General features: G+C 38.2%; 2 protein-coding genes across 2 annotated transcripts; both read left to right on the top strand.

The window, feature by feature from the left end:
- The first annotated feature begins 19,402 nt into the window (after window positions 1-19,402).
- On the top strand, window positions 19,403-65,817 carry LOC308196596 (uncharacterized protein). Its single transcript, XM_080595734.1, is given in 10 exon segments — window positions 19,403-19,475; window positions 21,450-22,095; window positions 27,060-27,330; window positions 30,939-31,086; window positions 32,238-32,421; window positions 62,297-62,308; window positions 62,311-62,985; window positions 63,532-63,802; window positions 64,524-64,671; window positions 65,548-65,817. Coding segments are annotated over 9 exon segments (2,550 nt in total). The 5' UTR covers window positions 19,403-19,475; window positions 21,450-21,461; the 3' UTR covers window positions 65,755-65,817.
- Window positions 43,493-50,931, top strand: LOC308195969 (alpha-1-antiproteinase-like). The gene is made up of 5 exons (XM_080594283.1): window positions 43,493-43,598; window positions 46,425-47,087; window positions 48,016-48,286; window positions 48,950-49,097; window positions 49,908-50,931. Exons 2-5 carry the CDS (start codon window positions 46,442-46,444, stop codon window positions 50,100-50,102), a joined length of 1,260 nt encoding a protein of 419 aa, XP_080450409.1. The 5' UTR covers window positions 43,493-43,598; window positions 46,425-46,441; the 3' UTR covers window positions 50,103-50,931.
- Window positions 65,818-72,089: the final 6,272 nt, after the last annotated feature.

Genomic DNA, 72,089 nt, shown 5'->3' with positions numbered 1-72,089 from the left:
CTGTGACACTGATCAAAAATCTCAAGAGAGTAAATTTTATTTTATTTTATTTTATTTTTGTAGCATAGTAGCATGGCCTTCCTTGTCCCCTGTGCAATCATGCATTGCTGAGCATGAGGATAGTGCATAAAGTGATGACTGAAGACAGCATGCTGTTTCATTTGGGTTAGTGAGAAATCAGAGGCCGAATCACTCTTTTTCTCTCTTGACTTTTGCAGTATTCCTTACTTTGTAGATTTTATGCCCCACATATGATTGGCTATTGACTCACTTCAGGAGACAGCAGTAGACTATACACATTCTTGTCATGGAGAACATTGCTTCTGGAGGCCTTGGTGGCCTATATAGATGATTCATTTAGCTTCTATCTGATTTACTTCAAGTAGAGGCTTTGATGAAACCAGTTTTGTAACTAAAGAGCCTGTTTTCTTAAAAGTGATTAAACACACCATCTTGTTGGTTATTTTACATCTAACTGCTTAAGATAAAAGGTATATGGAAAAGAAGGGACTTTCCTGGCATTGTTGCTCATCGGTAGGCTGTGGTTAACAGAGTGGCAGTAACTCATCTTTTTTCTGTAAGTTTCCAAGTACAGGATAGAGCTGATGTATAGTTCCTTATTGACTTTAATTCTGTAACTCATACTATGTGTATTCCAACAGTTGATCTGTAGACCTCAGTGTGTTGTCCCTAAGTTTGTGACTTAGGGACTTCTGTTCAGATACTGTTTCTATAGATCCTGTATAGTGGTTACCTGCTATTGAGTGAAGCTGCAAGCTCCTTCTGTTCGTTTCCCATGTTTGTTACAATTCTGTACAGACTTGGTGCTATCACAAGACTCTGATCATTCTGTGCATGCACAGTGTTTTAGTTTCGTACAGTGAGATGACAATGGGTACCTTCTTGGAATCGTGAATGCCTTCATTATGTTAGTAGCCCCATCACTGTTAAGAGCACCCTGGGCTAGGCTAATTATGACATTGTCATTCACCCTTAATTAATTAACTAATGTATTTGCAGGTGGGGGGTGGGGGAAAGGGAGGGGAAAAACCACATAAATGCTGACTGTTACTTTCTGAGGGCATAGCACCTGCAGCATTGTTTAATTTTCATTTATTTATGTTATGGTGGTGATTGATGTTTACCATTTCCATAGAATGGCAAGATGCACAGAGCACTTGACCAAAGTGCAAATTACCTGACCCAGTAAATTTGCAATCCAATTTAAGGCAGGTGCCACAGTGAATTAGAAAAAAAATAAAAATTAAAAAAAAATGATGAAGGTGTATGTGATGTTTTGAAGAAGCTTCGCCATGTGTGCTTCTTTCTCCCAGTTAACTTTGATAACATGGAAAAAATGGGGCTGTAGAGAGGATCTAACTGAGCAAACAGTATTGTGTTGAAAAAGGATTACAATGATATTGCATTAACTTGCACAATGTGAAAAACAGTAAGATTATAATATAGGAAACAACAAAATAATTAGCAGACCACAGTGGAGAAGAGAGTGCACAAGACTCAGGGTCATCTTGGTGATCTGCTGCAGCAGTGTAAGATCTTGTCAGGTTCCTGTGTCCTTTGGCTGTCCTGTGCTCACTGTCACGCCTCGGTGAGGATGGAATTCTTACAGATGTTTGTTGAAGAAGGTGGTAATCACAATAGCTACCTGTAATATTCTTTATCAACAGACAGGTAGGAATGAATCACAAAGATGCTTGCTCATCTGAATGTTGTTGCTGCTTTCGAGTGTTTAAAGATGCCATCTAGCAATATTGGTATCAGTTAATTTCCCTTTCTATCTGCAGTGAATCAGACAGGGTTCTTGTGCCATATATGTTTAGTGTACTTACACAAATCAGTTGCTTCTAGTGCATTATATGTAGTAGTATCTCATAACTATTGTGGTTTTGACTTTGTTAATCACAAATACATACATAAAAGAATGTTCATTTTAGTCAGACAAGAGAGGAAAGGTGAATGTATACAGGCTGATGAGTAGCAGTGGCAGCAATGAGACCCTACTGCCTAGTATGATTTAGAGTTTTCACTCAAAATCATAACTGTATGAACAGTGTAATTGCTCTTCTATACCTTCGAAGCACTGTAACAAAGGAATGCATGAGGAAGATTTAAAGAAGAATGCTTAAATGTTTGCTGTGTTTGATAATTATAGGGAACTCCCTCAAAACATTAGTGTCAAGATGGGAGATTATATGAAAGTGCTTGTTTGAAAATTTAATATGGGAGTGACGGGGAGGGGCACAAGGGCTTGTCAGGGACAGAATTTGTCCTCTTGACACTGAATGATAGATTTTGGGAGCAGAAAGACTGTGAAAGGCTCTGAAAGAGAAGATGAACATTTTATATTTGGTATAATTAAAAGAAAGAGAGTGAAGAGATGCATAGAGAAGGATGGTGTTACTCTTTGGAAAAAAAATCTTATGGGAGTGCATTTCTAAGGAACAGAGAAAAGGAGTTGGTGGTACATCTGAGTAAAATTAGCTGTGTGCACGGACAACAATGGCAATGTTATGTTAAAAAAAAAAAAGAGAGAGAGAGAGATCTCCAGGACTTAAACTGCACTGCTTGTGAAAGCCCTAGGGAGATCAGAGGAAAAGAAGCGGATTATAAGTCTTACTAGCAAACAAGAATTAGGTTATAATGGTGCCCAGGCACATATTTCCTGGGAGGAAAGACTATGGCAGTTTTAATCTCCACAGTAGTTTTAGCCGGCAAGGTGTGTGCTTCCATGTCTCCCAGTAGAGCCCTATCTTCATGGCTGTGCAGACATTTAAGGCTATAGCTGTCCTTGCCCTGGTATGTTCATGGTAGGCAGTAGTAGAAATTCCTTTTGAGAAACATTCTAGAGTATTTTGTTATTGTTGTTGCTCTGAGCTTGATGTGGAGTCTAGACAATAAGTCAGGTTAGACAAGGTTAGATTCCAAATTGACTGAAAAGGGCAGATCTCACATTCAGTAGTAGTGTATCTACTATTATTTGTGGATGAAATATCCCATGAAAAGGCACAGAAGAGAAGGAAAATTAAAGCTGTTATTCTATAAAATCCATATTAGAAATTGGAAGGGTGATAGTATCACAGACAAGTTCCTCAAGATAAAGTGTTTCCTTTGTATCATGAACTCCCTGTATTCATAACTGAGATTAAAAGTTTTATTTTTAGCTAAGTGGTGATCATGATCTTCCTGTCTTTTCTCTGAATTCTTATGGGGCTCAAGTTCTTAGGAGTGATGGCACAAACACAGAAACAGAGGATGATTAGACAGAGTTAATATTAACATGCGTCCTGCACAGTGAAACAAATCCACTGAATTATTTTCTCAAGAGAGCAGACTTCCTGACAACAAATTTATTTAAAAATGCTGTAGGAAAGATATTAGAACACTGAGTCATTTGGAAGATGTGGAACAAATGGGGAAAATGAGTGAGAATATCACCACACCTTCATCCAAATACAATCCTAGTCTTTAAAGTTTTTTTTTGTAGGTTTTTGGGAGGATCCAGGACAGTGAGCACTATCAAGTATAAATTTTATACCAAGCAAGTTATTAGAAACTATAAGAAAGGATAAAATTAGTTGATATAGAAATAATTGGGATGTCTTGTGGAAGAGGCAGTGTGGTTTATTTAAAAGTGAATCATGTTTCACAGATTAAAACATCTGGTTGATATACTGCATTTGAACTTCTAAAATGTATGTGACAGTCTCTCAGTAGAGACATTCAATTTCTTTAAGCTATTGTCAATTAAGAGGTATAGGTAAGGTCTTTCATGGTTCAGGTCTTTCATGGTTCAGGTCTTTCATGGTTCAGGTCTTTCATGGTTCAGGTCTTTCATGGTTCAGGTCTTTCATGTAGAAACTTACACAATGAATGAAGGGGAAGGCTCAAATAGCTGGGAGGACAGGCAGGAGTGTAATTTGGGAGCCATCCCATTCCCTCCACTCAAATTTCTCAGAATATCTTTTCCTTTGTATTTTCTCTACTACAAGAACTAAAGGGAACCCAATTAAATTACTAGGTGCCAGGTTTACAATCAAAAGGAAATAGTTCCTCAGACAACACGGAATTAAATTGTGAACTTCCTTGCGATAGGAAGCCAGAAGTGTAAATGGGTTCAGAAATTCTTTGAAGAAATTCAGATGCTTTTCTTCTGCCAAGGACTAGTCAACTCTGGAGGCAACCCCTGACTCAGGAAATCCTTAAAATACTGATTGCCACAAGGTGGGAGGATAAACCAGGAAGTGTCAGCATTTATTTGACCTCATTCTTATGTTGTATCTCTAAAGAGCCAATGCTAATCATAGTAAGAGAAAGAGTAGTGAGTTGCCTTTGATCTTACAAACAGTCAGCTGTATATTCTTATGAGAAAGCAAATTCAAGGACAGTTTGAAAAAAAGAATTCATGAAAACAAACGGAGCTGTTCTCTCTCTCTCTTTTTTACAAGAACTGCTCAGGTGTTCACTGCAGGATAAAAGAGCTTTGGTGAGCACAGATGGACTTTCTGGAGCTTCTGAAAGACAAGGAGAATTAGCAGAAGAGTCACTGTGTTTAGTAAGTTTTTCTTAGGATTTGTAACCTTTGGGTGTCTCCTGCTAAGCAAAACAATGATGTGTAAAAGCTTAGTGAAACACTTACCTTTTCTGTCTTTTGTTTGGAGTAAAACTGCAAACATAAATGCTTGTACTGCCGGTAGGAATCTGTAAAATGGTACCCTTATCCTTGTGTCATAGAATAATTTTAAAGGCATGTACCTTTGGTACAGGCTAATGAACTGTAATGCATTGACTAGATTCCTCAGGAACTTGTTAAGCCAAAGATCTAGTGTTTGTGACTACAAACATCAATATAGTGAGTAGCCAAAAGCAAATGTGCAGCTAGATTTTGTTGTAGGATGCCTTTGAGGGACATCATAGTGAAGGAGTGTTCAAGGAGGCAGGAAGAGAACTGGGGGAAACTCAGAGAAGTCCAAAGAGAAGATTATCTTTTGCTCTCAAGCTGTTCTGACTTAGCTAAGTTTCTGCAGCTACATGGAACCCACCACCCCTGCCAAGTTCCCCACTCATTACTAATGTCAATCTATCCAGCCTCTAAGTCTGATTTCCTTCCTTGAAGGCCTGATTTCTTTTGTTCTCCTCCTGGGGATTTTCCACTCTGTATTTCATGCAGAGTAGTTATTCAGCTGATTTCTTTAGACTTCATCCAACTAATTGTCCTAGGGTTCTTTGAATAGGTTATCATTAAGGTTATAACAACCCATTATTGTGCTTTGTCTGGGAGGGTTGTGATACAGCCTTTGTAAACAAATGGTGGATTCCCTATTTAATGAGGCCTTCCATGATTCAAGAGTTTCATAACAACTTTATAGCATCACGTATAAGGTACACAGATTCCCACCACCCCCTTCCCACAAATCACAGGTTACTGATGTACCTCTTGACTACAGAAGTATTATTAAATATTCTGGTAAAAACAACTTCAGTTGCAGAAGGAAGGAATGATACAAGGAGAGAAACCCCCAAGTAGAACCAATAAATGTTTTGTTCTAAGAGCTTCAAAACAAACAGAAAATATGAAGTGATAGTGATGAGACAAGCTGGCTTTAAGTGGGATGTTTTTATAATGGGAGTGACCAAAGCAAGCTCATGTGAGGAAATGACGGGAAGGAGAGTGAGAAGTTACATGTGATAAATGGGAAGCGATGAGGAAGAATTTGATGGGGATCACAGAAGACCATGCTATAAAAGCAGGCGGAGATAGGAGCATACAGGAAGAGGGAGCACTGGTTCCCCAGCAGTTTTCTTCTTACAGCTGACCTGGACAGTTTTGTTTTCTCTGCTTTTGGAGTAGTACCTTTGTCTCTCCAGGCATACATCAGTCTCCACCAGAGTCTTGTTGGTTTGGAGTTGTCACTTATGAGAACCATGAAGTTCTTTATTAGGGAACATACAGACTACTTTGCTGTTACCGTAATACTAACAAGCAAACTACGGTCATTTACTGCATCAGATGATGTCTTTGGGCCTGATGTTGTTGGTGCCTTACATTGCTTTATCTCATTTGAAGTTGATAGTGTCTTGTATTTTTACCATTTGTTTCTATTACAGGCTTTATCTTGTGGCTTGACCTCTTTTCATTTTCCTTGGGCTGTGCCTTCACCCATGAGAAGTGTGTGGGCAGGCCTGTTAACTTGTGCCATAAACACATTCCTTCCTTCAGGGTGGTACTGAGAATGAGGCAAGAGTTTAATAGGAACTTCTTCAAATAGCTATGGAGTTTTGTCTGTTGGGATGCGTACTGTGCTGTTGCACTTATCCTGCTGTACTGGCCCTGCATGCCTCACTTAAGTAAATCTCTCTCCAGTCATTGATGCTGGGTGTGTCTCTCTCGCTCCTGCATCAGGAGGGAGTTAGAGCTGATCCTTTTGTCTGTATGTAGGGATTGCCTGTCTAACTGTAGAGCCTGAACTTGGCTCTGAGCTTGTTGCTTTATACCCTTGAATTGACACAAAGCAGATGATTGTAGCTTTGTTGATGTCATGGCAGGTTTTGCTCTCTTTGGCCTTCCATACTATGGATCTCCATGTAGTTCAAAGTAGTTATTGTGTTTAGTACTATTGCATCATGAAATTTCCTGAATGACCAGACATTTATTTGCCTTTCAAGCTACAAAATTCCAGCTCAAAAAGAGAGAGTTCTTGGAACACACAAAACTAATCCTCATGGAAAAAAGTAAAGTTAACAAGTGAATGCCATGATGTACTTAGTCAGACAGTTTAAGACTGTGTGGGCTGGAAGATTCAGGTATTCAAATAAACACTCTTTTACTTTTCTGCTAATCCTTCTCTGCTCCATCTTACTTTTATTTTTCCTGACTTCCTTCACCAGTTAGCTACTAATTGGTGTAATACTCTACAGAGTATGCCTTTTATCTGAGATTTATGTTGAGGAAGGAGTAGATAAAACACAGTAACACATCGTTCCAAAACTATATGGAGTGGTTTCTTTCTGTGATTCTACTGTCTTTTCTACCTAAAAATATTCATTACAATTCCTGCAAATCTTACTTAGCTGAAGTAGTTGCTTTCTCAAGAGTAAAAACTATCTAAAGAACTACACACTGTTAAAAGAGTGATCATGGGAGTTTGATTTTTAATGGGAAAATGATCTTAGAACTAAATTTCAGCAGAATAAAACTTAGTATATCAACAAGACACATACATGGATAGCTTTAACTGCAGAGTGAACATAAAACACACAAAAATGAACACATACATTCATTTCATACATGCAATGTTGATTTGGAATGCTCCACTTACAAATTAAACTGTGTTTGAAAATTAATCTCTTTTAGCTTAATAAAGTTTAGTTAAAAAAAAAAAAAAGAAAAGTTGAATCCAAACAGTCCCAAAACGCAAAAACACCCTCTCAGATCTTTCTCTTTGGCTCATTTATGTGATGAAATACATACACAAATCATAAGAAAAAAATGCAAACTATATAGTTTGCATAGCTAACGGAGTTCCAGAATCCCAAACTCTATTTACACTAGGTTTCACTACATAGAGTAGCTCCAGGTCATTCAGGTAAAGACTTTGTTTCATTTTTTGAGAGGTCAGTCCTGAGGTCCTTGCTCATCTCAGCTCTATTTTATACAATGGAGTTCTGAGTTCAAAACTATTTTAAAATCAGACCTTTACTTTTGAAAATCAGACCATGGATTTCTATTAGAAGAATTTAAAATCAGCACTCAATTTTAACAGAATAGAAAATAATCTATTGTTTCAAATAACTCTGCTTATAGCTAAAATTTTCAAACATTTTTTCTAACCTTTCAATTATTTGCAATAATGGATTATCTTGCACTTTATATAAACATTTCATTTTGTCTTTTACCAGGCACAGTTTCCTTGTTTCCTTTAGAGAAGGAAAGGATATCCATCTCCAGACAACCAGAGGAATACCTGCGTGGATAAATTACCATGAGGCAAGTTGGGGTGTGGATTTACAGCATGTTACGTACTCCACCCCATGGCTTCTCTTTAAGGTACATGTAAGGTCTTTGCCACCCATCCATTGAGGTGCAAACTACATTTCACTCAATGGGGGTAAGATTACATGGGCATTCAAGCAGTTGATGTTAATGTACCATAATTTCACAATCCGTGTTATCTCTTAGCAACTTGTTTGTGTAGTATACATTTACCATAGCAAAAGGTTGTATAAACAGAAAGGAAACTTAGAAGGGTATTACTTACAACTCAGTACTCAGTATCATCTTAATAAGAGGCAAAGGGTTAGTGCATTTTTTTTATTGTGAAACTCCTTTGTGTCATGAAATGTCCACCAGGAGTATTTGGAGAAGAATGTTTTAGGCAAATAATATTTTGTGTTGACTTTTTACTGAAACGTTTTTCTGCACTTAAGTTGGAGGCATCATTGATTTATTCAGCTAGTACAGGAAGGCAAAGGAAGTAGTTAATATACTTCATGAATTACTGAGAGACTCAGAGGCAATTCTGCCTCTAAAACAGAAAGTGACCTTTAACTTTATTTTTATCCCCTTTTACAGAGTTCAGCACTGGATTTTTTTTTTAACAAAGTAACATCACTATGAATAGTTTGACTTTATTCTGTGTAGACAGAAGGTTGACTGTTTGTAACTAGGTTAATGTATTTAACTTCATTTTGAAAAGCCCGTTGTCTCCTCTTTGTCTCCACTCCTTCTAACTTTTTCCTTCTTTTTCTGTTATTCACTCTAACTTGCTATTGCTCACTTTTTCTGGTAGTTCCATTTCGTTTTCATCTGAAATTTTTATATACCGCTTGCCTAACGTTGTTTGGTTCATCAGGTAGGAAAACTGAGATTTTTGTTGTTAGTGCTGATATATCTGTATCTTTTTAATTATTAAACCCTACATACTGTGGGTATCTAATTGCTAGAACAGTATTTATAACTTTAGTTTTTCTTTTTTTATGTTTTTGTTTTCATTTACTTTTGAAAGGCACAGTAATGTCTCAATAAAATATTTTAATATTTCAATATTCAATTCTTTAAAACATTGGAACTACAGTTGTCAAGGAAAAGATTTTTGAAAATATTGATGGATGTAAAAATAACTACCTTTTTCTAAAGTACTCAAATTGTCTACTAGCCTGCATATACACTGCTGAAAACTCAAATCTCTTTGTTTTATTTGCTGTCTAAATACCTTTGAAAATGAGTATCCTTAGAACTTCACTCACTGTTAAATATGGGATTTTGATTCTGAAAACATTTTGGCTTTTCTGAAAATATTGTCTTATGCCTTCCTATCAAAATTTATCATGTTGAGCCAAACTGCAGAAAATTACATTGAAGGGACTGCTGACAATGGTTGCTCTATCTGGAGAGTGTGTACCTTGGCAAGCACAGGTCTTCTTTTAGCAAAGTACAAAAATTGGAATGGTATTTTTAGAAGAGTTATGAAGAGAATCCCATTAAACTTCCAAACCCATCGGATACATACGTTAAAACTGGGAGTAAAGAACAAAATGTGTCTTTTAGAGCTCATAGCTAGTTGAAATTTAAATTAATCATGACGATGTAAAAAAAAAAATAATAATAGCGCTACCATAGCTTTTTATGTGTGAATGTACAACCCATTTTCTTCAGGAGTCAGTAAAAACAAAACCAGTATCTCCAGAACTGATCTCACCACAAAAGCAGGTGCCTGCTTTTTCTCTGTGTTGTATTGTTTGCCTTGCAATTTGAGAGCCGCCTCATTGGACACTATCCAACATATATTCACTTGAGTGCCCACTGTTACCCTGCAATAAGTGAAAGGTAACCTGCTCCTACATGAAAGAGAAGTAAATTAGTGCATTTTTACCGGAGGATTTGAGCATACATGTAGGGATTTACAGGAAAGTATCCAGCACATACAAACTTGCATCCTTGCTTATCTTGCAGTAACCTGTTTAATTCCCATAAGTTCAGAAAACCATAGCAATAGGTAAATTTATGAAGAAAGCTTGTGAAATATGAAGGAAACTCCAAGCCATTGGAGCTTGATTCCCTTTATGAGCTTGAAAAAGCAACAACTGGTGTTTTCTTTGCTGACTTCATTTGTGTTTAGATTAGGCCCTTTCTTTTGTCCTTCAGTAACAAAAGTAGGCTATGGCAATCTTGCAGGAATTTAGAGATAATGTTATGAGATTGCATCAGGTGTTGCAGACTGAGGCAAACATAAAGTTTTGTCATCATTTTGCCATTGCACGAACAGTTTGTGAACCTGCAGTTTGCCCTGCAGATGGTGAGAAAGAGTGGTGGGGTGTGGTGGGCACTGCAGCAGGGACCTGATCCAGATCCCACTGAAACTGGGGAGGAAGACTCCTGTTGTCGTTAGCTTGCTTGGATGAGGCTCTTTCCAGGAAGCAGCAGCCAGTATGGGACCAATCCAGAATGTGAGTTCCTCTGTATTTTTTGTGTTCCATGGTTGCCAAAGCTTTTCCTGCTTTAGTAGTTGTTACAAAGTGTCTCCTCAATTAAGAGCTCTTGAGCAACTGTTAATTTTTTTTCTTTCCTTTCATGCCACAGCCCATTATTAAGCAACTTTAAAAACGCATACATACATACATACATATATATATATAATATATACATGTCTTCAATGACTGGCTTGTACATTGATTGAAGAGGTAGAAGGGACACATGTCTGTAGGAGGTTTCGGTCTGGTTATGACCTGAGGAAAACAAAGCTTCTTGCTGTTTTCTGTTTTCTTTCTCTAGAAAGTATGTCTTTTCCCCTTATGGTGCTGTTTTGTTGTTGTTTTGTTTTGGATTTTTCCTAGCAAATCAACATTTCTGGTATCCACATGTGTTAGTCTTTCACAGGGGGAGAAGATTCATCCTGAATGTCACTCCATCGGAGATGTGCCACGTGGGGGCTGTTCTGTATCATGCTTGTCAGATAGAGGAGCTGAATGCTAAAGGTGCCACGTGCCCAGCTCGGTGACGCAGTATGTATGCGTGCAGGATCTGACAAAGGGCATGCTGTTTGTGGAGCAATGGCCTTAAGTGAGGATACTGAATCCTCGTTCCAGCACTGACATGAGAAACACAGTGTCTGCACTGTGCCACTGGTGTGCCATCACGTCTCCACAGAACATCTTCAGCCAACTTACATTCTCATGTCCAGTGTTGACACACTTACAAACTCTCTGCTTCCCAAAAGGTTTAAAGGAATATTTAGCTTTTGAAGGTTTTCACAGATTACTGTCAAAAAAAAAATAAAAAACTAAAAAATTGTGTAACAACTGAGCTGAATCATTTGGAGCATATACCATCTAATGTGTGTTATGTGGCCATTAAGGTGAAGGCAATTCCCTTTTCTTTTATTGCCACAAGTGGTAGCTCACACTGATTCTCCAGTGATACACCCCATATCTGTGTCTACAGAGCTGAACCCTTATGGGTACAATTTTCAGCATCTTTTATCCCAACCTCAAATATATTAGCCATGCAGTGATGTTGTAGACAGCTCCAGTCACCCAGAAGCAGTTTAGCAGTTAAATGGACTGACCAAGTTCAGTAATCTCTGATGTGCTTTGCCTTCTGGACCTATGGCTCCCTCTTCCAGTACCAGGACTATTGATTCTTGTTGTTTATTGTCTTAGAGCTCATTTTCTTTGGACTGTGGTCAAAATTGCCTAACAGAAGCCTTTTCAGGAAAAGCTGCAAATCCTATGTACCTTGTTTGTGTTCCTTTCAGAATTTGGAGGTGTTGTTTAATCCTCAGCATAAAAGTCCATGCTTGGATGATGATTTCCTTAGCTCACTGAACACATGTTCATTATGATCATTTTATTACTGTGATTTTCATCATGAGTGTGAAGTGATGGACACAGCCAGGATCCCAAATAAACAATTTAATTTCTTTAGAATTGTGCAGACCTACAGCTGCCGTGACTGTAGCTTAAAGACATTAAAGGCATTTTTACTGTCTGTTTTCTGCTAAATTAAATATTGCACTTGACAAACCCTGACTTGCTCTTTTTTTTTTTTTTTTTTTTTTTTTAGTAAAGAGTGCAAGATTCGGGTCAGAATTCAGCTTTTCAGTCTGTCAGAATGGAGATAATGGAGTTTAGCCTTCTGAATACAACTGCAAATATTTGCAGTAGCGTGGTTGGAAATTGTGTGTCTGCTGAACAATAGGCCCAGTGCAATGCACCAATAGAACAACTACCTGTGCAGCTGCAGTATTTCACCCAAGGACTATTTTGCAGAATTGAAAAATAATCATTTGAAAAAACAAAACAAAAAAAACAATATTCACCTGCATCTTCCCAGAAGGGAAGAAAGTGCTTGCTGAAGTATGAAGTGTGTCCTGTTAAGAAGTATGTTTATTTAAGTCTGAAGTATGTCTGGTCGAGAGGTCACTTCTCAGATCTAATCTGTATTCCAGTGAGTGCTCTGTTCTAGGGGAGACAATGAATTTTTTTTCTCAGTTGTTCTGTCCTATTTCCCTTTCCAGTTCACTTCATTTATGAGACCAAGGGTATGATATGTTTTTACAGATTCTACTTTCAGGAAAGAATACATTATTTTTCCTCCATTTATTTATCTATACCTCTAATTCACACAATTTCTGTGTACAGCAGCTTGTTGGTGTAAAGTTTGAATGTTACCTCTTCGATTTCCACTATGTATAGTTTTTTCTTTAGTTGTAATTTCAGAGTTTTAATCTCCAGAAGGGTCTGTGCACCAGGATCCAATTTAAAATGAGCGACGACCTCTCTGTCTTCTAATTATCAGTAATTCATCTTATGGTGCAATGTTGTCTAGTGAAAAGACATTTCTGAATTACTCTGAAAGAATGAGGATCTTACTGTACTATACAGCTGCTGTGGTTTGTAAATTCTTCCAAAGCATTGTATTGCTTACATTTTTGTTTCTTTTTCATTTATTTATCTATTTATTGTATAATAACATCTGTATTGCTTTGGGCTCGTGGTCACAAGATGCATCATGAGCTACTCTTAGCAGAGTTGCTTACTTCCCAGAACTTGCCTACACTATGCAAAGCAGCTGTTCACAGACGTGTCTAAGGAAATCCTGGATGGGGTAGGTCAGATATCAGAAACAGTGGAATCATGCTGCTTGGCACTCTGATGCATGCTGCTTCCCAGGATGTGTCTTTCTAGTTGGACCTCACTTTTTTGTTAGCACTCTGGATTCTCAGGCGTGTCAGAAACAGAGTATGCAAAGTACCGTTTGTGTTTTCCAGCTTAATTCTGGACCATGCAACTTCCTTTAATGCAATGCTGGAACTGCTGCCTATGGCTAATTCTCAGCTCTCTGAGCTTTTTGTGCATATTGAACTCCACGCAGAGTTGTGGGTGTTTTGTGCTGCTTTTGATGAGAGAGTTGGTGTTTGTGATCAGTTTGTGCAATGTTAAGTCATGCTAGACACCTAAGTTTGTTCTGAATAAACTGGCATAATTGTATGGCATACCAATATGCTGTGCAGAGCTGAGTTGTCATGTCTGAACAGTAGCACAACAGCAGCATAATTAGCTTGACTTCTAGAAGTCTGCACCACTTCAGCATTGTGTTGTCTGCCTCACTTATCTTGCTTTCAGTTCTGGTGCCATCAGGTAATCTGTTGCATAGCATAGCAATCTCTAGGACTAGCTCCCAAAATGGAAAAGTTTTCTTTTCAACCCTATTTTCTCACAGCTCTATTTTCTTTTTTTTTAGTTTTATCTTCCCTTTGATCCTACAATGAAAATTCTCCTTTCCATGTATCAGTCATACATGAAGGATGGTGGTACTTACTTTCTGAGACTGCTTAGTTGCCCTCCTCAGTTTATAACCTCCGATGTCTTACTGCATGTCTAGCTGGAAAACCTTGAGAATGCATGCTGTAGTTTATGTTAATCTCTTATGTTCTCCTCCCAGCCCTCGAAAGAATTAACTAAATTGTTACACCTGTTGTCTGAATATTTAGGTAACTGGTAGTCAGCAGTATTTAGATAGCCCAGCATTTAGCCAAATGAACCTGAACTTGATTTTGTCCAAAAAAAATCCGTAAAACAAACAATATCTGTTCTGACAACTGTCCTGTCATCCTCTTTCCTGGTTGTTGTTGTTTGTACTGACAACAAACATGCTGCTGTTTACATGTTCTCTACAAAACAGATGTTGATGTACCTTTGACAATATGAAGCATGTTGAAATTTATTGATGAAAAATGTGTTAGTGTCTGGTGCCAGAATAAACATTCTTTTTTCTTCATGTACATGTTTCTAGAGTACTACAGCTTGGATTGTCATTAATCTCTCTATCTGTGTAGCACATGAAATTCTTTAGTTTTGTGTATTTTGAGACATAATGTCTTGCAGAAAGGAGATCAGTCCAGGGAGGAGGAAGTGAAAAACAAGACTGAAGACATTATTGGGATGGTTGTCTATGTTTATGGTTTATTAATTTAATATTGATTTTTTTTTCTTTGTGCTGAGCTGTGAATCTCATTTTAATATAGAAAGATTTTCTTCTCTATAGTGTTTCTGCCTCCTCTTTTAATTAAAATTTTAAGAGCTGGTGATAAGGACTGACCACAGAAAGTCAGTAACCTTGATGTCTGATATTCAAGGTGTTAGTGTTTTGAGACAATTAGATGGCTGAAGCTAAGAGAAAAACTGAATTATGCCAATTTTCTCAGCAGGCAGAAACCTAAAAGCAGTATAATTTCATAAAAGACAGATCAAAGAGAATTTGTAAGGGCAAGCCATTAAAATTGCAAAAGTTATGAAGTGTGAGACAGACTGCATAGGAGGAGAAAAAGGAAAGGAATTTTCTTTGGTAGCAGGAAACTCATAAATAGCTGAAGGACCTGCTGAGGTAGATGGGAACTAATTCAGAAGAAGAAACAATTCCCTGGCTTTGAAGAGAAGCCATGAAGAGTAAATAAACACCAGAGTTCTTCAGAGTGATTGTTCTTCAGCTTTCTTGAGACAAACTGCTATTTACTTCTTGTCCTCACCTCTTTGTCTCCTCTTTTCCTCTCCTGTAGCCTCTTTGATGCTAAAGGAGATGCTGGAGGTGAGGGCAAGAGGTGTTAGTGGAGCTGAAGGGGACTTGGAAGGAAGTCATTTGAGGAGGTGGTGACTGGAAACGTGTTGTGTGGAGGGCTTGTGGTATGGGGTGAGGGGTCTGAAGGGGCACAAGAAAAGAGGGCTGAAAGGACACTGAATTTCATTGGTAAGGCTGAGTGTGAGAGACTGCCCTCTAACTCAGGAGGAGAGGTGTTGCACTGAGGAGGCCTGTCCTGTCCAACATTTTTGCCTTACTCTTCCTGCTAGCTTTCCTGGAGCCCTTACTTCAGGCTAGGAAAGCAAGAACAGCTAAAAGAGTAGAGGAGGCTCAGGAATATGGTATGGCTCTGTTGAGTCAGAACGTTTGAACCCTCAGCAGAAGGGATGTCAGGAGAAGCTGAGTGGGATCCTTCCCTCCTTCCTCTCCAGGGAAAGAGAGAGGTGGTGAGCGAGGCAGGAGGGAGAAGAGCTACCAAACCACAGCCACTTCTATCCTTTTCCTGAAAGGTGTTCCCATTTCTGAAGAAACACTGCTAGGTTTGAGGATAGCAACCTAATTCAAGAAAAGCTATTATTATAAGACTTACATACATCCATGCATTCACAGTGATAGGTTAGGTAATAGTAAGTATATTTAAGGAATGCTGAAGAATAAAGTGGGTCTACTTATTTGTGATTAGCATAGGCCCTTGGAGAGTAAATGAGGACAGCATGTGAATTTGAATCTGGGGCTCTGGAGAAGAGGGGCTCTAGAGGGGAAGGAGATTGAAAGCTGAGGTATTGACCAGGATCCTGAGGACATATGTGGGTTGCTGTCTGTTCCATTGCAGATGAGAGAGAGGGAAAGACTGAGCAAGATCTTTGGAAATATAATTAAGATGTTGAAAGAAGAGAAAAATTCAGCCTTTATTTATTTAATTAGTTTGTTTTGTTTATTGCTTGTTTTTTATTTCCCTTTCATTTTTTAAAGGCAGCTTAGTGTATGCAAATCCATTCTACTGTACTCAAACACTGAATGCTGGTGAGACTAGTCCAAATGATGCTGTCCAGCCTGTGATAGAGATCTGCCATAGCTTTCTGACATTTCAAGATATTTATGGTCAAATGTTTTCTTCCAGGTAGACAAACACTTCAGATGATTTTGGGACCAGCAACAGTATAGCTGTATGCTTTCTGGAATTGCCAGCCCACTCCAAGTTATTCCAGTCTTGGTGAATTCCTCATCCTGTTTGTTGTGTAGTGCAATGGTAGGAACTAAATGATTGTTGAAAATCCCAAAACTAAACAGAGATGCCTTGGAATGATTTCTGTCTCTGTAGGTCATCACTAACAGTGCTCTACCTCCTGAGTAATCATTTTTGAGAAATCCTACAAGCTCTGAACCACTTTTGAAAGGCAGTATTTTTGCTGTTGCAGGGAACTAGGTGTACTAAATTAGGTGTAACCATACAGATTATGCAGGCTGTATACTCTCAATCTGTTAAATTTTCTGGAGAAAGTACTGACAGTTCCAGAAAGGTACAACTTACTATGAATCTGTTTTCCAGTCCCTGTTGCCTCCCTTTTTAATTATGGTGCTTTAGTTTCAATGGGACAACAAATTAAGAGATTCCTCTGTCCCTTTGAAAGTATATACACACCTGGTATCTGTGGTTTAGCACAGGCTAAAGAGAGGCTTTGGGGCTTTGTTTATGAAGTAGAATTCCCTACTCATGCTACCAGTGGTTGCTAGGTATAGCAGAGAAGACCTTTGCATAAATAAACCTCTTGATTTCAATATCTTTGTTTCAAATGGATGTGTTTACACTAAATTTTGCCAGCAGGTGCTTAATCACATATGAACAATTCAGTGCTAGTTGTGTTAGGAAATGTGGGGACTTTTTAAAAAGTTCCAAGTATAGATGAGGCAATTTCCTCTTTCACCAGCAATATCACATCTTCAACACATTCATCATTACTCTGGAATATCCCAGTCTTTGAAATTGAACTAAATGGCTGAATTCTTTTTAAACCAGTGTTCTGTTTATAATAAAGATATAAATAATTGCTTGTGGTTGCAGTTTTTTCCTCAAATACAGAAATTATACAGTTGGGTTAGAAACTGTTCCTTTATATGAAGTTCTCTGATAGCTTGACACTAGAAAGATGTGATAAACAGATTTGGACCTTCTTTAGTACTAGTGTCAAGAGATTCACATTCTTCATATATATATGTCGATCCTGTATTAGTTTTCTTTGCTTTCTTTCCAATTGTAGGACAGGATTTTCCATGTCCACTAGCAGGCTTTCTCCTACAAGTGTCCTGAGGTGTGGTCTAGGTGTGTTCAAATCTAGCTTAGTCATTCATCTGTCACCTTGTCATTAGCATGGCGTCTGTATTTAATTGGGCTTCCTTCCTTCCTTTCTTCATCAGAAATCAGTATTCAAACACTGTGAAAGCTGCAGCCCATTATTAAAAGTAAGTTCTAGGTGAGATTCTTGACTCTACTAGAAACATTGAAAATAATATATTAAGTACTCTTTCACGTGAGTATTATGCCTAAAGAATAAAAAGAATAAATTATATGAGAGTCCAGTATACAACTGCAAAGCCTCCTATTTCTCAGACTTTATACACAACCTGTTTAAGAGGTGTTTTTTTTTTCTTCTCTAATCTACGAGTTGCTTGATAAGGGGTAATCATCAACGACTTTCACTGGTTGCATCTTTCCTCCCAGAAAATGTTACTGAGTTATTGTTGTGGTTAGTATTTTAATGGTGTTTAGAAACACCATTGAGATCAGCACTCAATCTATTTTGTGTGTAGTAAAGGTTAATCCCTGCCCTAAAATGCTTGCTTCATTATGAAGATCATCACCAACAGGTCATGACTGGCAATGCTTCCCCTCTGCTTGTGCACACATTTGAAATGCTGTGACCAGTGCTGGGCTCCCTAGTACAAGAAGGACTTGGGCATACTGGAGTGATTCCAGTAATGGTCAAGAAAGGTGATCTGACATATGAGGAGAGTCTGAGAGTTCTGGAACTGTTTAGCTCAGAGAAGGCCTGGGGGGAGCTCACCTAATAAATACCTGATTGGTGATGGGAGGAGTATAGAAAGAGCCAGCCTCTTCTCCGTGGCATCCAGTGACAGGACAAGCTTCAATGAGCATAGATTAAGACAGAAAAAAATCTATTTAAATATGTGAGAAAACCTGTCTTATTGTCAGTGTACTCAAACACCGAAACATTATGCCCAGAGAGATTGTGGAGTCTCCGTCATTGGAGACAATCAAAACCCTACTGGACACAGTCCTGAGCAAACTGCTGTACCTCCCTGCAAGCATCAATCCCCCTGCCTTGAGCAATGGGTTGTACTACGTGATCTCCAGAGGTTCCTCCTTCAACACTGCTGTCACTGTGCTCCCACTGGCTTGCCACAGCAGTCACAGATTACTGTAGTGAGTAGGGCTGAGCTCAGGATACCAGGCTGTCTGATCTGACCCAGCTGAACTTGGCACATGATCAGAGGGGCCTGCTCCCCACATGCCAGATCACAAGATAGTAAGCTGGTCTAAAGGCTTGTGCTATTCAACACCCACGTTCCCAGGCTTCCACCCCCTGTCCCTAGGCCATACTTGTAACTGGGATCACCTGCATACAATGGCATCCTGGCTGCATTCCTTTTTACCTGGGCACACGGCTGTGCAAGTGGCCCCGGAGTTGCTATAGCAGCTCACACTGCTAGCAGTTTCTCCATGCGGGAGTGGATAGTGAGGTACATTTATGGCTGCATTTGCTAATGTAGCAAAACAGTGTTTTAAGCTCTGCAACTATTAGAACCATCACTGAGATCATCTGGAGACAATCATGCCCAGGCATGGATATGCAGGAGACAAACAGGCTAGTTCACACACACATACACACACACACAGAGACAAAAAAAAAAAAAAAATTGTTCTCTTACCTTAGTGGCAGAAATGCTATAGTCATTGGAAGTTGTGTTCACGATCTATCACTCTGATTACTATTTCCGGTGACTCTCTTGTTCATAGAAAAAATAGATTTTGGCAATTGAGCTGTGTATGAGTGTTTGATATTAACAAGCAGCAGGTTCAGTTTGAAGAAAATTGGTTTGAATCTAACCAGGGCGATCAGATATTCATGAATAATAAAATGTCACATGAGACATATATTCAGCAAAGTTAGGTGTCCAGTAAAACTAGTTTCAACGTTGTTTGCTCTGCCTAATCTCTAAAATTATAATGTGTGAGTCACAGCCCTTAGATGATCTTAACCTTTACTAGAGGATACCCTGCTTTGTGTTCAGCAGCATAAACAACTGAGCAAGGACCTGTGCAGACCTGGCGAACACAACAGGAGACCCTTTTGACTGTACCGTAAGTCATGCATTTTTTTTTGCTATGGAATTACTGTCAACTGTTACAACTGTTTCTAAATAATCAATTGATAAATTGTATTTTCTTATTCAAAATGCATTTTAAAGCTTTTTGCATTTTTTTATTACTTTATTTTTTTAAATATAAAAGATATGTCCTCTGTAAGGGCACATTCGTATAGCATAATCCTCTTTTGGAAAACACGTTGAAATGTTTGAGAGAGTTAAATGAAGTAAAGGCGTGATAAATAACAAATAAGGTGCATGAAATGAAGCAGAAGTGGGGATTTAAGTATTACTTTCTAAAGATTCTAGAGATCTCAGGAAAAAAAATGGATAAAGTGAAAGGCTGAAAGAATTAGAATAAGAGTGACAGTGGAGCAGGTCACAAACAAATCAGCGTACAGTTTTAACCATGTAGATATAAAAACAAACTTTCTGAAAGTTGTTCGGCAAGGGGTTCAGGTTGGATGCAGGAAGATGCTCTTCCTAGCAATAGTAGTATTGTTATAACCATGATATTCAAAGAGTTTCAATATATAAAAGCAGAGATCCATATTCTGAATTCACTGAATTTTGGAGAACCAAGACATAGGAAAGTGGAGAATACAAATGCAGAGTCATGGTGGGAGCTGGTAAAGATTCAACAAGTCAACATGATTTTACAAGGCATGAGAGTCTAAATATCGTTTCACATTGCAAATCAGACAGGTGTCTGATTTGGAAACCTAGCTTAGGTTTTCCATTTCAAAATCCTTTTATTTTACTGTAGGGAGTATTTTATTTTATTAAAGATTATGTAGGTAAAGCAATATACTACAGGAGGATGTTCTGGATTTCTAGATATGTTCCACATATTTACTTTCTTCTGTCTGTTGACAAAAATTGTTGAACTAATTATGGTACCATTAATACTAATTTCTAGAGTTAAAGGTATTGCTACAGATGTGAATGGATTATTTTCTTGCTACTTTGGAAAAGGCTTTCCTGTTCTGTGGGTATCTTTTAGTATTGTTCCTCTAGATTTCACTCATTCATCTTCACATTGTGGCATTGCAGCCTTCTATCCTAAAATCACCTCTCACTGGATTTGTGATGATAAAAGCATGATTGGTCAGGTGTTTCCTCTGTTTATTTTTTTTGTTTTGTTTTGACAATTATTTTCAATCACAAATCTGAAACTTTGCATGCAGCAGGCACACTTGATTCCATTTGTTTTTCTGCATACTTAACTCATTTTCCCTTTTTTAATAAACAATATTGTCTTTCAATGGTCTTGATGATTTACTAATTGCTCAAAGCAGATTTCTCTCTTTCATTAGTTACATGGAAGTTTATTTGGGTGCTTGTTTTTAAATAGTGCTTATTTGTTCAAGCTTTATGGAATTACTGTAAATTTTCATCACTTCCTCATTAAGAAGTGCATTTACTTTCTCTCTGGTGCCTGCCTATATGTTTACCCATAGCCTATCTAAAAATATGTGTAGTATTTTGATTGTCACAATGGAGGAATACTGTGTGTTTCTTTCACTCTATTTATTTATTTATTTATTTTCATCTTGCTAAATTTAACTGACTGGCTCCCTTACCCTCTGTTCTATAGACCTGTACTTTTGACTTACAGTTTTTTTTATCACTTAAAACCACATTAAAAACAGAACTCTGGGGAGAGAAAAAGAAAAAAAAAAAAAAAACAAGTTTCAAAGAAAAAGTAGCCTAACCTTAATGAGGGCGCTTTTCATATTACTTCACTTTTCTTTGATTTTAATTTTTATTCTTTCATAATTTGTTCAGTAGATTGAGTAATATTCAAAAGCCTGCTTCCTTGAAATGGAAAGCTGGTATCTCTGAACTCAATTGGCTTGGAATCACTGGTACTAAGCCAACTCTGTACAGTGAAGGGGCTGACTTATTGGAAAACGTGAGGTAAAAAGATCTGTAAGCCAAGTGTTATTTTTCTTTTCTTCTTTTACAGATTTATACAAACATGAAGCTGTTGTTTTTCCTGTGCCTTTTAATTGTTGGGATTCATTCCAACAGTTATCTCTATGAGCCTAATCGCCAAGGTGTAAGAAACCAGAATCAAAGAGGCCAAGAAAATCGATATATGCTGCAGCAGACTGTAGGGAACAGCGTTTGTCAGTTTGCATGCTGTTTCTACAAGGAGATTTCTTCTCGTGAAAACAGTGGGAATATTTTCTTTTCTCCCTTGAGCATCTCTACTGCCTTTGCAATGCTGACTCTCGGTGCCAGATCTGACACTCTGACACAGATTCTTAGGGTCCTTAGTTTTAACCCACGTGAAATTTCTGAAAACCAAATACATGAAGGTTATCGTCAACTCATGCAAATGGTAAACAGAAAGAATGAGGCATTACAGCTGAATATGGGAAATGTCCTGTTTGTGCTTGACCAGTTGAAACCACAAGACAAATTTTTAAATAATCTCAGAAACTTCTATGAAGGAGAAGCTTATCCTATGAACTTCAAGAGGGCTAATCAAGCCCAGATGAAGATCAATGAATATGTAGCAGGAAGAACCAATGGGAAAATCAGGGACCTCATAAATAACCTTGATCCACTTACTGAAATTCTCCTCATTAGTTATATTTATTTTAACGGTAAGACATACATATCTTATTCTCTTACTTCATGTATTATTTCCTCAGGTCAGTCTTGGACTTCACCTTTTTTTGCAATATGTTTTCTCACAGGGAATCATATCTTGTTTTCCTTTTGGTCCTCATTCACGCTTAATTACAAAAAAAGCTACTGGAAATTATTTTCTGCTTAATGCTGATGATAGTTTTTAGCAAAATTTAAGGCATATTTTCCTTATATATTTTAATGTATACATTTCTTTCCCGATAAAAAGTGAAATATACTTTCAGGAAGGCATTTCTATGCAGTAAGGTATGTAGTCCTTTACAATCTAGTAAGATTTATTCTTCTAGTAAGACATTTTTCTTCTCCACTTTGGGTTTTTGGTTTAACAACTTCAGAGATAAATTCAAAGAACACTGTTAAAGTAAAACAAGATGTTACCTAAAAGCAAAGCCTTGCACTTACTCAATATTTCTGCAGTTACTGAGTATAGTTATGTATCCAAAGCTAAATGTGTAAAAATAGTTTTAGTTTCACGCTGATGTTCTGTTTTCACTATACCTTCAATAATAGTGTGGATGTAGTGCTGATGTGCCTAAAGGCATAGGTCTTCAACCTATCTTTTTTTTTTTTTGATTTACAGATCCTAATATTTTCCAGTGAAGAAATGGATTCCCCCCTCCCCCCCAGTATCAAATACAAGCTTTCTGATAATAAGCTTGTTTTTCTTAATTAACTTATGCAGTCTGCTTAGATACAGTCTACAGATCTTCCCAGAGCTTTTCAGTCTGCTACTCTAATGAGAAGAAGAGAAGCAAGGTTGTAAGGCTTAATCAGTTATCTAATAACAGATACTGTGTCTTCTTTCTAGGAGCACATCTGAAATGCTTGTATCTCAACGCGTGCAGTATGAGGAACAAAGGAAATGAACTGGAAGCTTTGGTCCTCTCCTAGAGCTGTGATATCATTGGTATTAGTGAGACTTGCTGGGACGAGTCCCACAGTTGGAGTGCTGGGATGGAGTGCTGTTCAGGACAGATAGGCAGGGTAGGCGAGACGGAGGCATTGCACTGTATGCAAGAAGGAGATCAGAGTGTATAGCCCTTGTAGTTAGGGATAATCATAGAATCATTCAGTTTGGAAAAAACCTTCAAGATCAACTACTCTTTCTGAGAAGAAATTTTTCCTAATTTCCGGCCTGAAATTAGGTTGGGATAATGTGGTAGAGAGCCTCTGGCTGAGGTTTTATAGGGATGGATAGCAAAGCAGATGTCTTTTTGGATGTCTGCTATCAACCACCCACCCAGGATGATAGCACTGATATCATATTCACTGATTCTGTAGGTCTTGGGGGAGATGTGATGGTATGTGGCTGTCTTGACCACGGTGATCATGAAATAGTTGAGTTCAAAATTTTTGATGTCATAAGAAAAAAAAGGTCAGCAGATTTGCCATCCTGGACTTGAAGAGAGTAGACTTTAAGCTTCATAACCAGTGGTCTTTCCATTTGTGGTCACCAAAATTACAAGGGACATGTTCCACCAGCTGAATGTTCATAAGTTTGTGGGGCCTAATGTGCACCCCAGTGTACTGGAAGAGCACTGAAGAAGTTAGTGGATGTTATAGCTGGACCCCTCTCAACAGTTTGCCAAAGGTCTTGGGAGTTTGGAGAGGTCTCTGCTGACTGGCCATTATACTATTCTACAAGATGTGCATGAGAGAAGCCCCAGGAAATGATAGACATCAGTGCCTGGAAAAGTCATGGAGAGGATTGTCCTGAGTGTTATTGAAAGTCATTTAAAGAACAAAGCTGTTAGCAGGTGTAGTCACCATGGTTCATGAAGGGAAAATCCTGCCTCAGTAGTTTGATAAGGTCATCCACTTAGCAGATGAAAGGAAGGCAGTGGATGTAATCTTTCTGTATTTCAGTAGGGTCTTTGATACTGTCCCTCACAGTATCCTTCTGAAGGTATTGTCCAACTGTGAGATAAACAGGTTCATGCTACACTGGGTGATGAACTGGTTCAGTGGTGGAGCTCAAAGTGTTGTAATGAATGGGGCTAGCAGATGGTCACTATTCTGCCATATTTAGCACTGATCTTGCCTCTTCTTGAATATTGTGTGCAGTTCTGGGCTCCACAATATAAAAAGGATGCTAAGGTACTTGAATGCATCCAAAGGAAGACAAAAAAGCTGGTAGAAGGGATGGAAGACAGGTTGTATGGGAAGAGGTTGAGGACACTTGAGATATTTGATCTGGAGAAGAGGAGGCTCAGAGGTGATCTCATTGCTCTTTACAACTTCCTGAGAAGAGGAAGGGCTGATCTCTTCGTCTTAGTTACCAATGACAGAATGTGAGAGAACTGCACAAAGTTGCACCTGGGTAGGTTCAGACTAGATATAAGAAAAAATTTCTGTACCATGAAGGTTGTCAAACACTGGAACAGGCTTCCTAGAAAGAGGGTTGATGTCCCATGCCCATAAGTGTTCAGGGGGCATTTGGACAATGCACTCAATAATATGCTTGAACTTTTGGTTAGCCCTGAAGTAGTCAGGAAATTAGACTTGACAATCTTTACATGTCCTTTCCAACTGAACTATTCTAATTCTACTCTCATTCTTTCAAACCTCTCTCTTACTCATTTTATCACATTCTGAAAACAAAGCAATTACACTCAGAAAAATAATATTATGCAATTTATCTGTTTAAAATATTGTTAAGCTTTTAAACTGAAATGGAGAAGGCATGCATTAGAAATTATATTCTTTTAAAACTATTAACTTAGGTGTTTCCATTTCTGTCCTCAGTATGACGATTTCCCCCAAAGTAACTCATAATCAGATTTTTATTTTTTTATTTTTCGTCTGTGCCCCTGTTCCTTGTGTTAATCTCTGAAGGTTTGGCCAGAGTTAAATGAAGCTGTTTAGAATCCAGATGACTAGTGTTTCTTAATTCTCTTGAATACATACTAATTTGTCTGAAATAATGTTTTCAAGAGAGGTTTTTAAGTACCATATGTCACGTCTTTCAAAACTAGGGAAAAAAAAAAAAAGACAATTTTTTCCTCTGAAAGGTGTTTGCAGACAGAGCAATAGATTTAGTAAAACCTCAAATGTTCTAAGAGGGAAAACTTAATACACAATGGGGGACAGAGAAACTTTATATTATCAATGTTCTTCTGGAGTCTTGTTCTCTCTGTATACATTACAGCTTTCCTTGCACAGTACTGGTGACTGTCCTCTCTGTTTTTTGTGGTATAACTTAGTTTAGAAGTCCTTCCCTAAGGACAGAAGTCTGGAAATGTTTTCCTGGTTCTCAGCCAGTGGACATGCTATTCTACCACAGTACACCAGTCCCTTATCATTCCCTAGTTGAGCTGATCACCATGAAGTATCATACAGTGAGGTTAATTTTTCCACTTGAACTCTGTAAAGCATTTGAGAAAGATGCCATCCTAGAAGGTAACCTCATAAGAAAGAGGAGAGTGTAAGGAATGAGAGTTCCTATGAAAGAGGAGGAGTGGATTACTGAATATCGTCTCTCTCAAACCTGTGTGTTGAATTCTAACATTCTACCCAGTTTTTAATCAAGCAACGCTCTTTTTGAAATCAGTGGGTGTTTTCCCTAAGTTGAGCATTGCGTAAAGGTTGTTGGAGTGTTTCAGGACTTGTGTCATTCAAGTTTCTTTGATTCTTTCTTTTTTTTTTTCTTTCCTTAAACCTTATCAAGGCAGAAGTCCTGCCTGTTATATGTTTGATGAAAGAAGTCTTCATTTTGGGGGGAAATTTTCAGAGCAAGTCAGCCAATAACTTCAGAACTATGTTATTGTGGTCACTACTAATGAAGAAACATGAAAGCAGTAAATTGTCTTGTCTTAAGAGTAATGATGGTTGTCAATTTATATTTTTGTGGCCCAAGACATGCACTAATTAAATCTCATTTCACTTTTTCAAAGTAAGATATAAGTGCTGTTCATGTCTATTCCACAGATGGTAGAGACAGCAGGTGATAAGTTCATTTATACTAAGCTGCCTAGTAATCATTGTTCAAACACAAATCAAAAATAATAGCATCTTGTTTCATGATTTTCTTGATGGCACTTGATTTAATATTGTGGTTCTGCTTTTACCCACTAAACTTGATCAAAGGTGACCTTCGTTATTCAAAGCAAAATTTACTACAGAGAAATGCCTCTTTCTTTAAAAATGAAACAAAAAGCAAGCAAACAAACAAACCAAACAAGCACCATAAAAAAACAAAAACCTTCTTCCTCCTTATTTATATCTAGCTCAGCCTCTGAAATGGATGAGGTGGGTATCTAGAATTCAGTTTAGAAATTTCTCCCCAGTAATAATCCTTCAGAGTTTCAATGTAGACAGTTTGTTTCACTATGACTAAGTGAAGAGCATTTGGAAATTTAATGTTTTTAGTTTATTTATTTATTTATTTATTTTATTTTTTACCCCAGCAGTTTCATATGATTAGGTTCTTCGTGATTTTAATGGCAATCAGGTAAAGTGCCATATGAAACCCTTCATTCTGGAAGTAACCTGAATCTCTTTATTTCTCTAGAGAATTTAACCCTCATTTCTCCCTTCACAAGTCCCTTTGGTGAGAACAAACAAAAGGGAGAATCTTTCTTCTTAGCTCCTGTTTAAAGGCTGCATCATATGAGGGCTTTATAGGCACCTTAAAACTGTTGTTTTGAAGGAAAAGTGCACACATCCCTTTATATATTAGAATATTTGGTGACAAATTTAAATTAAGTACATTCCATCCTGCTGAAAGAAATGAGGGGGTTTTGTACATCACAGTCTCCTTGCTATTGAACTATTATGAGTATTCAGTAAGACCAAGTGCTTGTTGCAAACTGGTTTATCTTTCAAGCTGATCCAGGTGTAACAGTTTCTACCTCTATGAATGTGTCCTATGGTTTAGTGTGCTCAAAATATCCTATAACTCTGTCTCTTATATTTCAAGCTGAATGGGAAAAACCATTTGACCCAAAGTATACTAAAAAGGATAAATTCTTTGTGGATGGGAACAAGGCTGTTGAAGTCCCAATGATGTTTGGAATGGGCCTGTTCAAGCATGGCTATGATGAACAGCTGTCTTCCACAGTTGTGCAAATGGATTATAAAGGAGGTGCTTCAGCATTTTTTGTTCTGCCTGATCAAGGAAGAATGAGGAAGCTGGAGAAAAAATTGTCTTGTGAACGTATGGCAAGATGGAGGACATTAGTCTCAAAAAGGTAAAATTCTGCAGTTCTTGGGTCAGAGAGTAGGCAAGGAAGCCCATCAGTTGGGCTATGATACAGATCAGGATATTATTTTTAATTTTATTTTAATCTGTGGAAGAATTCCCACTGACCAAAGCTGAAATTTGGCTCTCTGCTGCTCCTGTGGTTTTAAATTTAGTACTGCATGAAGTGGAAACTTTCACTGCTATGGGACTTTTCTGATCCTGCATTTTATTTCCTATTTTCAACTATAGCCCCCAATTCTCTGTCTTAATACCTCTTCTAGCTTTTTTTTTTTTTTCTCTCCTGTCATCTTCTGTCTTCTGTTTACAGCTAAACTACTACCATTTTCCTTCAGCTTTTTTATTGGCTTTTTCTTCCTTTCTCTCTGTATATTTTTTGGTAATCACACATTAAATGCTGAAATGGCACCTTCCATTTGCCCACTGTGGGGATAAAACTAAGTGATAAGTGTATAGAGCATCTGACTTTGCAGAGCCAATGTATTCATGCTCTCTGAAGACATAGGAAGGTGATATTGTATTAACACATATTTGTTTCAAGGTAACTTTGAGAGTAGAAGACAGAAAGTTCATATGCTTTAAATATATATATATATGTAAAATTTAGATTCCTGCTTCATTAGTTTCACAAGTAGGAGTAGCCTTTGATAGGACAAAATATGTGTACAAGTGTAGGCAAAACTTTTACAAAATTAAGCCACTGTGTTCCTCAGATTTATGAATATGTAAGAGACCTTCACACATTCACATTTGAAAATGGTGTTTTAAATTATCAGTTTTCAAGTTGCAAATGACATCCTAATATGTCAAACTGTGTCATGCTCTTTACCCTGATTCACAGTCAAAACTTTTCGAAGAATTCTGAACTATTTTCCAGAAGGGGAAAAAAGACAAAAAAAAAAAAAAAAAAAAGGACAGAAGAAGAATGTCCGATTCTCAGTGCAGCTTCACAGTTTTTAACTTCCTGGGAACAGCTATGTGGTTGGTCACTAAAATCACTATAAGACATATCAGAAGCTGAATCAAGTTACTTATGAATCATTTCTGCCAAAGAAACACAATTTGCTTTTAAAACCAGCAAAAAATTTGCTAAATACAAATGAGAGTTTTTATGTTTCCTCTCCCAGTCCTTCCCCCCCCACCCTCAACTGAAATAGATGAATAGGCGCACAACTTATATTATAAAAAAGGCAACTCTACCAAAGACCTTGAGCTTCTTTCACACGGGTCCCCATTTTTCATCATGATAGCTCTCTCCCGCAAAATAATGAGACAGACTTCTCCTTTTTCCTGTAGTTTTCAAAGCAACTGATGGCATTTTTTCTATCCTTTGGAGTCTATGGGATGTCTCAATAAATGGGTTTGATGGTAGGATGGGGAATGATATAACAGTTTGTGGCAAGTTATTTTTGTCCCTGTTTCTCTACCTGCAAACTGACGTTGACACAATTCGCAAAAGTATTGTGAGGAGCATTGTTCATTATTGTTGAGTTCCAAATGTGCCAAGGTATTGACACAGCTGAGTACAGACAGCTTAGATCTATTTAATGGTTGAACTGTGGAGAAAATATCCCTTTCTCTTCTGGAAAGTCTATCCCGGTGCTTCCTGTCCGGTCACATTATTGCAATATGCCTACAGCTTTCCCTTTCCTGCATGTTGAAAGCAAGTGGGGGCTTGTAAATGAGTGCCTTTATGTAATAGATAGACAGATGATGCAATGATTGCTGCGTCCTCACTTGAGACAGCAATCAGTGCCATCACAAATTAAGCAGAAGAGATCAGCAAGCCGTTATCAATCCACTAGCACTCTCATTTTTGGCTACCAGCCAGACTTTGCATTAGATTTATGGAGATGCTGTGCTGTGAAAGTATGAGCCCTTCACTTTCCACCTGCCCACTGGATGATTTGCTCTTTGGCAAATTTCATTAAGTGCTCCACATTCTCCTTGCCCTGAAATCCTGAACAGTTTTCCTGGTTTCTGACCAGAAAACAGTACCTACAATCAACATTGTCATCACTGTCTCTAACTCAAGTGCTGCTTCTAGCTGTAGATGTTCCTTTTAACCTTAGAAAATAAATTGTTAGATCCTTACTGAAAGATCAAGGAAGAAATTAGTCAGAAATATGGGGTTCTTATTAATTTATTGAAAGCATCAAACTAGTCACTTTCCAAAATAAAATAAAATAACATTGAGTAACTCAGACAGCAGACTTGACACAGCTAAATAATTATCTATTTAGTAGCTGGACTCTGTCAAAGTGCTTTTGTTTGTTATTTTGTCATCTGTACAATCACAGCCAGATATTGTCCTTCTCTGCTATATCTTCTCTGTCCTTGATTTTATATGATAAACTTACAAGGCCAACGTTTCTTTCAAAAGTGATCAGTGAACTTCGATGTGCTGGATTTTCTGTGTCCAGCCTGGGACACCTGAAAGAATATCTTTTTCACAAGGTGAAACCTCTGCATCCTCCAGTAATGGGGCATGTTTAAGATCTTTCCAGCAGAATGCACAATGCATCACTAACTTTTGAAAATGACAGATGAAGAACATTAAAGAGGTACATATGTGCTGTTGTGTTGGCTCACTCTGCAGACTAGAGACCTTAGCCTCTCAACTAGTCTTGCAACACTGTTATAAACTTTTTCTTCTCCCCTAATTAATGCCACTCATGACCTCATGATGTTCAATATGGTCAAATGCCAGGCCCTGCACCTGGGTCAAGGCAATCCCAAACATGAATACAGGCTGGATGATAAGTGGATTGAGCAGCCCTGTGGAGAGGGACCTGGGGGTGTTGGTTGATGAGAAGCTTGACATGAGCCAGCAATGTGCACCTGCAGCACAGAAAGCCAACCATATCATAGGCTGCATCAAAAGTAGCATGGCCAGCATGTCAAGAGAGGTGATTCTCCCCCTCTACTCTGTGCTCATGTGCCCCACCTGGAGTGCTGCATTCAGCTCTGGGGCACCCAGCACAAGAAGGACATAGAAGTATTAGAATGAATCTAGAGGAGAGCCACAAAGATGATCAAGGGTCTGGAGCACCTCATCTATGAAGACAAGCTGAGGGAGTTGGGGTTGTTCAGCCCTGGAGAGAAGAGAGGGCTCCAGGGAGACATTATGGAAGTGGCCTTCCAGTACCTAAAGGGGGCTACAGGAAAGTGGGAGGGGGGAGGGGAGATGGGGGGGGGGGAAGCTTTTGTCAGGGCATGTAGTGATGGGACAAGAGGGAATGGATTTAAACTAAAAGAGGGTAGATTTAGATTATATATTAAGAAGAAATTGTTTACTATAAGGGTGGAACATGTTGTCTAGAGAAGTTGTGGATGCTCCATCCCTAGATGTTCATCAGCAGGTTGGATGGGGCTTTGGGCAACTTGGTCTGGTGGGAGGTGTCCTTGCCCATGGTAGGGGGGTTGGAACTAGGTAATCTTTAAGATCCCTTCTAACCCAAACCATTCTATGGTTCTATAATCTCCCACCTAGGCTAGAGAAAGCCTGCAAGCAAAATGAGTTGTGTCTCAGGACTCTGTTAAACCATGATATCTGACCAAAAGCTTCATCATATTCTTGTGCTTCTTTTCTGGCAGCTCAGCAAATTTTTATCTTCCGAAATTCACTCTTTATGGGAGGTATAACCTAAAAAATATGCTATATAGAATGGGCATCATGGACGTATTCACTGATAAGGCTGATCTCTCTGGGATCACTGGACAGCCCCAGCACAGAATTTCCCAGGTAAGTCATACTGCTTTTTGTTTTATGGGCCCACGGTTACTGATGCTCACATCACTTTCTTTTTAAACACCCATGATGCAAAACTCACATAAGAAGGATTCACTTCACATGAAAAGGCAGAATTTGACATACGGAGTATTTCACCCATGTTACTTGGGCTGTCATTCACATTGCAATGGAGCAGGTAACAAGTCCATAACTTTTTAATCCGGGAGTCATTTTTGTTCTGCTGGTACCACCTTATAAAACAGACAAGACCAAGTTATCATCTCCCCACATCTTGGTGCCCTCATGCACTGTGTTGTTATGGTTCTATGTCTACCTTCTTTTGCCTGTCTGTGGGTAAAAAGGGACTGTAGGGTGTATCATTGCTTGTGTTTTATGGTAGGAAGAGGAGAGGAAAAACAATGCTTGCTTTTAAACATTTTGGGAGAAAGGAAAATGCAGTTCCTGAAAACAATTGGCTTCAAGCCTGTGAGCAATGAGTTCCATTAGTGTCAGTCTCAGGCAAAAGCTACAGATAAGTTATACTTCAAGATACAGGCAGTTTAAAGATGGCAATCAGTGCTAACAGGCAGTGCCAATTTCATTGTCTAATATGAGAAAAACAACAAACTGCAGGTGGAAGTCAATGAATTAGGATTTGTGAATGCCTTGATTTTGGAAACTAAAACTTAAACATTTCTCCATAAGTTTCAATTTGCAAAATCAAGACATTCAGAGATTCTAATTCATTGTCTTCCATTTCTAGCCCCCTCCTTTATTCCCATTTTTTTTTCAAAGACATTAAGGAACATGGAAAAAAATAATTTCAGGGTGCTATTCATTGTGTTATACTGCATGTTAATTCTTCAACTATACAAACTTGTCAAAGACAATTAAATGTGATTCTGCTCTCTTTTAAGCTTTATTCTAGCTCCAAGGATCTGCATTAGAGACAACAGGAAACAGAAAAAGAAACAAAGCAAAAGTTTTTATGAGCAGAGAGATGTTCTTACCTCGGAGTTGAGCTTTTTCTCTTTAGGGCTAAGAAAACCATGCTTTCTGATGATAATTTCTTACTAACATCTTCACAGACTTTTAGCTCAAGTTCTTGTTTAGGTAACTAGTTTTGTACCCCACTGACTTGTAACATGTCTGTTTCTTCACAGGCTATACATCAGGCTGTGGTGAAGGTGGATGAGACTGGCACCGAAGCAGCAGCTGCCACAGGCATGGAAATAGTGCCTATGTCTGTTCCAGTTACTATTAAATTGAACAGGCCCTTCCTAATGGTCATAACTTTGGAGAACAATATACTTTTCATGGGAAAAATTGTGAACCCTCTGAAAAAAGATTAAATTGATGTACATATTAGGTACGCAGTTATCAACACTGTTAAATCCAACGTTTCACCTGATGAGCATAGCATGGCTACAGAGGGCTCTCCACCTCTTAACTATGTTATTCACTGTTTTTTTGTAGATGAGACACTTCAACAATTTGTCATAGTTGCATGTTTGTTTGGGCCTTTTTTTTTTTTTTTTTAAAGAAGTTTACATTCAGGCAAAACTGTCATTAGATCTGGAACAAAGTAGGCCTGTGTAATACCGACAGCATATATACATTTTCTAGCAGGGAAGATGAGGAGCATATGAGCGTGTGGGTGGAGAGGATTGTGTAAGCCTGCTTCTTCCCTCATGGCTGCCTTCTCACCACTTCTTTTTTTTTTTTTTTTTCATTGACTGACAAATAGGTGCAAGTTATCGCACTTTACTACTTGTCCCCATTTTCCTACCAACATGAAGTTCAAATTTAGAATAGATTTTAACATACATAGTGCTTACTACCTTGCATAATACCATTGTTCAGTGAGTCTGTTAGCTCCTTGCCTTTCAGCTGTTCTGGCATCTAAGCTGCTGCAAAGGGGGTCACAGAGAAGGTGTGTTTTTCCCTTGCAGATATATACTTGTCTATCCACTGTTTCTGTAAGAGTTCCCAATCCAAACTCATCCCAGAGCAGATGTGTCAGACTTGGGTCTAAGAAAAGAAGACATAGATCAAATCTCTACAGCTTCCTGGATCAGACCTTTGTAAATCTGATATACAGCTTAGAGCAGCCAGAGTATCTTCTGGCCTGTGCCTGCACCTAAACCAGCTACTAGAGGAAACATAAGCCATCTCCTTGTGGTGCCAGTGCCTGTAGCATTACCATCTGGCCCTGGGAGATTACCCATGGTAGTAAGCACCATTGCAGTATTGTTTGTAGGACTGAGCACCCTACCAGTAGCACCTTATACCCCATTGGTGACTTTTACCATGTCTTGATATAACCCCTTCTGTTCCCGGACTGTCCAGTAACACAACATTGGTATTCTATTTATCATCTACTTCATAGTTAGTATAGCAGCAATATTATAGGATCTGTTTTCACTATTAGGATACACAATACCAAAAGCCACATTCATAATGCACAAGCTTATTTATTTTTTCTTAAGTTTACTTTCCTATCTATTTTTACTTCTTGTTTCAGAACATCTATCAGTATTTTATTTCTGTGCTCATGTTCAAGGTATATATCTGATTTCTGGTTGCAGGAGGGGTAAATTATTGACTAAAGTGGGTTAGTCTGTTAATGGGTGTTAAGCATTAACAACAGTCTTTGTACAGTCTTGAAATACACAGTCAAATGTACTATGGTAGAAGAACAACAATGAATAAATATGACATTAAAAGTTTCTAATTTTGCTATTTTATTCCTGTAATTCAGAGTTAAGAATTAAGAAGTACGGTTCCAGCATTTTTTTTCACCAGTATCAACAAACATTTATATATTGCTCATATACCAGCATATATTGCTCAGCATGATAATGCCAGTAACAAACTTCAGAAAGTCCTCTCTCTTTGGCCTGAGCACTAAATCTCATTCAGCACATAGCAGGTTATTTCTGTTAGGAGGAACAGTTACTGGGAAGGTTGGGCATTTCTTTGACACATCAGTGTTTATTTGAAAGGCTATACACAACATATTGCTTCTACTTTATTTAATGTATAGATTTATATGTGTCCCTCGTCATCTCTGTTCTGAAAACGTCTCACTTGACTCTGTCTGATTGTTATGTTACCAGTCTTGACATGTGTTTTGTGCTGCAGTTCTTCTTCCTTCAGCTACTTCATTCCATAAACAAAATGTTTGCTCCTAAATTCTATACTGAGTGATAGAGTGATATTCAGTCAGCCACCTAGATCATACTCTTTTTTTTTTTCTTTAATAGATTATGACAGAAAAATGAAAGAAATACGTAGAAACTATGAGCTTTTTGTAAAGGAACTTATTTCCAAATAATATCACAGGTATACAACAGAGAAGAAAAACTCATCTGTGTGACATTTAAATTGGGCAATAAGGAAGAATAAGCTCATTATCTCACAAATTAAAAGTTAGATATAATCAACTTGTTTTCATTTGTCTTTGACTATATCACTGCATCTACAGCAAACCTTAACAGAGGACATTTTTCTACAGGCTCTTGCAGACCTTTGTATTCTAATATAAAATATTTTAATTCTGAAATTTGTATTCTAATGTAAAATATTATTCTAATTTTGTATTCTAATCTCATTTATATTCTAATATAGAATACAAAGAAGAGAAGGCTCTGGGGAGAACTCATTGCAGTCTTTCAGTTCCTAAACAAGGAACAAGGAAACTGCCTACAAGGAAGCAGAAGAGGTACTCTTTGTCAGGGAGTGTAGTGATAAGACAAGAAGTAATGGTTTTAAATTAAAAAAGGATAGATTTAGATTGGATATTTGAAGAAATTCCTCACTATGAGGGTGGTGAGACACTGGAAGAGGTTGCCCATCCCTGGAAGTGTTCAAAGACAGGTTGAATGGGGCTTTGAGCAGTCTGGTCTGGTGGAATGTGTCCCTGCCCATGGCAGGGGAGTTGGAACTAGATGGTCCTTAAGGTCCCTTCCAACCCAAACCATTCTGTGATTCTATATTTATCTACAGACACTGCAGACCAGGTCACAGTGTTCTGACATAACCAGATCTTCCATCTTTCTTTCCTTAAAAATGTGTAGTAGGAATGGATGTACATCCAAAAAATCTGACTTAAAAATGAATGGCAAAAAAAGGGAAAAAAAAAAAAAAGAAAATTTTGGCATGTTCACATGACAAAGTAAATGAGAATTATGAAGAAAAACTTCAGAAAATGGAATACCAAATCATTAAATAGAAAGCTGCAGTAAGACAGGACAAAGACTACTTTGAGAAAAAAAAATAAACTGCATAAGTTTATTAGCTGCCATAGGAGCTAAATAATACATTCATTTTCAAAGACATCAGAAACCTGCCAGAGAGCCTGAGGGGTCAACTGATGTTCAAAGTGTAAAAGGAGTGCTCAGGGGGAGTAACTCCAGAGTGAAAAAGCTCAATCCATTGCACAAGTACTTCTTTTGCAGTAGTTGAGCCTGAGGAACTATTTCAAGTTGAAGTAACAGTAGAAGAGATTGTAGGAAAAAAAAAAAAAGGTCAGATCAAGAAACAACAAAGCATCAGGACTGTTTAGTATTCAAGCAAGAGCTCTGAGCTGTCTCAAGAAGAAAAACGTTAAACCTTTCACTCTGATGCATCACTTAGACTGGTCACTGTATTAGAGTAATAAGAAGTTACAAATGTGACACAACTGAAAAAAAAAAAAGATGCAAGTAATCATGCAATGAATTGAAAATCACTTAGTCCAACCTTGGAATATTGGAAACTGTAGAATTTTTAGTCATATGGATACACATGACAAAATATTCAAGAACTAATATGGCTTTGCTGAAGAATTCCTTGAAAGTGCTGTGGAGTGTGTGAGAGGATTAAAATTTGATTCATATATAACACAGAGAAAAAGCAAACAAGCAACAACAACAACAACAAAAAAGACAAGAAATCTTCCATGAAGGATCTTTAAAAAACACACAAACTAACGGAAGAGGGAAACCCTTTAGATGGGTTTATAAGCAATAAATTCAGGCATGTATCCTTCAGAGAATTCAGATGATTTGGGAATGTAATGTATTGTGAGGTCATATATTTTTCTGATAGTCCCACCTTGTTCATGGGTTTTAAAAAATGAACTGTGTGTAAGGACCTCACTGTACTAAGTGACTGACTGATACAATGGCAGTGGAAAATGGCTGTCAATAAATAGAAAGAAAGAAAATGAGGAAATAAGCCCCTGTTTTATATGGCATGGTGGTCTCTTAAATCAGGCATTGCCACATATTGTGCGTATGTACTCAACTCAGAGCCAAGACTAAGTGTTTATTTCATTTTGCTGTGCCTGAGGGTGTCCAAGACAACAGCAACACTTCTAATCAGATCCGTGATTCAGTAGGAAATAAAAATCAAAGCTGACTTACATGACTGCAGAATTTTTGGTAGTTTACATGGGTCTTTTCATCACTTTTGTTGAATGATTGAAGTAGGTGAACTTTCATTTGTATGTTGTTTTGTTATTTTGGTCTTTTTACAACCATTGGCTCCTTACAATCCCATGAATGATGGCCTTGCTATTTACCAATGTATGCTCACAAAGAGAGTCTAACCAGTCCATCACATCTCTTAATCTTTCTGGGTTTAATTCTTTTATTTATCTATCAAAAATTATTATTTTTTTGATGGGAAGATTTCATTACCAGCCTGCCCCCTCAGATTCACTCCAAATTTCCTTGTTTAAAAATGATTTTTTAATGTGAATTAACTGTCAATATACTAGTTCTAAACTTTTCCCTCTACACCCTTGTTTTTACAGTATATGACAGATCTACATTTAAGTCATTTTAAAAAGGCAAATGAAAATAAAATGTTGAGTGCCAAAATGATGTCTTCCTCATTGTTCAGGTCCACTATAACTGTTGCAGAAGATTTTCAATCCTGACTTGAAATAAATTCTTGATCTAAACTGTACTAAGAACAATGGCTGTCTCTCCAGTCAGTTTTTTTTCTACAGCAGTGTATGGATAATGACCATAGTCCCATGTTTGTATTATATTTACTTCTAATAAACAATGTTTCTAGCCCAAGAGATATTCCAACGTTAATTTTTCCAAAGATGGGGCAAAAATTTGAAGTCTCAACAATTCTCCTAAAAATTGTTTTGAAACTGTCTTCTTCCATTTTTTTGATAAGTGGTAGAAAGGTTTTTTACTCGGTAGCATCTTACCAAATAAGCCGGTGAGGAACATTTTCATAATCTCTGTTTGAAAATGCTGACAAAGCCAACACATTCCTGAAAATGTTCTGACTTCTCCGAGTCTGCTTTCTTAAATAAACATTGCATTGCTCCCTCAGACAACTTCCAATTTTTTTCTGAGAAAGGACTATTAAAGGAACTATAATGGGCAATAAGGGCTACAGGCACACTGAAGACTCTGTGTACTTGCATAATCCCTGAAAGTATCTCAGATGCAGAAGAAGTTGAAGTTTGTGACACATTTTGTATTCACTGAGTAATTTTAAGATCATAAACTTGTACCTCAGTTATAAGCCTACTACCATAAACAAGGAGGGACCAGTATCCCCAGGACTGATGGACTTGTTAGCTTTGACTTTGCACTGTGCCCCCATAGATTAATAGTAGAAATAACTGGTTTTATAGTAAACTATGAAGGGAAGTGTGTTTAGAACATGCCAGTAAAATTTGCCTCCTTTGGAGACAGCGAATCCTCTAAGGTTTATTCCTGGCTTCCAGGATTTGGTTTCTGATAAGCAGATCCTAGCTGTTGTGCTTCACAAGTTACCTCAGCAGGAATCTCAATAGTTCAGAGATCTCTGAAGAGCAAGGGATGCCAAGTGTCATCTGTGCTGTAATATTTGAGTGTTGGGTTTGAAGTTATAGTAATTATGAGTGTGGAGGCGAATTAGAAAAACAAACGTGTTTGTTAAGAGATTAATTCAATCATCATTAGTAGGAGAGCTGGAGCATTCACAAAGGCTGGAGACCAGTTCAAACTGGTTTCCATAATCCCCACCCACCTAAGCTCAACCAAAGGCATTAATTTAAAAGAATTGCATCATCCAGGGAAAAAAAAAAATCAAGGCAAAACTCTCACTGCCTGATCAATGAACCTGAGAGCAGGACATTGTCACCTAGTTCTTGTGACCTGATTAACCTTTTTGCTCTTTATGGCTGGGCCCCATTCTTGCTTACACCAGCCCTAAGACTGCTGTAATGCTCTGTTTCTCTGTGGAAGATGATACTTGTTTTGTTTTGTTTTGTTTTGTTTTGGTGAAAATCATTCTGGGCTTTTCCTGGTCCCCAAAGGTTTGCTTTTGATGAAGGATCTTGTTGTGATTCCTTTGGGAATGCTTCCTGTTTTGATTCTTCAACTGGCTCTATTCACCATTTCTGTCTAAGGTGTTGGAGGGAATGGAGAAGAGAGGCCTGGTGTGCCAAGGAGATGAGAGTGGTTTGCTGATCAGAGTGACTCTGGATGACGTGAGAAAGGCAGAAAAAGAATGTCAGAACAGATATCAATATGTAAGAACCAGCACCAGATAGGGTATTGACTAGTTTTGTGTAGGGAAATTTGGTATCCGTACCGGAGTAGTCACAATTCAATGAGTTTTCTTTTACAATTAACCAATCTGAGATGCTTGTGTAATGATTCAATTCATGAAAAAATGGCTCGTTACCTGTTTGTGCATAGACCTGGAGTAGGATTTTTTTTATAAGCCATGTGGTGTTGGCCTAAGTCTTCTTCCTACATAGTTGAATGTAGCAATCAGAACAAAGCTTACTCTATGCTGTATCTATTCAAAATAAAATTGAGGCCTGTTTACTTTCTGTGTTTATTACTTGGTAGACTCTTGGTTTTGTCCCTATATTTCCAACTAAGCTGTTACGTATGAATAGAGAGACTGACAGGGAGTAATAAGCAAGGCAAATTGCCTCCATGGTTTGCAAGACCACTTTCTGGGACCTTTCTTTGAACATTAGCCAAAATCCATATTATGTGCTTAGGCAGCTGTGCTTCTGAGTCACACAATAATGTCATTACAGTTTACTTCAATCTACTTTGATCAGCTATACTTGATCAGCTGCATGGTTAAACGTAGGCACTTGATTTGGTATTGCTCAGAGGTACAGAGGAGGTATAGGAAGCAGTTCAGCTGAGATGGTCCCAGATAGTAGGGTCAGTAGAACAAATGGGAAGATGAAGAAGAACTTTTTAATGAAGGCTTTCAAAATAATTTAAGTTGCTTAAGCCTTGAATTACTCATTGGGATGGTTCTTGTTAACTATATTTTCATGTTGTATAGACACACATTTATTACAATTTTAAGTACTATATTACTGTTTGAAACCCATAATTAATTGATTAATTTCTTTCTTTCTTTAATGCAAGAACATTATTAAGAAAGAAGGATGGGCCAGTGGTTACAGCATTGGGTTGGGACTTTGAAATTTCTGCTTCCCTTCCCAGCTCTGCCACTGATTCAGTTCATATAAACTTAGCTTCCTGTCTGCATATAGCTATCAGCAGAGGGTGGCAGTCCTTTCATTCTTTGTTTAAACAGTCAGCAGAGGATTCCAATGCCTAAACACAGATAAATAATATGATTTTAAAAGCACAAAACCTACACAAGACTGGCAGTAGATGAAGAGGTTCAGGTGAAATGATTCCAGCTTTCAAGGTATTTGTGTCAAACTGGAAGGTGAAAAACAACTTTTTAGTGAACACAACAGTCATATCCATCTTTATTTTCTCATATAAGATACTTGTGCTTTATGAACTGGCAACATATATTTAACATTTTCTGGTCATGAAAGAAAAAAAATCTGGTAAAAGCATTGGCTCAGGCAGTGTTGTGTGATGCATACAAATTATTAACACTTGCAATTTATGTGTGCTTAATCTCCTCTTCTCGTGCTATAATGTAGCTAGCACCTCTTGGATGCAGGTACTAAGCGCATCAGAATATTCCCCTTTCTGTTCAGAGCACTATTTATGGAAATTTGCAACTCAAGAGCATTTCTAGCTTCACTTTGAATCTATATAAATGAAGCTGTAGTCCTGCAGACCACAGATTTTCAAACTATGTGTCATTGATACCAAGGGAGGTGCCATGGTCTGAAACAGATTAAAAGATAAACCTGTCTTCATTAAACTCAGTAGTAAAGAACTAAAATGGTGCTCAAGTCCATTGAGGGTAACATTGTATTTTCACATTGTATTCCGTCCTATATCAATGAGGAAACTAATGTGCTGTTTTTATTTTACAGATGAAAAAACTGAAGTCCAACAATGTTAGTGATGTTCCCAAGGTCAAAGCTGAGCTGCTCAACAGAGCTGGCAATATATCTTAAATTTTCAAACCAGTTCTTCACGCATCAGGCAGTCCATTCCATTCTGAAGTCATTCCAGTATTCTCAACAATATTTGGGCAATGGAAACAGTTCCTGGAGCTCCTTGTACTCAGTAAGATTTCAGCATATTGATGATTTCAGCATGTTTATTTTGTCAACTGTTTTTGTTGTGTTGTTTTGTTTTGTTTTTTGTTTCTCCCTGTCTTGGAAATCATTTGAATATGAAAATCTCAGAAGACTATTTTGTTACTAATATTTGTTTGTTACTAAACTCTCCAGTCTGAAAAGAATCTCCACAGGGAAGCTGTTACATGCAGAAATAATGAAAAACTGGCCATCTTTTGAAATAACATGGAGTCTAAATAAAGGTTTCTAATGCTAGAACGTATTGCCTAGTCTTCTGTTCTTTTTTCAAGAGGGCTCCTGTTGTCTGTAATTCCTGTGTCATATCTGCCAACCTGCATAATTGAAGCAGCAGTAGGAGGTATAGTTGTTACTCGTATACCACACATGTAAGACACCTGTTATGTTTAAGTAGGCAATTTGTAACTAGTATTGGTCTTGTAACTTAAAAATGAGGATTACTGTAAATATTGATCATCATTGGTATAGTATATGAATATATTAAATTCTAGTCCCTGCTGTCTACATAGTTCTTACAAATAATTAGTGATACCAATTCAAATGAAATGAAGCTCTCTGAGCAGAACTTTGCTTTTCCAGTGAACAGCCTTGTCACTGTATACAGACTGTATTTCATCCCCATTTCCCATTGCCCCAGATACCCATTTTGCCTTCCTGGCAGGACAGTGGACGAAGTTCTCCAGGAAGTACTAAGGATATGGTATGGTCACTGAGTGAAGATTGAGTCTTTCTTCTTCATTATATATGTTATCCAGGCTAGAAGAACCATAGTTTACCAGACATGCATACATCTTTGGTCTTAATTTTCCCACAACTTTGACTGCCTGATCCTTCCCAGAGACTAGTATAACTCAAAACTATCAGGTGAAAAGAAGGGGAAATGCATGTTCATTTCCCTTCCTAATTCCACTCTCAGTTTCCTTCACTTTGCTGCTATGTCAAAATATTTGTGGGCTATGCACTTTACATTTACAAAACCTTGTGTTACTTATGATGTAATAGACCCATAGTGAAAAAGACTTTTTGATAGTGGAAGTAACTTGTCTGTCTGCAAGTCATAATCCCAGAACAGTTATTATTGTTGCTAAATTAATGTCAGAACTGTAATTTTCTGACCTACCTTGCAGAAACATAACAAAAACACTAGACAAAGTGCATGATTCTGTTGTTGAACAAGCTTTTATACCAGCCTTTGTTTAAGATTTCTTTAAACTTGCTTTGGAATGATTTCTTCAAAAAAAAATTTACTAGCAAGAAGCTGTCTGCAAAATGTTGGTAAATACATGAAATATTATGTGATTAAATTTCTTGTAAAGAAGTCAAAGTGTGAGATGAACTATGGAATATACACTGATCTACATGAATTACCCAGCAATAGCATAGACTTGGGTTATGTAGAGTTCATGACTGGTAGATTATCATCTTAATCAACAGAAGTAATAAACCACATTTGATTGGTTGTTTCAGTATTCTGGACTTTAATTCCTGTTAAAAATAATTATTAGAGAAGCAAGATCTAGTGCAGTAGATGAATGACCAGTATGAATGTGGTTAATATGGTTTCATGACATAATTTGAGAGCTGAAACTGTGATCAGCAGAAAGATGGGACTGTATTTGGCTCATGGCAGTGTGTGGCACATCTGTCACCCATGCATATGTTCATCATTTTAGTTTAAAGCTGGTGTTGCACCTTATTTCTACTGCCATAATGAAATGCTAAGGAAATGCCTTGTTGAAGTGTAGCCTAACATAATTATAAACAAAACAGTAATTACAAAGACTTACAAACAAAAAGAAAACGAGAGGCATATAACCACTTTGTAGCACAGTTTGACCTTGACCACCATGACCTTTCATTTATCTAGGCTTTGATGAGTAAAATAATCTCTGTGCTTGTGACCTTTTACAGATAGAATTAGAAGGAACAAGTACATTAAAAAAAAGGGGGGGGGGGAGGGGAGGAAAAAGGAAAACAAAGAAGGGGCGTGTCAAGGCAAGGTTTATCTATGTCCTGTCTCTATGTTTATCTATGTTTATAATGACAAAATTACGCATGTCAGTAAACAAGTATAAGAGAAAAAGACATCACAAATGGGGAAACATATTTCATGTCACTGCTCAATCAAGGTCTTTCTTGTTAGCTGGAAAAATGTTGTCTGCTTAATCCACTAGCATTTTATTCTTATTGGAAAAAAAAGAAAAAAAAAGTTAATGGTAACAAGCATGACTTTTTTCCATTCCAGTAATTTCAGTTTGTGCAAGAGGGGCAAGAAGTGGGTGTGCACATACTGCATGTGCAGGAGCAGAGGTAACAGTTTGCTACTTGTATTCCCACCATCTTCCTGGAGCAGTAACTCAGAAGCACACAGAACAGAGATATGCAGGGCCCACCTCAGCCAGAGAAAGAAATCCATCAAGGAAACTTATTTAACATACATCCTCTCAATGGCATACAGCTGGAGTCAGATTGAGAAGGTACAGGCAATTTGGAGTCTATGTTCAGGTTGGTGATCAGGAGGAAAATTTGGCTCTGGTCAGACTTTGGAAGAGTGCCAAGCTGCTATGATGTGTAGCTGACAGCTCTGTGTGTGCTCCGGCACAAGACGGGCTTTTGCTGCCTGTTGGCACCAAGTATTAACATCTGTTTCCAGTGGTTCCAGGCACAAACTCATGGTTTCCAGTAGGGTCCTAATTACACAATATTTGCACTAAGCTCCCCCACATGGTCAGAAGCAACAGACAGAAAGGCACAGCTACAATTCAGAAAGTCAAAGTTTGTCAGCTCCGTTGGCTGACATTCTCTTCAGAAAACATATTTAATCAATGTTTGTTCTACCCTCCCCTCCTGCCTCACCTCCCCCCCTTTATTTCCCCTTTATTTTTTTTCTTGGTTTGGCTCTATGCTTTATCAGGTCTGTTTAATATTTAACAGTGGAAATTAAGCAGAAGATGATTTAGCCTTATAAGTAACAGTGTGGAGAACAGCATGGTCAGTTGAACACTGAAGGGCTTCTGATTTTGTAAGTACTGCAGGGGCACTTTTCTTAGAGACTTGAAAGTGATGCTTTCTGTGCTCTGTGGAATTGTCGTGTTAAGTTTATTTCACTTGTGCACTTGTAAATTTGTTGTGTGGGGATGTTGATGTGAAATATTAATTAATATGCAAGGACCAGTGAGATATGCTGTTCTGGGGGAATATGGTTAGTCTCAAATTGGAATCAAACAACCATTGAAGTCATGGGGACTTTTAAAGATGTTTGTAAAGAAGAACACTGATGAAATCACCTTTCACGTTGAAAATAGCCTTCGATGTGACTCAAAATTAACATAATCCCAGGAGTGACTGAACAACCACATTCAATTTATAAACTCTTCTGGTGACTTAATGTGTAAAACAACTATTGAATTGCTGAGGCCAAGCTCTCTAATTAGGACTGGTGTGAGTGTAGGGGGTGGATGGATTTAAATTTAATTGCACCTATTATTCTCATAGACAATCTGATCTGTGGTTTGGCACAGAATTAATTTCTGAATTTCAAATTTGCCTATACATATATCTCAGATATAATAAAGCTTTTATGGTTACTTTGGCTTTGACATATTAACCAAAAAAATTTGGTGGCTGGAATTTTCTAATTTTAAAATATTAAAGTTAGTGTGGTTAACATCTCTAAAGAGAAAAATGTGCAGGGAAAACTTGATGACAATATTTCAGTGTTGTCCAATTTATGGTAGAAGTACTTCTCTTATATTTCTATAGATCTGTAATGCTAAGAGAAGGTTTTGAACTGACCTGTTACTAGTAGAATTTAAGAACAGAGCCATGCCTAACATAAGCTTATTTCAGGAAAACCATATTCTTTGCTTCAAAAATGCTTTAAAATTTAGGTTAAGTTCTGTTTGGACATAGGAACTGGTCATGGACAGAGAAAAATCCTTCTGTTTTTCACTTAAGAGTGTAATATCTTAAATAGCTAAAGAAAAATAGTCTATGAGACGTTAAACAACAAATACTTTTGCAACACCCTCTGCACTACTTTGTTGTTTCATTTATCTGGAGTACATAAGGATTTATTATTATTGTTATTATTTTCTGGAAGGCAGAGGGAGAGTTCTGCTTAAAATAAATTCAAGTAGTTGATTCATATTTCCATCTAGGGCCAGACTCCATCTTTTAGTTTAGGGACATTAAGATTTAGTATTTTCTCTTCTTACTAAGGTCACAACAGTTACTGTCTGCTCCCACACATACTCAGCATACTCAGATCATGTCAAACATGAGATCACAGGGCTACTATATTCATAACAAACAAAAAAAATGAGAGACGACTATACAGATAAAGGAATAAATCATCTGGTTTATGACCAAGAATCCTGGAATTTGGGCTAAAAGCAGAAACTCTACTTAGATTTTATTTAGATAGTAGGTGCAATGACCTTTCATATCCGTGAATGAACAAGAGACAAAAAGAACTTCACCTTATCAAGACTTGTGAAAATACTTTCCCAGAAGAGAAGAATAAAGACAGGCTGTGTTTGCTGGAATATGGAAGAATAACCATATACCAGTAGAAAAAATCTAGAAAAGTTTTTATGTAGAAGCTCTGAGGGCAAAAATCTCATTTTCCTGGTATGCTCACTTGTGAAGCAGGCTTATGTGAGATGTCTCCACAGGGAACTAAATTCAACAGAGACTTGTTCCAGCTCCTATGGAGGGCAGGAGGCTTGTGTGAAGCATACACTATCAGTATTAGAAGAAGAAGCCCCCATAAGGGATTAATCTAGAGCATCGTTTGATTGCCAAATGGGATCTGTGCTCCTCTTTTCCTTTTGGACCCAGGTCCTTTCTCCTGCTCTAGAGGGAGCCACACATTCCATCCACCTGTGGCTGTATTAGCAGGTTAACCCATGGTGAAGGGCATTGCACCATGTAACACGCTACAAGCATTTGGTGCAGCCCACAAAATGGGGGCTCTCTTTGTTCCAAACAAGTCCCTCATCATCTAGTGCAAACCTTCTGGTTCCCACATCTTTATGCCCACTTCTGAGTGCCATGCTGCCATGGCACAGGTTGCTTCCTGGCCTTTGCCTTGAATTTTGTCTTGAAGCTTATGTAAATGGCTTTCATCCATCACTTATCAGCTGTGGTTATCGGATGGCCACATGAGTAGTAAACCACGAAGTAAACAGAACTGTAAATGTCAGGTGCACTGGTGTAGTGGGTTTACGTGGCAAGGTTTTGGTAGTGGGGGGCTGCAGAGGTGGCTCCCTGTGGTGGAGAGCACCTGCCCAGCTGAGTAAAACCACCACTACTGGATAGTCCATGACAGCTGTTTGTCTGTGTGTGCTACCACTATGGAAGTGAGTGAATTCATACCACTTTCAGTGAGAAGTGAGCTGCCTTGAGATTCCTCACATTTTCCAAACTTCACTTGGGCAGGTACCATGGAGTATTCAATGTCTTTGACACTCCCACCCTTTCTTACCTTATGGTAAATTTTTGGTTTAGCTGTAGCCTATATGATCCAGGGGAGCAAAAGTCATTTTTAATAAAGATTATTATGGACTTTGACTTTATATTTTCTTTGTCAAAGAGGAAGAGAATTGCCTTTTCATGAAAGTTACAGTGGAATATTCTAATTTCATTGTCTGATGTTTTAATTAATAATTTGGTTGAATTTATTGGAGACATGATATTGTTTGCATGGCTACTTTAAATGTTCTATGTATATTAGTTATTTACAGTTGCCATACATACTATTTATCATAACAAACTATTCATTGTTTCTTACTGCCAAGCTCATCATTACCTTCTGTTCAACTAATGATTGTTTATTTTGTGACAGAATAATTTGAAAAGAGGATGAAGTGTCTCCTGTACCTGTGTTTACTCCTTGCTGATCTTTGTGCCATAACACAATGCCATCGCAGAGATGTTTGCCATGAAGTCAATAACACAAATCTACATGATGGAACAGAGAATTTATTAAAGCACAACTGTCAAGACCAAGGCTCCAGCTATGCAGACTTTGTATTTAAATTTTACAAGCAGGCTATATCAAAAGAAATTGATAAAAACATTTTCTTTTCTCCTATAAGTATCTCCACTGCCTTTGCCATGTTGGCTCTTGGTGCTAAGTCCAGCACCCTGACTCAGATTTTTGAAGGACTGGGCTTTGACCATCTGACTGAGACACGGGTAAATGATATACATGAAAGTTTTCATAAAGTTTTAGCAGTACTGAACTGTACTGATGTTAACATCACTTTAAATATAGGAAATGCCCTTTTCACTGCTATTGGGTATGAACCTCAGGAGACATTTTTACAAAATACCAAACAGTTTTATGATGCAGAATTTATTACTAGCAATTTCCATGAACCAACAGAAGCTAAGACACAAATCAATAATTATGTAAAGGAGAAAACCCAGGGGAAAATACCTGAATTAATTGGTCATCTTGATCCAAATACTATACTGGTTCTTGTTAACTACATTTATTTTAAAGGTAAGACACATAACATAATATTACAATGGATAATTTTGATGCAAAACAAAGAAATTGTAGCAAACTCGAGATGCTTTATTAGCACTGTGACAACTTAAGAAAGAGCTAATCTGTGGAGGACTTTCAACATAAAGATTAGATGTGGCCAGAAGCAAAGTATCTGATTGTTAAGAACTACTGATTGCTTGATTGTGGCCTAATTTGCCCAAAAGTTATGGACAGAGAAGTCCCAGTCTGGTAGGTTGCCTAATAGACAGGAATGTTTCATAGCATGCAGACTCAGTAGTCTGGGACATAACGACTAAAGACGTTTCAGAAATCTCTATGCTATGCCAGTGAAACTTGTGGAGGAATTACATGCTTGCACTTCCAGGGTCCCCAGTATTAAGGTATATCTACTAGATATGCTGTGTAAAAATTTAAGACCTAGCATTTTGAGGGTCTGTGCATCTGGAGCCCTGCTTGGATGCTAGGATCTTTTATTCTGTTGAAGAATTCCTCATCGGACTGAGGGCAGTCAGTCTGCATCTGGTATGGGGCATCCCCTAACACGGGAAAATAGAAGGGCAGGAAAGGCATAGCAAGATCCTGTGGCAAAATCAAAGTAGATTAATTTAGATAACATAAAAGGCACAAGAGAGTGATGGGAACATATGGCTATAACAGAAGCATGACTCTCTCTCAGTTAGTCCTCATCAAACTTTGGTTGCTTTTCAGCAAGACATGACTTAGTCAAAATAACTTTGTTAAACTCACCACACAGCTAAAATGCTTCATTGTGTGTTATGCAGGAAGTTGAAGTGATCTAGTAATCCTTTCCCATAAACAGTGCTCCAGCATCCTAACATTTAAGTTGGTCTGATTTGTATCAGCCATTTTTATGATCTTCATATATTCAAATGAAACTTTGTCTCCTTCCCCCCATTAGCTGCCTGGGAAAAGTCTTTTGATCCTACACATACATATGAGGATGATTTTTTTGTGAACACAAATACACCCGTTAAAGTCAACATGATGCAGCGTGACAGTGACTATAACAGTTATTATGACCAGGATCTCTCTTGTGAGGTGGTAGAGCTGCCTTACCAGGGCACTGCACGAGCATTGCTCATTCTGCCTGATGATGGGAAGATGAAACAAGTAGAAGATGCTCTCTCCAAGGAAGCTGTTTGTAAATGGGATAGCAAACTTGAAACCAGGTAAATCTACGTAGGTGAATTACTATAATTTCAGAAACAAAATTATTTTTAAGAGAAAGCATTAATTTCAGATATCCTTCTCCTGGATTTCATGTAGTGATTTCGTAAAGCAGGGTTTTAAATGATTCCCAAGATAAGCTAGAGAAAAACATTATTGATAAGCAACTACAGGCTTTCTGACCTGACAGAAATGGACATGACATTGCAAGAACTACCTCAAGACTTGGTTGGCTACCTTTTGGACACCATACCTCTTTTTTTCACGTAGCTAACCTAATTCATTTGCTTCACTGTATCCTAGATTTTATCTTCCTTTACCCTTCTTTTATGCTTTCCACAACTGGTCTGTTTACTCTCTGTAACCTTCTCGCTACAAAATCCTGCTGGGTATGCATGTCTTGACACTGGGATGAAAGAGTAGCAATGAAGATTTTTGTTTGTTTGTTTGTTTGTTTTTTCCAGGGTAAATAAATCTATTGAAAGAGTGTATCCAAGAAGATGGATTTGGGCATCTCTCTGGATGCCCAAATACAAATGCTGCCAATAAGCAGATTAGCAATCAGAAGAATACAGACAAATATCATTGAATTGCATACTATCCAGCCTGCTGGCTGAAACAAGACTGCCTTTTTTCACTGCTGTTTTGTTTTCTCTGTTCAACAGAAGAGCAGATCTGCACTTGCCAAAGATTTCTATTAGTGGGTCTTATGATGTGAAAAGTTTGTTCAAGGAAATGGGCATTACTGATGTATTCTCTAGTAATGCTGATCTGTCTGGAATTAGCGGCAGCCGGGATCTTCGAGTTTCACAAGTAAGTGGATGGACAGAGCTAGTGATGGGGTGGTTGTTAGTTTTTCTGATCAATTACATTTGGGATTTTTAATGACTTGTTTTCCCTCCTTGTCTTACTGAAGTTATAAACAAAACTTGTGATGGTGGCCACAGGCTTACTTAATAATTGTGTTTTTCTGCAGAGGGGGTCTGATGTCCCACCTTTGAATTATTTTAATATCATGATTAATAGGCTGGATATTAAGTGCATGGAAAATTTGGACAAGATTTGAATGCTTTTTTGGCACTGTAATACAATAGTTTACATGCAGTTTTGTCATTAAAACTACAAATGAGATGTGTGTTATGATATTTGTGTTGATAAATACCTCATTTTTAAAAAATATTTTCAGTTTCCAGGAAACTTCTAATTTACAGTAGCAGAATTTCAGCATGTCAGCTTAAGCTACTATCTAAAGTCATAGAGAAGGCAAAGACTGCTCCTAAATTAGCATTTAAATAGCAGGCTTCCGTAAACTTTGGAACAACAGAGAAAGTGTTGCTAGTAGAAGTCTAAACCATATAAGAAAATAAACCAGACAGTTGTTATCCCCTCTCTGCTCAGGACTGGTGAGTCTGAATCTGCTGTGTGTCTATTTTTATTTTTGTCCATTTAGTCCTGGAATAGAAAACACTCCTTGCAAGTTGTTGGAGATTTACCATACAAGAGTTTTGTCCGCTGGATTTTATCACTTCTTTCCTCTCCTAAATATTCCATAAGATGAGAGTTTATCTTTACCTCCTTCTTGCTGCCACATATAGCAACTACTTTTGCTCCTTTTCCCCACAGGCAATTCACAAGGCTCTGTTGGAAGTGGATGAGACTGGAACTGAGGCTGCAGGAGCCACAGCCATAATCCTTACCAAAGTTTTCCATCCTTCAGTTACAATCAAATTCAACAGGCCTTTCATTGTGTTGATTTGTGACAAAGCAACCAGCACCACACTTTTCATGGGGAAAATTGTTGATCCTACTAAGAAGTAATTGCTGAGTTATTGGGCTTGCTGGGCATGTATTTGGCATGGTTTATAATGGCAGCCGTGTTTGCACATGTGGGCTGGTCAGTGCTCTTATAACTGCTCTGTAATTAAGGGATATTCAGAGTTAAATGTAGAATTTCATTATCAAATTAGTAAGAAAAAAAAATAAATAAAAAAAAAAAAACAAAAACCCACAACCAACAGACAGTTTAAAAATGTAACATTATCACAGTTGAGTAATTCAAGTTGTTAATAGATTTTCCAAATTTTCCTTGGAAGAGAGTTCTGTTGTTTTTGTAAGTGATTTCTCTCTGCTAAGCAGTTTTGCCCAGCCTGTTTAAAGTTCTGTGTTACTCAACAAAAGCTTTTTCCCAATGGGTAACAAGCCTCTTGTCATTCTGTTACCCCTACTCTGGGACTTGCTGATGATCAGTGCTCACCTGGGCCAGCCCCTACAGAGTCCTTTCTCCCTTACATATCTCTTTGCTGCCTAGTCCATTGTTGTTAATCCTCAAGCTACCTGTTCTCCTTTCTCACATGCCAAATCTTTGCCTAAAGTCTTTTTAAAAACTTTGACAAAAATATAAAATTTCTGAGACAACAGATTCATTCTGCTTTAGCAAAAAGTGTCTTTCTGCAGCCCAAAAGGTCAGTAAAAAATAGTGAAAGACAACGACATTAAACATGAAGTGTTAAAGAATTGTCCTGCTACAATATCCTTTATCAATTACTGCTATGGCTAATGAATAAGATTAGCATTATCGTTTAAATCTATCACTTACAGACTGACTTTCAATGTCTCTGGTATCTTGCTATAAATCTTTTAAAATCAACGAAAGCTTTCAGTCACTCTTATTAACATAGCAGACTGTCTGTAAAATATGTTTTAAATGCTGTTAAGTGAATCCATATTTTCTCATATGGAGACAGCAATTCTTTGTACTCTCTCCTTATGTGCTTTCTTGAGTAAAACCTATTTTCAAGAGACACATAAGCACCCTACTGCCATTGCAGGTCTGCAGATCTCCCACTCTTACTGCAGAGGTGCACTGGGGCCTGGTGCTCAGCCTTGCTGACCTGTATAGCAAACCCTTTATTGTGCAGTTGCAGTCTCAAGGAGAGGCTGACTCCTGCTTTGACAGCTGCTCTCCCACTGCACTACACCCTTTGATTCATGCCATTGCACAGTGACCCTGGATAAATGTTTTGCAAGCAGGGTTTAGTCCCTGTCCCTTGGAAGATGGTGTTCTGGAATGTACATTGCTCATTTCCACAGTGGTTCTGGCAATGTGTTGTAAGCACTGAGAAGGCAATGCAAGTCCCAAATCAACAAAGAACTCAGCACCCCTAACATCGCTCTGGCCCTCAGACTTATTCCCCCAAACTTGTTCCAACCTGCTTTATTGGGACCCATCTGTGGCTGTAGCATGGGTTTGGGGTGTGTGTGTTTGTGGGGTGGCTATACTTCTGACTCAGAAGACTTGGAGACTGCTGTCTTGTTTGGGAAGAGTCCCTTTGCTCCAAGCAGTGAGAATTCAGTGGAAGCCCTGAGCTATTGCTTCTGCCAAGGCAAGATACCATCACTCAGTGGATCGGGAGATACCAGCCTCTGTGTGAAGCAGCGGCTTTTACAGAGTTGAGATCAATGATAACTTGCTGTGGTGGAGGCAGCCTGCTCTGTGGTAGCTGTTTGAACTCAACAAGAGCTGGGAGCAGTTCCAGTGAGATCCCACCCTGATAAATCGGTGCACCAGTACTGATTACAAGGTAGGATGGTGAGATTTTTATCAGAGCAGGGTGGCAGACAAACAGGTTCCAGGCCTATTGCTAAAGGGAAAGAGGTTAGGAAAAATCTCACAGTTGCTAGGACAGAGCAGAGGCTTTAGGAAATAACACGTGGAGCAACTTCCTGCCCCATCTTCCTGCCCCATCTGCCTCCCAGGCCTTTGCTTTTTAGAATGGAAACAAGGAGCTACAGGAGGAAAGCCACAATGGGAGTTTTCACATGGTAGCAAGAGGAATAGGGTGCTAGCCTGCCCCTGGCAAGAGTCTGTCTTCCCACAAGGAGGCTTTGAATGAAGGGTTTTGAAGGAATCTTACCAGCATGTGGGGTGTCATCACAGTTGTCTTCCAGTGGAGGTGTTTCACAACCAGAACAGCAGGTTAACCTGAGGAGTAACAGGGTCCTGGAGCAGGAAGAGGGATTTTCCCAAATCTCCCCGCCAGGGAAGGATATGAGGAGGATGGGTAACAAACTAGTCGTGTGCCATCCATATGTGGAAGGAACAAAAATGCCTGTAGCTCACAGTGTAGCGATCCACAGAGACCAGGTACTTAACAAACCTGGCTGATGTTACACTTAGCATAGTCTTGATGACCTTCTTTAAGAACAGAAACAATTCTGTCAAGTTCCGGAGAGGGGTCCTTTCATCCTAATTCCAGAAAAATCTGACCACATTGATCTTCCCTGCATCATTTGTCCTTACTGCTTTTGTCTGTCTTAATGGGTGATAGGGAACAATCTTCTTCATGTTATCTAATTAAATTTATGGTAGAGAAGGAAATGGGATTCTTATAAACTAAAATTTTCATTTAGAGATTGTGTCTTTATTTTGTCTGTGGTATTTTATGGAGTCTTTCATTCATGTGTAGGTAATTTTAATCTTCCACTACAAAAAAAAAAAAAAAAAAATTAAAAAAATCTAATTAGAACAGATGAATCTCATACATACATTCCCTCAGTCTATGCAACAGCTGGACCCAGACTAAGCCCTGGATGCTACCTAATGATACCTAGAACTTCTTTATGTCCTACAAAGTGTCGTCCACTTGACTTCCTGCAATGACAGGCAGCAGAAGAGGAAGTACAGCTTATAGTGGAGTATGCGACCTCCCTCCCTACAATAACCGTCCAAGGCAGATGATCTGCTGTGAGTCCATTAGCCCTTTTCTGACATACTTACAGGAAGCTCAAAGAAAAAGGACTTAACTAAGGAGAGCTTATCTCAGCTGTGAGTCCCTGCAAAGGATGATGGACCCACCGGGCTGGGTCTCTGAAAAGCAGCTTAGCTGTGTCCAAGCAGCCAAGCTTCTCCTGGCAGTCTCTGAGCCATGTGAGGGACAGCAAGTTTGTTCTGCCTGACCTTGTTTATGGTCCACTGGGACTGTTTGTTGATGGGATAGTTTCTGTCAGTAAAACTCTGTTTGTATTTCCCCATGGCAGGATCTATGAAATATGTTGTCACAAACCATGAAGCAGTGCAATTTTAGGTCTCAGTATGTGTCCAATGCATTTTTTACCTTTCATCAGTAAGAAAAGGAGCTGACTCAATGCCAAAAGGCACAAAGCAATGATCTAATCACAGAAACACCAGTTGATCCAATAAACCCTGCTAATGAGATGCTACAAGTACTTTGTACTTTCATTTCTTCACAGAATCATAGAATCATAGGATGCCTTGGGTTGGAACAGACCTTTAAAAACCATCCATTTCCAACCTCCCTGCCATGGGCAGGGACACCTTCCACTAGATCAGGTTGGTCAAGGTGCCATCCAGCCTGACCCAGCTAAGCAATTTGAGCCTTAACCTTGTTCTCCAGAGAGCTCTCCCTTGAACGAGCATACCAGCCCACTTCCTCCAGCTGCATCATCAGTTCAGCCCTTGACTGCTGTTACTGGTTTGAGGAAATGGGAATTTGTCCAGACACAAGCCAACCCAATTCTAATTGTTTCAGTAGATTCAGTAGAACAAAACCAGCAGGCTTTTTTGTTTTGTTTTGTTTTTAACCAGCAAGCTGAGAATCATTAAGGTCTTAAAAATCAGTTGACTTTGATAGTTCCTGGTCAGGGTGGTTTTGGACTGTGGATTCTGAGAACCAGGCATACCTGTATGGCAGCTGCAGGGCAGCCAGTGCCTCACAGCCCAACTCATCTTTGACATGAGTCTTGTAGCTTTTGGAGATATAAAGAAAGCTTATAGCAGTGTTACTCCCTAATCCAGCATTGAAGTCTTGTCTCCAAAGCATACAATCACCAAAGTTTCCCAAAAGAAAACAAAAGTGCAAGAGAAATGTGAGCAAATATTTCACTGAAAACTCCAAATATTCACTGCAGTGAGAGTTTAATTGCATGCAAATTCTCAAGAGGGAAAAGAGCATGAAGACCACCATGGGCTATGTAATTCCAGGTCCTGTGAGATGTCTCCAAATTTTACCCAACCACCTAGCAGTCCATTTTGTAGTGCACCTCTGCCCTTACTCACAGGGGGGGGTTGCTTTGGTGATATCACCCATTCCCCGTAAAGAGTTAGCCAGCAGTGACTGATCTGGAAATAACCTTTGTATTTTCCCAGTTCCAGGTTTTACAGAGAATCCATTTTTAAATAACATGGTATTTGTACTTTCCTTAGACTAACAGTTTTAAAGAAAACAATGTAATTCATTCATTTCATGTAGATGTCCTTGACTGTGATTAATAGCCTAGTTGCACAAACTCAGCTCAGCACAGATGTTGATGCAAATGACTTCGCTGGATTCTTTCAAAAGAGAATTTCCATGATGAAACTAGCTTTTCAGTTCAGTCCTACCCCTAGAGATGAATTTATCACAAGTGAATTAACCTGATTTATACAAATGAGTCTTATTTATTTCTCTTATATTGAATTGCTTTCAGTTTCTTTTCCATAAGCCATCTGGAAGCAAAATACTTATGATTTATTACTTTACTAAACAAGAACATATCCTTTGCGGCTGGAAAACTTCTGTTAACATCAATATGATGCTCTCATGGAAGGTCTGATGAACACTGGACTTTGCCTGACTTGTGCAAAAATCTTATTAAGGAAAAGTTGTTACATTGTTTATCCTTTCTCATGTGGGAAATATGGACCAGGTGAAAGATGCTCCACTGAAGGAAAATGTGTGAAAGGGAAAAAGAGCACAGAAAAAGATAATTCACTAAGTGCTGCACTCGTCATAAGAACTTTGGATGCAGCCAGGAAAGAATCTCAGAGCAAGAGAAAACATCTGTGCATGGTTGTGATGAAAGATGTAACAAAATGTGGGTCTTAAAATGCATATGAATGCAAAAGAGAGCATACGCCTAGACGTCATTTAGATATGCTACTCACACAGATTTTCCTTTAGCCATTAAAAAAGCCATACCATACCTCACATGTTCAAGAAATAGATACAGTGAAATTTGATTTTTTTTTTTCTGTTCCTGTATCTTTTATTTTTCAGGTCTGAGTTCTGTCCTTCAGGCAAATCTTATGGAAGAAATTTTAAGACATCTTGGGACCCACCAGCCTCTGACAGAGATTACTGCCTTGTGTCAATGCGGGACATTATGCTGTGTGTCATAGTCTTGACATACTCAGAGTTGTAGCAAGGGTGATTCAGAAGAGCTATCAAATAGAGGCAAATACACTCCAGTCCTAGGTGCATCTAGATGGGCAGGGTGGAGAAGATGGTGCTGTGGTCATGACATGGCTGTACCACGTAGGTACAACCCCAGTACCAAAGTGTTTTATGGTGGCATGTTAATGTGAGTCCCTAATGGAAATGGGGTTTTGCTAACCTGACAGAATATGAATTGTAGAAGCTAAGGGCAAACACACCATCTTTTCTTTTTCATCTGTTGAAACAAGGAAGAGAACTGTCACATTAAACCATCTCAGGGATATGTCAGAACATCCCAAAAGTTTACAGTGTCAAAGAATTGTTTAAGAAAATGGAACAATGGAATCATATCATAAACTTCATTTAATTGAATATTTTTTTATTCAGAGCTAGCTGCTTTAACTTCTGATTCTTCTTTATGGCTGACAGTATTAATCTATTCAATAATAACAAATGACTACATTTTGCAAAGCTTAGTCCTAATACTTTCTACCTGGCTCTGGAAGCAAAAATCTTCAAGTGTAATTCCAAGATATCTCCATAAAGGATTTGGTTACTTCTTGTTTGAAGTCACGTCTGCACCAGAAATTTAAATAATGTGAGATATAAATTTAAATTTAAATTTAAATAGTAATGCCAAGCGGTTTCTCTGTGTAGACAACTTCATTCCAAAATGAGAACTTTTATTCCCTGTTGAAATTGTCATTCTATAATTGCCTGCATGAGAAAGGTTCCTTTACACCAGGATAATAAAGTGTGTGGGGCAAACTCTGCTGGTAAAAAGTTCTCATTTCAGTATGCCAGTTATGACTGGTAAGACCTCTGCAAGAAGCCAAGCTTATAGTATGAATTTGCTAACCTGTTTTGTGCAGGTACATCCACAGATACAGAGCCTCATGTTCTGGAGATTATGGGAAATGGAGCCCTGTGCCACCATCTTCTGGTAAAATCAAGGAATGAACATGACAAATTTTGTCATGTCTTGAAGCCTGAAAGAGCAATATCTTTCTGGCTTACTGTTGCTGTGTCAGTAGGGATTTTGATTTTCTTTTTAAGTTTTACATGCAGGATTGGTGAATACTATACTTGAACTGACTAGCTACTCAGGGATACATCCTCAGTATTATGGTAAGTAGTTTATGTACTGTACAGTTCTGTAGTGGGGTAGGAGGCAAATTAAAGATTAGGAATTATTAGAGAAAAAAAAAAAAGAGCAAATCAGACAGGAATATTGTGCCACTGTTTAATTATATGGATCATCTACACATCTATTAGAGCAGGTAGTTCTGCTCCTGTAATAACAAAAATAATATATGAGAATTGAAACATCTTTAGAAAAGTGTACTAAGGTTAATCAAAGTTCTGAAATAGCTCCTGTTTGATATGAGAGATCTTTAGCTAGGGAAAAAATATCTTAAGGGGAATATAAAAGGCATCTACAAAATTATTTGTGCATTGTGGAGCAGATTACATGGATGAAGACTGAAAGTTTACAGTACATCTAATGCAGAAGCTAGGGACCTTCATACAGAACATGGAGGAGACAGGTTCAAAGACAACAAAAGGAGATGGTTCTGCACACAGCCAGTGGTGTATGTAGAGTGGACATTGCAGGATGATCCTGCAGTCCCAAAGGTCTACCAGTCCTGTATATGTTCCTCATGCACCTCCCCCAGTGCTCCACTGCACAACAGATCTAGACTAAGAGCATTTTTGGGGGAGAGTGCTCAGACCCAGGACGATGAGACTGAATGGAAGTTCTTAAGCTCTCAACCATCTTTTGCACTGCAAACCTCAAACTTTTCTTGTTGAGAGAGGATATGAACAAACGGAATAGGAAAAGGTCAGAAAAGACCCATATTTACCCAGGTGCATTGTACAAACTCTCTACTACAGGCTGAAGTAACCAGCATGCTGTCCTTCTCCCATTACATAGCACTGGCGCTAGATAAATCTAACTTGTAAGCAGGTGCCTTCTAGCTTAAAAACATATTTGTCTGGAGAAAGTGAATGTTTAGTGCTGCATATCCATGACTCTAGTTTTTATACTGAGAGTAATTCAGTGGAAACTTAGGTCAACTGCATTTCTTTGGTAAGCAAATAACTTTCAGTCCAAAGCATACAATGAACAACAGTTCAAAGATGCATCATTTCATCATTTTCCAGTTCTGTAATTCACTGTCCACACTTGGAAAAGCTTTTCCAAAGTGCTTCCGCAGGAGTCTAGTTTAAAGCTGAAAGTCTCTTAGAAACAATTTAAATTTGAAGGGTTTCTGGGCTGATTTGCTCCAGATTGGTTATATATGGAGTTATAGTCTGTTTGCTTTTCCAAGGTGGATTCTTCATAACGATGCTTTTCAGTCACTATTCATCTAAGCAACTGTGTTTTATGTACCATGTTTTTACCAAGAATTTTTGCATTTGCTAACTGAATATTCACTCAAACCAATTTTATTACAGTTCTTCAATAAGATTTTTCAGGTAGCTAGAGTAAATCTGAGATTCAGGAGTTTTAGGCATTTAGGAATTGATTTTTAAAATTCCCTGCTTCCAAAGTATCTATCAACAAATGCCACAGAAACTGAATTAAAATATAAGCTTCTTGGAGAACACATATAAGTAAAGCTAGTTATAAAAATGGAGTGACATCATTATTGAAAGGTAATATATATAATATCTTGGTTTTTTTTCATAAGTAAATATAAGGATGATGAAAATATTCATGACAGATAATGAGAAATTGAGTCACATGAACTGTGTAAGCTGAGAAAGTGTGACTCTTAACCTCAAATGCAAAGAAAACAAAAAAAACAGCTTGGTTTCCAAAGGAAACAGCCTCAGATTTTCATGTTTGTAGCCACTGGCCTTCTCTTAGCTACCCTTCATAACACTGCAGTTCATTGCCAAATATCAGTCAGGCTTACCAGAGAAGTAGGAAATTGAAAAAACATTATACTACCATGTGAAAATCAGTGATATCCAAGTTTGTACCTGCTGTGGGGATGGCAGGCAGGTCTCAGCTGCTGTAAATTTTGCTGGCAGCAGCCAGCCATGAGCACATGGCACGGATCCCCAGCCTAGGAGTGCAGTTTGTGGGGAAAAAAACGTACATGAACGTTTGTACTATGAAAATTTAATGTGATGTGAATCAGTACCATGCACTGACGTTGTGCTCTTAATCTTCATTAGAACAGAACAGAGGGATAAACTCAGAATTTTAATCTCATTAATGTCTTTGGGCTAGTTTATTGGCTGGACGCTACTGAAGTTGATGACAGAGGGATGGTTTGCCTAAAATGAGGAGCTGGATACTAAACTAACATAAAACTATGAGATCAGGTAAAGACAGGTGCTTCTACCTCACCACAGCTTGCTGGAAGGAGTCTACATTTAACTAAAATATAAAATAGCCATATCTAATGGTTTATTTCATTCTGATGATGATGACTTCTCTGAAAGAGTTAAGGTCTCTCAGCCTGGGTATTTACAGCCTAATCAACTTAACTCCTTGCCTCATTTTTAATATATTCTGTTTTTTATTCCTTTCATTTACATTTGATGTGATTTTCAAGTCTTTCAACAAAATCCTAATGATTAAGCTTAAAATATTTTTACATCACTTCATAAAATGGTAGGAAAAATATTTTTACTATTAGCAAAAATTGGTTTAAAGAATGGGAATTTCATCATATAAAATCCACAAAGTGTGCAGTTTTTCAAGTACTTGAAGAAAAGGTCTTTTGTAGATATAGTTCTGTTAATAAAACCTCACAATTAGAGACAAAATTTCTTCAGTTTTTGTCCAATTTGAGTCACAATGCATTAATTTTTGCCACAGGTTCTGATTTAGCAACAATAATGATTATCTTTAGCAGAACTCCTCATACAATACTCATATGGTTAGAATTAGTAACGCACATCTTGTGTGATAAGGTATCACATTCAAAAACAATTCCTAGGGGCATTGTTTCTTCTTATGTGCATTCAACAACATGCTTGGATAGTTCTTGGATAGAAATCTAAGTTTTCTGTCTCCCAGGCTTGTGCCTGCATTATTAGGTTAACACGTCATGCTAGTTGATCTTTCCTCAGTCATATGAATACCTATAGATCTATCTGTATTTCTGTACATACACATTGTGTGCCTTTCATAAGCAGAAAAATCCAAACAATTATCTGCACAACTCATTTAAGTATTTTTTAAATTTCATTTTAGTTTTAGGAAGAACATCCTAAGAATGAAGGCTGGGAATTGTTTTCCTTCCACTTTCTTGTCAGTCTCTTGCAGCCTGAGGATTAGCTATTCCCCTGCAGAATGGGTGGTTTGGGTCTGATTTTCTCAGGTTGAACTGTTCATAAGATTTGAGGGTCTTGTATCCAGATCAAATGACCAAGTGCTCCAGTCACTTGGTCAACAAACATAAGATTAGTGTTGCTGATGTCAATAAGAAAATGTTGTGCCCTGCCCTCTTCAGCTGTTTGACTATAGAAAAGAAAAGTCTAGCCTGTCTTTGGTGGTAAGGAAGGAATTATGTGCATTATCTTTTATAGATTTAGTTTTTTGGCATAGTGAAACCTAGAAAATGAAGTCTTCTCTCTGAATGGCTTAGATACTTGCTAGGCAACATGACATCACTGAATTAACTATTCCTTGATCCCATAATGGCTAGAAACCACAATATATGTGTTTTTGTTTGTTTTATTTTGTTTTGTTTTGTTTTTCTATTGAAAGCAACATAAACATTCTTTCCTGTTTTGTGTTCTTAGATAGCATCAGAAGGTACCTTTCCTCCTCATTGCCTTCCCCAGGCATTTAGCAGGAAGTACCAAGTAGGTATTCCCACCACAGCACTGTCACTCATTAAAACATAAGGAACTTGAGTGTATTTTGGGAGGTGTCAATGCAATCAGGTATGCATAGTCTGTACATTTTTGTCTGGCACATACTTAACTGCTCTCTTAAACATGTCTGTGTTCCCAGGATGGAATTGTTAGCTTATCCATTGTTGCTCCAAAGAAATTAGCATCGATTTGCTGTGCAGCTGGCCAGGCACCCATGTCTCCCCTGGAGCTAGAGCTCCAGCTGTCCCAGGCCTTTCACAAAACAGAGCTGATAAAAGAGAGTTTTCTACCAAGTCCCTTTTCCTTCCACATTTTTTTTCTGTCTGTGCTCTTGCTGTCCTGTTGTTGTTTTGGTTTGATTTTGTTTTGTTTGTGGTGTTCTTATTGGTTTTGTTTCTAAAAGGCTGGAGAGAACTTCACCAACCACACCAATACTCAGTCACAGGTGATGTCCAGCAGTAGTGGGGCAGCAGCTGCACTGACCGGCGATGTCTCCCAAGGGTGGTAAAGACACATTGCCAGCTGTTGTTATCCACTAAAGAAACCTAGAGACTATCACCAGTTACAGTCTGCTCCCCTGAAGAGAAGCCCCCAGATCAGTAAATGTGGAGTCAAAAAGGGAGTATGGTAAGGCAGAATAAGCTTTATAAGGCTTTATAAATTTTTTTTTTTGAACCCTGTTTTGAAATCCTGACAAGAGGAGTTACGTGTCTGGCAGCACCCCTGTCCTGTTTGCTGTCCCCCTGAGACCAGGCTGGGAAAGGCAGTCGGGCAGGCAGGCTGCGCTTCTTGGGGAGCTGCGCTGGGACCTTTGTCCCCAGGAGCCAGACCCAGGCTGTGGGTGGCCTTCACGTGAATTCACCATGTTCGGCTCCAGCCACAAAGGGCACAGCTCTCCCACCAGACCACGCAGAAGGCTTCTCATGGGAATCCACAAGCATGGGAACAGCAGGAGATGTGTTCCCTCTCTTCCAGAACCCCTCCATCCAGCAATATTGGCTTGGACAATTAGTCTCAACAAACTGTCCATAATACCTATGTCATTACTACTTGCTGTGCATCCTCACTGGTAATTTTTATTTGAAGTAATTAATGATTAACGGGGGCACTCTGCTTAAGCCTGTTTAATGGTACTGAAGGGAGCAAGGAGCAGACAAGATCAGAGGAACACATCAGGGTCCTCTTTGTAGCGCTGTAAGTACCCTTTCAGCTTTCTCTTGGATCACTTGGACACATCAGTTTGGGGGATTATGTTGTTGCCCAGGAAGGGAAACTTTTCACATGTAAACAGACTGGTGTATCTGTTATGCAAAAATTCAAAACAGCAAGAACTTCCTGCTAACAAAGAAGACACTTTAACTACTCAAAAAAAAAAAAAAAAAAAAAAAAAAGGGAAAAAAAAGTTCTGGAAAAAACAGATATCTATAAAGATATTTTGCTGCCACAGTGACCCAACTTTATCTTTGAGAAAACTGTGTAAGCATTTTGTAATTTTTCTCCTAGAAAGTATGATCTGTGTTTATATCAGATTTTTGTTTAACATATATTTAATTATCTATTTATTTGATGAAGAGAGAAAGACTAGTAGTGCTGCAATAGCCATCCTGCAGTATCAAGAATAAAACCAGCTTCCACCATTTTCTCTGGGGAAAAGGTCAAAAACTACCAGTTATTTGCAATTTAAAACTAACAAAGCAGCAAGCCAAAAAACAGTTTTACACTATTTTTTTTAACTTGTTATTATGAACAACATTGCGTCTTTTGAGAGAGTACTCAGTTATGCACATAGTTACCACACATTCTTTCTGGGGATCACTGGCATCAGGAAAGTGAAACAAAAGTGAGAGATTTTTGAGAACAGGTGTGTTCTGAGAGTCTCATTTTACATGGCTGGAGCACACAAGGATGAAGAAATTAGTTTCTGTGCCATATTTGGTGTGTCTATCTCTTTTCCAGGAGGGGTTAAAAGGAAATGAAGCCCACCTTCTCCTTGTGTTTATTGCTGGCTGGTTTGTGTGCTGCTGCCCAGTGTCATCAGCACCCTCGCTACCGCAGTAAGCAGGATGATCCTAAAGGAGCATATTACCCAGGTCACAGTTCTCATGGGGAAGGAGCTTATCCAGATAAAAACAGAACTTTTGTCAAACTAGCTCCCAGCAATGCTGATTTTGCATTTTCATTTTACAAGCTGGTTGCATCCGAGGCAACTGATCAAAATATTTTCTTTTCACCCATAAGCATCTCTGCTTCCTTTGCAATGCTGGCTCTGGGTGCCAAGTCAGCAACGCTGACGCAGATTCTGGAAGGGCTTGCCTTCAACCTGAAAAAGACTCAGGAGCAGGAAATACATGAAGGTTTTTGCCAGCTTCTCCACATGCTGAACCGTTCAGATGGCGATCTCCAGCTGAGCCTGGGCAATGCCCTTTTTATAGAAGAGATGTTAAAACCACTACAGAAGTTCTTGGATGATGTCAAAAGCTTTTATGAGTCTGAAGTCTTTTCTACTGACTTTAACAACTCCTCTAGTGCTGAGAATCAGATCAACAGTTATATTGAGGAAAAGACAAATGGGAAAATTGTTAAATTAGTGGAAAATCTTGATCCTCTCACTGCAATGGTTCTTGTTAACTATGTCTTCTTTAAAGGTAAGAAATATCAAAGGGTGCTAAAGTTGTAACTTAGATGCTTACTGTTTATTACAGGGAATGAAAATCAAAGAGAAAGAAACTGTAGTTTCTAGTAAAAGGGTGGGGGTTTTTGTTTTGTTTTTGTTTGTTTTTTGTTTGTTTTGTTTTGTTTTTTAGTTGAAAGAACCCATGTTCACTATCTGGAAATTATTCCTATAAAATCATGTACATGTGTAGTCAGCATGAATGTCTGTGTCCTCACCTGGTTGAGTAAAAGACTGGATTTTTTTAACAAATATATTTGTTGTGCTTGGTAAATTCTTTAATGTTATGATAGACTCATGCTCTAATGAAATACGGTGTTTTCAGTATTATCCATAATTCTTTTCAAGCACCTAGGAAATAAAAGCTGTGATACTGGAACACGTAAGTGTGCAGTAACATGAAAAAAAAAAAAAAAAAAGTTTGCTCTAACCAAAGGAAGACTGTGAGACTAGATCCTGTCTTATTCATAGTGACCATTCCTCTTTGTATTTCACCAAATTATTTTTCTTTTTGTCAAAGCCCATTGGGAGAAACCCTTCAGTGCTTTATATACACAACAAGAGGATTTTTTTGTGGATGAGAAAACAACTGTAAAAGTTGACATGATGTATCGGAAGGGTTACTACAGAAATTACTTTGATGAAGAGCTGTCCTGTTGGCTGGTTCAGATACCTTACAATGGAAATGTTGCAGCATTATTTGTTTTGCCTGATGAAGGGAAGATGAAACAGGTGGAAGATGCTCTCTTGAAAAGGACCATGTCCAAATGGGTAAAGTTCCTCCAAGATAGGTAAGAGATTTTGCTAGGGTGAGATGTGACCATGTTATAAATTAGCAATGTTTGTCTCACCAAGACAAAACATTAAAGGACAGGTTATTTTCCTGAACTCTGTTCACTTATTGGTCCCTCTCTGCATGACTTCCTTTTTCTTAGTTGAAAAATGAAAAGCAGTTCTGGGTAGTGAAAAACAAGTTGCTTAGCACCAAGTTGACTAAGTTAATAGGCACTTATCCCATATGGGCAATGTGAAACTAAAATGGAATTTTGGTTTTTTTTATTTCTGAAGTGGGCATTAGGGTGTTGAGAGCCAGATGGTATCTGCAGTATTGTGTATAAAAGGAAATTTTAATCATTCACCATTACTGAAGCTGTTTCTGTGGTGGCCTAGGCCCTGTTCTGTATTCAAACAGCCTTAGGACAACTAACTATAATCTTTTGAGGAACACCTGCTTCCTAGTGAGGCTCTGTTTGCAGCAGAATTGATGGGACAGTATCCCACTGGGCAACTCTTTGAAACCCACTGTGAAGGTAGAGGTTAAGATGGGCTCATACTGCTCCAACACTCTACATTACATGGATATACTGTCCAGAAGTGTTATTTGAACCCTGAAACTGCTTTCAGTTTAACTTATAACATTTAGAAAAATAAATGAGAATTGTCACTAAAGTGAAGCCATTGAAGAGCATTACCTAGTTGAAAATTTGTCCCTATTTATGTTATTTGTTACAGAAAAATACATCTACACATACCAAAATTTTCTATTTCTGGTACCTATGATGTGAAAAAGATAGTCAAACAAATGGGTATGATTGATCTATTCACCGAACATGCTGATCTGTCAGGAATCACTGAGGAGCCTGGACTGATGCTTTCAAAAGTAAGTCAGCACATGAAACATAGGGACCACATGATTTGTCTGTTCCTGGGAATCTGTCATTAATATTATATGAAAAGCTTATCCCAGTTTCTCTGAAGCAAAATTCAGTCATCAACAGCTACCAGTCTGGAGGCAAGGGAAGACATACCATTCCTAAAACTGAAGCCACACTTGCAGAGAAGGGGTTACACACACATGGCTCAAGGATGAGGAAGAAGACACATATCATTAGATGTTCTTTTGGCTACCGAACAAAATTATCTAAAGGTAGCACATTAACTTTGGTAAAATATCCTCTAACTCCCCTTAGAGAGGGTAAAAAGCCATTATTCCTGCCCTTCTTGTGCTCCCAAAAAGTTATTTTTTTTCAACTAGATGACAGGGTAGATTCCTGATAACACGTGAAGCTGCCAAACGCAAAACAAAGTCAAGGCTAAATTACCAGGTTTCTTTACTACCCAAACTTCTTGTCATCAGTCATCTTGAGTGCTCTTTGGCTGTCCGCTGCTCGCGGGTTGTTCTCTGCACACACAGCTAACGGAGGCTGCCAGGGGTGGTATTGTGGTTGATGGTGCTGTGGTGGGAAGGGGAGGCTGGGTGATGGGCTTCCCCAGGCTGGTGCTGCTGCGTTTCAACCCAGGCAGGGTTCTCTGGCAAGACCAAAGAGGGCGGCGGCCTGGCTTCCCTTCTGCTGCCATTCCCAACCCTAACCCCCACCCTGGCCCTGGTGGGGCTTCCCTTCCTCCATCCCACGGTGTCCAGGGTGGGTCTCAGCTGCCACATGCATGTCTGGGGAGCTGGCCCAGGTCATCAGAGGAGTTCGTCTCCTCTTGCCAGCCTGTCAGCTGGAGCTTGTTTTGCTCTGTGTCCTTGCAGGTGATCCACAGAGCTGTGCTAAATGTTCATGAGAATGGCACTGAAGCAGCAGGAGCCACAGTGAAGGAGATCACCTGGAGATCTGGCGATTTTCCCCGTCCACCTCGAATCAAATTCAATAGGCCCTTTCTCCTGACAGTTGTGGATAAGTATACCCGCACCGTCCTCTTCATAGGGAAAATTGTAAACCCTCTGAAAAATAACTGATTGGACATGCACCTCTGCACGTTGCTGGCTAATTCCTGTGATGCAGTAAAACATTTCTGTACACCACTGTGTACTAGTTCTTGTTTTACAATTATCATTATGTACATTTCTAATCCCTTAAGAGACAAAAACTATTTTTTCCTTGTCCAAAAGACATTGGTATTTCTCCCGTCTACCACTGCATATAGCTTGTAGTATTGATGAAGTACAAGTCACCTTTCCACCTTTTTTGTAAGAAGCCCTTCCTGACATGCTGCAGTGGGGTATGTGAGGTGGGCTGCAGTCCCTTGGATGATGTAGCTATTGCTGTACACTCAGATTGTGTGTGTGGGAGGGCAGGAGAAGGGAAATGGGGAAAAGGAAATGGGAGGTGTAAGTCCTGTCGGCTTAATCCACCAACCTTTGATAACTGATTTAAATGCAGATTTCCTCAATATTGGTGTGAATTTCCTTTTTTTTTTTTTTTTTTTTTTTTTATGGAATGAAGTTGCAAGGTTACTGACTGGGACATTGGAATACACTATGATGCAAAGGGTTGATCAGCGTGGTTGTTTTAGCTTGCTTCCTTGTCTCCTTTGTGGAAGCCTTCCTCATGCAGACAAGAAAGTTGGTTTGCTTTACTGAGGTATTGCCAGTACCCTGAGATAAAATAAATGGTGGGGCAGTCCATGTCATAGCACTAGTTTTCTTTTTATGGATTTATTGTTACTGTCATTTCTCATTTCTCCTACTGATGCCGCCTTCACTGCCACACTTTCCAGCTAGACATGGCAGACTATGGTAGAGAAGAGGAGGAATGAATAATTATAACTACAGAAAAATTTTATTTTCTCACTGGGACGAGCAAAGCTTTCCTAGGTTCTGTTAACCTGCATTAAGCTCAGAAAGCTATCATAGACACACATGCAAAGTGCAGGTAATATTTGATAAGTCACTTTCTAAGCATTAACAGTGGATTACTGTTATAGAATAAAGACATACGGTTACTTGAAATTTGTCATTTTTCATTCAAAGATGCATCAGCCTAATTTATTGCTATTGTATTGTGTTGCTTTATAGTGATTCTTGGTCAATAGAATTTTAACATACCAGATATGCCAGGTAGTTGTGGTATTATGAAATGAAGGAAACACAAATCAGTAAATATTTAAATTATTTTATTCTTTACTTTTTAAAATTAGCATCCTTAACACATCCTATTAAAATATAGAAAGCCAACAGAAGCACTTAAATTACAGATTGATTAGATCTTTTGCTATAGAATAACTCAAACTTGTAAAGATAATAATAAATTAAAAAAAAAAAAGTAAAATACAAATGGCAACTTTTTAGACTTTAGTCTCTTAAAATGTCTGTGACAAAAATAAAAATGATAATATTTCTAAAACACAGTTATCCTGGTTGAAGATCTTTATTTTCTCTGACATTAATGCTATCAATGTTAGTAATTTGTAGGTGTAGGTATACTGATAAGGAATAGAAGAGTCTTTTCCATGTCAGCCAAGCAACGCTTGATGTTCACACTCAAAATTCTTTTCAAAATCATGTAAAAAGTGATAAAGCTTTCTTTCTGATAGCTGTATTTGGTCTATTCAATACTTAGTAAAAGCTGTTGGCTTCAGACTACTAGACGTATATAAGTACTTAATCTTGGTATAACACACATAAACAGATTCTAGAGAAGATCACTTAAAAGTTCTTGGCAAATCTTAGGGCTAATTCAGGACAACATGCTGAAGTCCAGCTTTGCAATGACAAATAACTCCATAGGCAAATACCAAGAGACACTGTGTTTGTTGTTCCTTGTGGACCCCAGATCAATAGTATCTATTTGCTAGCATGGAAAAAAAATATATCAAAATGATATTTTGCCAATCAGATTTTCTTTGAGAAGCAGTCTTGATTCTTAACCTATTTAAAAGTGAATGGGGAAAACTCAAGCTGCACTTGGGAGAATGAGCCAAATTTTTCTTTGCCATTTAGGTATTAAAAGACACTATAAGGTATATTGTGAAACTCTAATAGAGTGGGACCTTTCCCTACATTATTTTCCCAAAAGAAGCATACAGAATGAGTAGGATGCTTAATTTGAATTTGCATAGAACTATGCTTATATAACATAAATTTTATATTTTATTGAATTCAGAAAACTGTTAAATTCCCCTCCTCCAATAAAAGTGCAATCTTGAAATATGCATAACCTATTTTTCAAAAACAAACAAACAAAAAAACCCCACAGTTCTTAAACAATCGTATGCCATTCACTATGTCATATCTTTCACTAACTGATTAAATTTTGCTTTAAAATATAGGGGCTGGAGGTAAGGGTATTTGTGTTTTCATCCCTGCTATTCTCATTGTTATAAACCTTCCTTTACTTTCTAACTACAGTTTGCTTCTGGACAATTTAAACCCTTCCGTTTCTTATTCCACTCTTATTTGTTAGCTGAAATACCTCTTCTTTTGCAGATGTTACCTTCTCTGTATGTACAGATTTCATTTTTATCTTCCCTCAGCCCATGCTTTTTACCAGTCCTGGCTCTTTTTCATCTTCTCATTGTCTGCATGTTCCTAATATCATCTTTTTACACCTGTTCCAGCTATAATGTACCTTCCTTGAATGTAAAAGACCAGAATGTTCTGACAATTTCATATAATGTCTTTAATACTTACAGCTCTCCAGTATGTCCAAGCAGTGTGTTTTCCACTTCAAAACTATTTAATATTTATGAGCTACTTATCCTTTTCTTAGAATCCTTAAGGCAATTTAAAACACCTTCTGTCCACATGCACTGGATTATCTTATTTATACTCTGAGTTTAGTCCCTAGCTTTCTAGAAGTATTAGGTCAAGTATTAGGTTAGTATTATTTCAAGATCAGATAAAATGTAGCCAGGATCCAAGTTCTGAACAAAAGCATGCCTTGATCATGCTTTATACTTGGGAAACCTTGTCTAAAAAATTAAATGAGACCTTGTGAATTTTAGACTGTCTATCATTAGAACTCTCTGCAATACTAAATTATCACTGATTAACTGGATAACCAAAAAATATCATGAAATTGCTGTTGGTAGCAAACCATCTTCAGATAGGAGTACGAGCTGTATACAGGTGTATTCCTTGGTTCCCTGTTTGTTTTGTCAAAGATGAGGAAATTACTTTTACTGGAAATATGCAGCAGATGGCATATTTGAGTGTTAAATAATGAGTATAGAAGAATTGAATAAAAGCCCCCAAAGCTGTCAGCCTTGAGGTTGTTACAAATTTAATGTAGTCATGTTTTGTTCAGGAAAGTGATTCTTCTTTCAATCAGCTATTTCTTTTTTTCTTCTTTTATGGATTTTGTTGTTGTTGTTGTTGATTTGTCTGCTGACTGGATATCATGATCAAGAAGTCTCAGTGCAAGAGGGGAAGGACTTTTCTTTGAGCTACATAAGAATTTCTGCTGTTCTGTGCAAGTGCAGCTTCATATCACTTAAATGCCATGACATTCCTAGAGTATGGAGCTGGCCTAATGGACCACCTGAGGGACAAAGTGCAAGGGACATCCTCTAACCCAGCTTGCTCTGAAGCCTGCACACAAATCTGACGTGGGAGCACGCACAACCATGTGTGTGCCAAAGCCTCAGCCTCAGTGATGTGTATGTGGACTCTCAGAGAAAACTGCGATTGTATGACTTTGTAGTCTCCTCTAAAGTCTATTTTGGGTTAACAGTCATAGAAGAATGCCAGTCCACAGAAGAAGCCTTGGTGCAGCACACACTGAATGGCTCTCTGAAATAAGAAGAGGAAAGAAAGCACTGTGGGAATAGCAATAAAGAGTGTATTTGTTGTTTTGTCATAACTAGTAAAGAGTTACCTATAAAAGTGAAGAAAAATATAAAAAGATAAATAAGGAGCTCAAAAAACAGAATTAATCCATGGCGGAGATGCGTTTAACCCTTACACACAAGATACATTAAAATTTAAAGGCATTTGGAAGAAAACCAACAGAAATTGTGAGTAGTGCTAAAGGTCATAAAAGAAGAAAAAAGCAACTAGAAGCAAAGTGTGGGGGCAGAGAGGGTAATAATATACTTGAAGTAAATTGAGGAAAATAACATATTTCAACCAGTCAGTGGTTAGTGCCAATGTGCAGGTCTCTCTTTGTTCCCAGTGCTGTGTGGCATCAGCTAGGAAGAAACTAAAGGCATGTAACATAGCCAACAACCTTAAAGGTCAGGGTCTGAAAAGCAAATTGCATATTCTACTGGAACGACTGACTAATGCTCTGGTAAATGTAAGCACAAATAGGAACCCATATTTTGATAAGGATAGAAGGCAGAGACTGGTTAAAGAAATTCCTGTCAAAGCTGAGGTGCATTGTTCCGATGTCAGTGTATCCTCATCAGACAGGAGATATCGCAGAATCATACCACAGTTAAGGTCCTTTACAAGTTAATCACCTTTGTAGTTGTAACAGTCACATCTTGTTAGTGTTGTTTTGATCCTGAATATTATATTCCTGTACAGCATGGTACTGTTCTTTCTGCATGTCATTCTCAAGACACAATGACAAAGTAAAAAATTAGCAAGGTTTATGAAGTTCTGGCATGAATGGACCCCATGATGCTTCAGGGATGGTGGGGTAGGAGTCTTTGCTTAATGCCAGCATGTCTTTCCTGGTGTTGATCATTGATCAGCACATCCATAGCATCTTCTTTTTGGGAAAAAAATCATCCCTGCGAAAAAATAATTGGTTGGTACCAGTCATGTCCCAGCCTCATCTCTTGGGGGTGTCTGACTTCTCAAAGTCAGATATCACATATTGCATTATATATTCAGAGAGTCTAGCAACTGTCATTCAGCTAGTAACTAACAGTCATTCCTAGGCAATATTATGTGAATTTCTCAGCTCTCAAACAACCTGGTGATTTTTCACTGCTGAAAAATCAGTGGCTGCTAAGAAACGGCAAAAGCCAGAACAAAACAAATGATGCACTTCACAGAAATGTTTCCAACCCCTTTGAATGGAGATTCATAATGTTAACTCAGTAATTCTGCTATACATTAGATTCTTGGCTTATATTCTGTCATCTGGCCAGGAGAAAAAATATCTGTAGGACAGGATGGAAGGTCTGTGGTTATTTGACTCCTGCAAATCCTTGGCAAAGAGTTGTATGTCTCTTCTTCAAATACAACGTTTTAGTCTTTTTTGTCTTACTTATTTCATGATATTTTTTCTCTGCATATGAAGATAGTAGAGTATTATGATAATTATATGTTGATGCACACAGACAATCACTTGAAGTACTGTTGTGTTTCACTCCTAAAATCTCGTTTGAAACTTCTTCCCTCCTGTGCATTCTGAAGTTTACCTGGTCCAATGCTGTCTGCTACTTTCTGCCAAAGATTCACAGGGTGTTTTCCTGAAGATCAGTTTGATTTCCATGAATTACTTCCTGATTATGTCCTCTGAGGCTGGTTACAGAGCTTTCAGCTCTTCCTACTTCACCTTTCCAGGAATAGCAACATGCTTCAATGTCCAAAAATCTGAGATCACTGTAAACCGGAAACCATTTTATGTCAGAAACAATTTCCGTCACAAATCAATTCAGTCTGCAGAAAAGAAGGTTTATACTGTCCATCAGAAATGCATGGCTCCATGAACAAATCATGTTTCAGCTGAGGCTGTTGGCTTTCCATCACATTCCTCACATCTCTTATTCTCTCTGGATAGCTGGCTTTGACATTTATTATGAGATTTCTCCAGTTTAAGCGGACCTGAAATTTCGTGTTATGAGTTAAGTGAAAAATATGTCACAGACTATTATCACAGTATCTTCAACAGCATGCAAACCACTAGATGCCTGCATTAAAAAAAATAAAAAATAAATAGAAAAAGGGAGAGTTTTCTCAGAAGCTGATATACAACCTCCAGGATTCTTTTTGCCTTCCTATTCTGTATGGAGTTCAAGCAAGACAACAAAGAGTAGAAGAGGACATAACAATTGTGCTAGAGCCCCTGTTACCTGTGTTACTTGGGGTACAGTTTCCTAATAGTTTCCTGTTTCCCCTCTGTAGAAGGGTGGTTTTGACAATGGTGTTAAGGAAAATAACCTTTCTGCAGAACATGGACCAGGAAACTATCTGCTCTTTTGGAATTGTTAGTAAATAGACATGCTCTTCAAGTTTCTGTGAAGAAGCATGTCATGTCTTGAAGAGCACAGCTCTTACACGAAAAAAGGATGAAGTCTATGTGTTTACTTTTGGGATGTTTTCCTGGTTTACAGCAGTACAAGGGAGCACATAGGAGGGAAAGGGGGATTACCATGTTGTCCAAGATGTCCATATGG

This window comes from Anser brachyrhynchus (genome assembly GCF_964034855.1).
Source record: "Anser brachyrhynchus genome assembly, chromosome: 5".
Classification (NCBI taxonomy): domain Eukaryota; kingdom Metazoa; phylum Chordata; class Aves; order Anseriformes; family Anatidae; genus Anser; species Anser brachyrhynchus.
The sequence above is the reverse complement of the archived record's forward strand: the minus strand, read 5'-3'. Positions and strand labels throughout refer to the sequence as shown.

What these genes read in the sequence shown, in the direction of transcription:
- LOC308195969 (XM_080594283.1), top strand. Translation starts at nt 46,442, where the DNA reads ATGAAGTGTCTCCTGTACCTGTGTTTACTCCTTGCTGATCTTTGTGCC. An exon ending in GATAGCAAACTTGAAACCAG is followed by an intron (nt 48,287 to 48,949) that starts GTAAATCTACGT and finishes TCTGTTCAACAG; the next exon opens with AAGAGCAGATCTGCACTTGC. An exon ending in GGGATCTTCGAGTTTCACAA is followed by an intron (nt 49,098 to 49,907) that starts GTAAGTGGATGG and finishes TTTTCCCCACAG; the next exon opens with GCAATTCACAAGGCTCTGTT.